At 44.4% G+C, this 72,089-nt stretch overlaps 2 protein-coding genes across 2 annotated transcripts; one reads left to right on the plus strand and one right to left on the minus strand.

The window, feature by feature from the left end:
* Window positions 1–450: 450 nt before the first annotated feature.
* OXA1L (OXA1L mitochondrial inner membrane protein) lies at window positions 451–11,585 on the plus strand. Its single transcript, XM_069964197.1, has 10 exons — window positions 451–563; window positions 2,238–2,354; window positions 4,339–4,579; window positions 4,683–4,826; window positions 5,065–5,150; window positions 8,310–8,474; window positions 8,557–8,661; window positions 8,778–8,940; window positions 10,002–10,082; window positions 11,214–11,585. The coding sequence occupies exons 1-10, from the start codon at window positions 471–473 to the stop codon at window positions 11,318–11,320; spliced, it is 1,302 nt and encodes a 433-aa protein (XP_069820298.1). The 5' UTR covers window positions 451–470; the 3' UTR covers window positions 11,321–11,585.
* A 9,285-nt stretch (window positions 11,586–20,870) lies between these two features.
* SLC7A7 (solute carrier family 7 member 7) lies at window positions 20,871–48,576 on the minus strand. The gene is made up of 10 exons (XM_069961597.1): window positions 48,470–48,576; window positions 42,807–43,350; window positions 35,652–35,777; window positions 30,353–30,497; window positions 29,125–29,248; window positions 28,265–28,368; window positions 27,309–27,405; window positions 24,345–24,494; window positions 23,093–23,276; window positions 20,871–21,458 (listed from the first exon to the last, which is right to left on the minus strand). The coding sequence occupies exons 2-10, from the start codon at window positions 43,309–43,311 to the stop codon at window positions 21,367–21,369; spliced, it is 1,527 nt and encodes a 508-aa protein (XP_069817698.1). The 5' UTR covers window positions 43,312–43,350; window positions 48,470–48,576; the 3' UTR covers window positions 20,871–21,366.
* Window positions 48,577–72,089: the final 23,513 nt, after the last annotated feature.

Genomic DNA, 72,089 nt, shown 5'->3' on the forward strand with positions numbered 1-72,089 from the left:
TGAAAACTACACATTAAGTTTTATCACTAATATCTCTATGAGAACAATATATTGGTAAAAAAAAATCTTTGTTCTTCAGAGTACCCCTTTACAATGTACAGTAAGGAGAACCAGGTGCACTTTGAGTTGTGTGTGTGGTTCCTTAACCCTTTGGTACCATTCCTACACAGATAACACGTGTCTCCTCCACCCTCATGGCAGTGTTCTGGTCCAGGGCCACTTTGGGCTGGACTGCACTGCCTGTAGGCGATTAGAGGCCCAAGGTTATTATACCATAAACCCTGCAGAAGGAATAGGGCTCTCAATGGCCGCCACCACTTGTCTGTAAATCACTTCAGCCCGGTGTGACGCAGCACTGCCCACTGCTCCCATGCCGCCCTCCCAGATCCTGTCAGGAACTCCTCCCACTAGAACCGCACTGCGCCTGCGCATCACCTCCTCGGGCGCAAGTTAATGACGTCACGAGCAACATGGCGGCCTTCAGTATGGAGGCAGCATGCCGGGCAGTGTTGAGTCGAAGGTTACAAAGTGTCTGGAGGATTACAGAGGTTGCCGAGCGACAGGTCAGGGTGGCTTCATTTGCTTGTGTTGTTGTGGTGGAGATGACAGTCGTGACCCGCTGCGGGATCGTAACGTGTCTGAGGGAGGAGATCCCTGGAGGTCATAGAATTCCTGTGCTAAGGATTTACTGCATGACAAACGAGAGGCAGTGCAGAGCCGGGCACGTGACTGGGGGGTCATGTGACTGGCCGGTAGTAGCTTTCCTGTGCTGGCAGTGGGGATGACTGTGGCGTCTCTATTCCCCCTTCCTCTGATCCTGACAGCAGATCCAGTATCACCAGATATCTCATAGGTGTAAACTGTGTCTCCCACACCTGCACGTTTTATCATAAAGTGGCACTAAGTCAGGGGTAACTCCACTTGTTAACCCTGTCTACACATTGGGATGTTCACGGTGATGGCTGATTCCACTGATGCCTAATATATCCTACAGCAGGGATGGGGGAATTGATGGGAATTGTAGTTTTGCAGCAGCTGGAGGGCCGAGGGTTCCCCCTGCCTGAGTGTTGCCACCTCCTTGCACAGCTTCTTAGCACAGGTTGCAAGACTTCACATGTATAAAGAGGCTGCACCTATTAGACACTTTTGTCAGTCAGTTTCTTCAAGTAGATGCAGTCACTATAGACACCAGTCTCTTCTTATACACAATAAGGGTATTCCAGGGAAACGCATGCTGAAACACAGTTTTCCATTGTTAAACAATTGGCATGTATGGCTGTATGTAAATCTGTAAGGATGAGTTCATACCCAAGTCGGTTGAGACGAGAATGCCTTCCATATAGGTGAGTGGACTCGGAGAATACCATGAAAACATTCCCCGATGATAGCGCTGCCACCACCAGCTTGTGTTCTTCCGACAACGTTTGCTGGGTGTTTGCCCTCTTATGTCCAAGGGAATCCACAGAATCAGTGCGTATGAACCGCGGCGGATTCCGACGCTTGTACCCGCACACGGTGGCACGCATCTCTGCCCGTGCCATAGACACTATTCTATGCATCGGTGGATTCCGCTGAAAGAACTGACATGTCAATTCTTTCAGCGGAATCCGGCATGAGATACAACTACAAAAGGAAGTGATCAGTTTGTTCAAATTTATTCTGGAGTGCGGCCGCCTTCTTCAGTTGTTGATTCGATTGGAGCTTTCTAGAAGCCAGCACTGTGTCATTCAGCAACTTGTTTGGATGTGTATATCGATAGATGCAGTCTCTCTATGCCTGTATTGTGGTGCTGTCACCAACCTACTTTCATCCAGCTGTAATATAGTGGGGTTGAGACAGACCAAGCCCCCATAGGCAGGTTGCACCAGGACTTCTGTAAGATGTGCTGCTTTTCACCACATTTCATACATATGTAGTCTCTTCATATAGATGCAGTCTTTCTGTATATTATTCAGCGGAAATAGTCTTAATGGAGAAAGCAATATATAGACTGCACCTATAAAATATGTAGTCTCTTCCTGTCATTGTTCAGTAACAGTATTTCTATATCTGTGATAAAGTTGCCTGCAGTCAGTCTCTATACAGAAGTGCACTTGCCTGGCATTCATTGGCATGAGACTCTTGACCAACAGCATCCCCTCTCCTCCTTGAAATGTGTTCCTGTTATGTGTACAAGCTAGGTATAAAATATAATGGTGAATTAGACTGTATATTGATGTTATATTGTGTTGTCTCAGTATCACAGATGCCCAGCTACAGCTCATCTGCACAGGGTACGGGCCACAGGGACCAATCAACTACTGGTCTTCACAAATGTTCGGCATCAAAGCACTGTGACCACAGCCGCCAGCCAGGTGAGTATTTAGATATTTACATTTCACTGTAAATATACTTCACTGTAAATATACAAAGTGCAAATATAACCCACAAAATAGAAGGAAATGAAGGGATATGCCATAAATGCTGATAGGTGCAGATCCCACCTGTGGAACCCCCACCTATCAAGAAAATGGTTGATCTACTGAGCCCCATTCAGCTATTTGCTTCCATAACATTTTTTCTTACTCATCAGTGGAGAAATGGGCATTTAAATGGATTGTGTCATTAAGAAAACTAGGTCTAAACTAATGCATTATGTGAAATTAAATATACAGTGGTAACTTGGGTTAAGAGCGTTTTGCAAGAAGAGCTCACAGTTTCTCAAAACTGTGACTTGGTTTAAAAGCATTGCTTTGGTTTAAGAGCTCCCTGTACTGGGTGGGAGGGGAGTGGAGGAGGGGCATGGTCTGCATAGCGGGGTCTACAGCCCTGTACTCTGACCCAGGAAGTCTCCCTCACCTTCCAAATCATGTCAGATCCACTTCAGGCTGGGGCTTACATTGGGGGACAGAACTGTGGAGGTAATTCTAGCCTGTTGTATGGGGATCAGTATGTCCATCCTGTATCTACAAACTGCGGCTGTATTTTCAGCTTTATGCTTTTACTATTCATTATACTCTCCATGCGGATTGCTATACTGTACAGTAACTTATAATATCATGTATTCAGCTGTTTATAAATGTTCGTTTCATTTGTTTTACATGTTATTCGAAATAAAAAAAAAATCATTATTTTGGGGTGTGGAACCAATTGTCTGCATTTACATCATTTTTTATGGGAAAATTTGCTTTGGTTTAAGAGTTGATTTGGATTACAAGCATGGTCCCGGAACGAATTATGCTTGTAATCCAAGGCACCATTGTATTTCAGATGTACGAGCATTTATGAAACTGTTCTGTACTGAGCGATACAGACTTCAGCTGCAAGCTCCCAGAAGTATTGGCAGTTGGTCTCTACTGAGCCTGTAAGGGCTCCATTACACGGAGCGATAATCTACGAAATCAGGATGAAACAATCATCTGCTGATCGCTGTCTCTTAACATGTTTAAAAATCATTGCCGGCCGAGTGTTCATCACTATGTGTAATAGCGATGTGTGGCCACTGGATGGCCAAATACTTACCTGTCCACACTCCCCCGGTGTCCTGCTGCCTTGATCCTGTGTTCTCTGCTCACCGCGGTTGCCTCTGGCACTTCCGAACCCGTCTCTGAAGTAACAGGCTGGTCAGCCAATCACTGGTCGCAACGTTATCCCTTCTTGGCCAGTGATTCGTTGAGCAGCCTGTTACTTCAGAGATGGGATCAGAAGTCCCTGAGGCGGCTGTGGAGAGCAAGAAACACAAAAACTAGGACACTGGGGAGCCTGGACAGGTAAATATAATGTTCATTATTTTTACATCAAATCAAGGGCTGTACAATCATCGAGTCATGTATAGGCTTGGTAAGCAAGCAATGATCTAGCAGTATTATATTGGTCCCTTTAAGAAAAAGAGATTGAAGAAAAGTGTGTGCATTGCTGCTTGGCAACATCAGGGTCGCAGTTCAGATAGTAATTTGGGAAGTGATTAGTTCCACAGAAGACAAAAACAGTACAGGGATGTAAGTTACTTTAAGGGTATTTTCACACTTAACGGATCTGCAGCGTATTTTCCATTGCGGATCCGCAGCAGATTTCATTTAAATAACTGAACACAGCATCAAATCTGCACCATCAAATCTACTGCGGATCTGCTGCAGATCCTGTAGGTGTGAACGCACCCTAATAAAAAAAAATAAAAAATAAAAAAAAAAAACACAGCACATTTGTACTCCAATTTTTATTTATGTGGTATACCAACTTTGCTTCGTGCTACAACATCTTGAAGGCCCTATAGAGAATGAATGGAGCACAGGGAATACCTCCTTTTAAAGTTTTAATCATATTAGTTGTATCATATCATATTTTGTTTTTTGTTTTTAGATCCCAGTTGTCTCGGATGCACAATTACCACCATCCCCTCCTCCCCTTCCTACTCCAGAATCTACCTTACCACCACCAGTCGCTGAAGTAGCACCAACAGTGACAGAAACGCTCGGTCAAGTGGAGCAAAGTTTGAGTGAATTGGGGCTTGGAGGATACAGTCCTGTTGGTTTGGTTCAGAACTTTCTGGAATTTCTACACGTGGATGTAGGCCTTCCTTGGTGGGGAGCAATTGTGACAGGTGATGGCATGGTTAAGAATAAACTTGCATCCATTTAATTTCTGATCACCTTATAGAAAACGACTTGTTCTTGTACTTACCGTCACATTATGTTCTCTTACAGGCACAGTTCTTGCACGTATTCTAGTTTTTCCTCTAATAGTCAAAGGACAAAGGGAAGCGGCGAAGCTGAATAACCACATGCCCCAAATCACTGCGATGACAACTCGAATGAATGAAGCCAAGCGGTCAGGCAACAGGTTTGAATGTGAGAAACATAGAAGATTTTTGTCTGCCCATTTAATCGTAAAGAGTAGTTGCCAAGAAGAAGCAATAAGGATTCCAGCTCCTGTTATTCAGAGGTCCCCTTTAACAGCAAGCTTTGGTTGCCGTGGATGTCCCTTACACTGGGCTTTAAACTTATGTGATTTTGCAGTTTATAAAGGTCAGAAAATATAGGTAGCATTATGCTTATAGGTGTTTTGTTTCTTTGTTTTTGCTTTAAGTTTCCAAAGCGTACTCTGACCTCACGCTGTATCAGAAGAAACATGACGTAAATCCTCTCCGCGGATTTCTGGTGCCTCTGGTACAGGTATGTCATTTTCCTTAGTGCAGAGCTATTAAAGGGGTAGTGCGGCGGTAAAGAATTATTGACAGAATAACACACATTACAAAGTTATACAACTTTGTAATGTATGTTATGTCTGTGAATGGCCCCCTTCCCCGTGTCCCACCACCCCCACCCGTGTACCCAGAAGTGTGGTGCGCCATACATACCTGTCACGTGCCGACTCGTCTGCGATGACGTCTTCGGGCGGCCGGGCCGAATCCCTCCGAGCGTCCTGGGTGCCGGCCGCCCTCTTCAGCATCATCAGATGCTCAGCCGCGATTGGCTGAGCACAGTTATGCTCAGCCAATCGGGGCTGAGCAGCCGATGACGCTGAAGAGGGCGGCCGGCACTCAGGACGCTCAGAGGGATTCGGCCCGGCCGCCCGAAGACGACATCGCGGACTGAAGATTGGAGACGAGTCGCCACGTGACAGGTATGTATAGCGCACCACACTTCCGGGTACATGGGTGGGGGTGGGGGGACACGGGGAAGGGGGCCATTCATAGACATAACATACATTACAAAGTTGTATAACTTTGTAATGTGTGTTATTCTGTCAATAATTCTTTATCGCCGCACTACCCCTTTAAGAAACACGTTTTTGTCTCCCTTGGCAGCCGCATTTCTTCTACAATTTTTTGCCAATATAATTTTTGTGGTTTTGTTTTGTTTTGTTTTTTATTTGATCTGCTATGAAGCTGGCCAGAAACCATCAGAAGTGCTTAGCACTGCTTTGTGGATTGTAAATCACTCAGACACCGACTGATCAAAACTTTTGACATGTCAAAAGTTGTTGTTTTTTCCCCCCTCTAATGACAGGTACACCTTAAAGGGGTTGTCCGGCGATAAAAAATTATTCACAGAATAACACACATTACAAAGTTATACAACTTTGTAATGTATGTTATGTCTGAATGGCCCCCTTCCCCGTGTCCCACCACCCCCACCCGTGTACCCGGAAGTGTGGTGCGCTATACATACCTGTCACGTGCCGACCACGGTCTCCGATCCTCAGCAGTGACGTCTTCTTCGGGCGGCCAGCGGATCTTCCCGAGTGCTGGCCGCCCTCTGCAGCGTCATCCGAAGCTCAGCCGCGATTGGCTGAGCATAACTGTGCTCAGCCAATCGCGGCTGAGCAGCTGATGACGTGGCCGCGTCATCAGCCGCTCAGCCGCGATTGGCTGAGCACAGTTATGCTCAGCCTATCGCGGCTGAGCTTCGGATGACGCTGCAGAGGGCGGCCAGCTCTCGGGAAGATCCGCTGGCCGCCCGAAGAAGACGTCACTGCTGAGGATCGGAGACCGTGGTAGGCACGTGACAGGTATGTATAGCGCACCACACTTCCGGGTACACGGGTGGGGGTGGTGGGACACGGGGAAGGGGGCCATTCACAGACATAACATACATTACAAAGTTGTATAACTTTGTAATGTGTGTTATTCTGTGAATAATTTTTTATCGCCGGACAACCCCTTTAAACTATTTATGAGAAAACTACTAAAGGAGTTCAAATATAAAGAGGAAAAAACATGGAGCTGCGCTCATGGACAATAACTTTTTTTTTCATTTACAATCTTTAAAACACGCATTAGGTAGAGACGCAAACACTGTACCACAAGCTGAGTAGCCGCCTTGAGATCTTACCACTTTAAACATAAGTAATTTTTAATCTCAATTTTCATATAGATTTTTGTATAGATGTTCTAAGTATGTTGTGAAAAAGTGGAGTTATCCACTCACTAGATCAGGGGTACTCAACAACTTTTAGTGAAGGTCCACTTACCGGGGTCTATTGTCAGGTGAAGGTCCGAGCTGAACATCAGTAGGAAACGTGTTTTGTTACTTTGTCACAAACGTTCAACTATTTATATACAGAATTGCTGCTTATTAGCGGGAAAACTGGCATTTTTTTTCTCTCTCACCAGGCCTTTGATATTAGGTACAAAGGGGGTGACTGCCCTGGTAGTATATAGCCCCCCTGTTGCTCCCCCAGTAGTATATAGCCCCCCTGTGCGCTCTCCCCCTGTAGTATATAGCCCCCTGTGAGCTCCCCCCAGTAGTATATAGCTCCCCTGTGCGCTCTCCCCCTGTAGTATATAGCCCCCTGTGAGCTCCCGCCAGTAGTATATAGCCCCCGTGAGCTCCCCCCAAGTAGTATATAGCCCCCCTGTGAGCTCCCCCCTGTAGTATATAGCTCCCCCTGTAGTATATAGCCCCCCGTGCGCTGTCCCCCTGTAGTATATAGCCCCCTGTGAGCTCCCCCCAGTAGTATATAGCGCCCCTGTGCTCTCCCCCCAGTAGTATATAGCCCCCTGTGAGGACCCCCCCAGTAGTATATAGCCCCCCTTGTGCTTTCCCCCTGTAGTATATAGCCCCTGTGAGGTCCCCCCTGTAGTATATAACCCCCTGTGCGCTCCCCCCAGTAGTATATAGCCCCCTCAGTAGTATATAGCCCCCTGTGAGGTCCCCCCTGTAGTATATAGCCCCCTGTGCGCTCCCCCCAGTAGTATATAGCCCCCTCAGTAGTATATAGCCCCCTGTGAGGTCCCCCCTGTAGTATATAGTCCACCTGTGCGCTCTCCCCTTGTAGATGCCCCCCAGACAGAAAAAAAAAAATAACAAAAACAACTCACCTAGCACCTCGTTCCCCGCTGCAGCTGTCTTCTTCTCTTCCCGTCGGTCCGGCCCCCGGCTGATACGCGCTCTGTAGGGATGTCCCGGGGATTCCCCAGCAGAGCGTGCATCAGTGACCTCAGCGTACGCCGCCGGCCTGCACTTCCGGGAAGTACAGGCCGGCAGCGTACACTGAGGTCTGTGGTGCGCGCTCTGCTGGGGAATCCCCGGGACATCCCCCGAGAGCGCGTATCAGCCGGGGGCCGGACCGACACTGCCCCCAGCCCCACAGGCGTACTGACATCTAAGGACAGTACGCCTATGGGGCGGGAGGCAGTGCGGTGGGGAGCGGGACCTCCTAACCGCCCTGGGACGGACCGGATCCGGGGCGGTTAGGAGGTCTGACCAGGGGACCGGAAAGCTGGCCGCGGTCCGCCAGTTGAGGACCCCTGCACTAGATTCTTGTTTAAATCCATACACTTATATTTGTGTTCCTTGCCATTACCTTATTTTTATTTGTTCCTCCAGGCACCAGTATTTATCTCCTTTTTTGTGGCACTAAGACAGATGTCATATCTTCCTGTCCCAAGCATGCAAACTGGTGGTCTCTGGTGGTTTGCTGACCTAACTGTATCTGATCCATATTATGTTTTGCCGTTGATAGTGACAACCAGCATGTGGGCAGTTTTAGAGGTAAAGACTTTTTTTTATTATTTTTGTTCAGATTTTTTTTTAGTAATATTATCAGGTTCTAATTCCACTTCATGTTTTCCAGCTCGGGGCAGAGTCTGGAGTAAATAATCCTAACCTCCGAGTCATGAAGACTGTTTTCCGTGTCATGCCACTGATCATTTTACCTCTTACCATCAACTTCCCCACTGTAAGTACTCCTACTATAGCAGTTGATTAGGGTTAAGTTACTGTCTTTACGTGCTGTGAATTATCTGACTATCCAATCGTATTTTATAAGAACACTTCTCTGCTTTTACCACATAGGCCATTTTCACGTATTGGGTCACTTCAAATTTTTTTTCTATAGCCCAAGTGGCTTTCTTAAGAATTCCAGCTGTCAGAAAGAAGCTGAAGATACCAGACCAGATCAAGCACAATCCATCAGTCCTTCCCAATCAGGAAGGCTTCATAAAGAGCCTGAAAAAAGGTAATTATCTTTTACACTTCAGATTTACTGTGATGTTGCATGGTTTATTGTACTAGTTATAGCTATTGAAAGCATCAACGTCATAATTTTGCTTGTTTGTGACTGTCAGTGCCTTAGTTGCCGGATCTGTCTATTGTGCGATAGATCCAGGTAGGTGCACCCTCTGTTTTTCTGGCTGCTTTACTGTTTCATTACAATTTATTTTTATTTTAGGGGTACCCTGGGCTACTGGAGGTGTCCAAAAAATATTAATATTGCCTACCTGCTTAGTGATTATACTTGGGGAGTCCTGTCCTTGTCTTACAGCTCTTTTGTGCCAGTTTTTATGTATTGCAGTGCGCATAACTTTGCTTACACTTAGCAGTTCCAGTATACATCACTCCCTGCACCACACATGCACCAGTTTATTACTGCTGATCCGCATCAGAGCAAGGATGCAGGCGCAGTACAGTAATCTTGAAAGCATCTAATTGCGTATTCTCTGAACGCTACATCACTATGACAAAGCGTCTATTGTAGGAGCCAGTGGTTTTACAATGAACGTGATGTCAGCGCAAAATCCAAAAAGTCACATGACAGAGTGGGGTCACATGACATGATGCACAATTTGCATACCCAGTGTATGAAGGTTAAACAAGCCAATGACAATGTTACAGTAATGTAACACTGTATTGTTTTAGTAGATTATCCATTTATCCTGGAATACCCCTTTAATACGTGTAACAGAAACTAAAAGGCAGTGTGACGCTTACCTGAGTTGTGACAAAAGTTTAAAGTTCTATTTATCATTCTCAATTTTTTCACGATTACTTGCACTAAAGCTGTGTCAAAAAGTTCTATTTTTCTTTGCTTATGCCAACATATTCTGTAGGGCTGTGTAGACGACGTTCTCTATCACTTTTTCTGTATCCCTGACATATACAAACACACAGCAGTTTGATGTTGTGTTTGGACAGTGGGAGGAACCAGAGCACAGCATTGATACTCACACTTATGAATTTCAGTATCTTCTTGTGATGTTCTATGATAAACTTTGATTAAAAGCTGCCTGTGTCCTACAGGTTGGAAGAATGCACAGCTGGCTCAGCAACTGGAAGAGAGAGAACACAAAATTAAACATCATCTAGACATAGCAGCAAAAGGTTAGCATGATATCAATACTGATGTATAAAATGATGTCCATTATTCTTCATTGGTCAATTACTTGTTCAGTATTCAGGTATGGATGTCACATATCAATGACTAGGAGAAGGGTCTGCGCGGTTGACCAATTTTTATATTCATTTATAAAAATATTTAGGCTCTCTTTACTCAAATTGTCTAAAACTTGATTTATAGAGGTGCTTAAAGAAGCACCCCCTTTCCCGCAGCAGGCTGGCATGTCTATTTCCCCCTGATTATCAGTAGAGATGAGCGAATGGCTCATCTAAAGAAAGCAAATTACTTTGTTTTATCAGCGCTTCGCTTATCAAGTCGGCTGGCTGTCAGCGCTACTCTGCTCCCTGCCACTCCACCCCGGGTGCCGGGGAAAAGCTGGATCTAATCCTGGGACACTTCCCCCAGTTTCCCAGGATTGGATCCAGCTATTCCAGCTAAGGCTGGGTTCACACTACGTTTTTGCAATCCGTTTTTGCAAAAAAAAAAAACGGGTGCATGTGTGTGCATCCGTTTTGATCCGTTTTTTCATTAAATACCATTATAAAAGAGGGATCAAAACGGATCCTTTTTTTAACGTACACAAAAACATAGTTAACCTCATTTTTGTGTCAATTAAAAAAAACGGATCTGTTCCCCTTTTTTTTTTTTTTCTTATAATGGAATTCAGTGGAAAAATGGATCAAAACGGATGCACAGACATGCATCCGTTTTTCATCTGTTTGCAAAAATGGATTGCAAAATGAAGTGTGAACACAGCCTAAGGAGGTCGGAAGCCAGACTCTTTAATGTATCTGTATGAGAGCGCTCTCATAGAGATGCATTGGAGGCCCTGACTTCCAGCCTTCGAAAGCCCTGGAGAAAGAAGAGGGTCAGAAGAAACGTGATGTCAGCGCCAGCAGGACTTGAACAGCTCTATAACACTGTTATGAAGCCATGCCACTGGAAACCAATCATCAATGATAAGTCTATGTGCCAGCCTGTGGGGATTGGGGGGTGGTTAGTTTTGTAATCGTGTATATTTACACATCAGTGCAGCCAATCTGAAATAAAAGCACCACTAACATGAAATACGTTTACATGAAGACTCTCTTAAAGTATATCTTTTCCTTCTACAGGACCGCTGCGACAGACATTTGCTCAAAACCCTTTGCAGCAACGGGAGAAAACACCCGTCACCCCAAGAAAACCCAAAGATAAACCCTGGCAGGACACAATTGGGTAAACCCCAAACCTCATCATCCAGTAATGAACTGATCAATCTCTGCAAGTCTCATTTGTCATAAAAACAAATTTTCCCAGGATGGTGGACTCCGAGAAGAAAAAATGACCAAGCAGACCCCCAGATCCTGTGTGAAGTTGTGAATATTTAACATTGTATCTTGATGTTTGAATGCGAAATCCAACTAAAACTGAGATATCCCATCAATTCGGAAGATAGAACCTCAGATATAGCCCTTTTTTTTAAATAAAATGGACAGTTCTATGAATAGTTCTTACTAACGTGTACTTTTTTTTACCTAGCACTTCAGCTTTTTTTCAGTTTACTTTTAGGGTAGCTTCACACGTACTGCAAACTTGCAGCGTGAAATCCGCAGCGAATCCATGTACAGTAAAGTTGAATGGGTCACGTACCCGCAGCGGAATTTTCATTACGCTGCCAGTATGTAAACCGCCCTCTTTAACCTCCCGCCGTCTGCAGCCCCTGGCCCCGAGCACGCATTACCTGCTTGGCGCTGCAGCTGCATGTAAGGCTTCCAGCTCCCCTCACTCCCCATCAGCCAATCAGTGCACGGCAGCAATGATTGGCTTATGGCGACCGACAGGAGCTGGGAGCCTCACATGCAGCCGCGGGGCCGAGCAGGTAATGTGTGCTTTGTGCTACAGGGGGTTTAAGGGGCCAGGTTACATATCCGCAACGGAATGAAAATTCTGCTGTGGGCATGTAACCCCATAGAATTTCACACTACCAGGAATCGCAGCCGATTTCGCTGCAAACTTGCAGCGTGAAATCTGCTGCGAATGTGGTACGTGTGAAGGTACCCTTAACTGGGAGCTGTACTGCTGCTACTTAAACAGCAAATGTTTGCTGATCTGCATAACTCCAATTACGGCCTATCTGTTAAACTGTTAAAAGAATATTAGAGGCACCCAACTAGTCCATCAAAGCCCTTTTTTTCTCTGAATTATTATCAGGCTCTGGCATTTAGAATGTGAGTTCTATACAAGTATTCTTTACAGACGTCAGTGTAAGTACTTGCTGGACTTTAATTAGTCGGCGAGGCATCTTTGTTGCCTAGCGAACAGTTGCGTCCGCTCATGTGCGCAAGTAGGTTTGAAGGAATAATCTTGTGACAAGTATGTTCCAGTAAATAATTTTCCATGTTGTATGATTTGGGCAACTTCTTTTCATAGACTTTTGTAGTGCACTGTTCTTCTGTTTTGACGTATAGAAGTGTATGAATAGTTGGGGAGTGTCCCTCCATGCCCTGACAGTTTATTCAAATACTTTTAGGAATAACAGAGGAAAAGGACAGTGCAGTAATAGAAAAAAAACATGGTGTTAATTGTTATTCCACAGGGAGTACCTGTATTTACCAAGATGTTTTAGGAGAAGTAATGTTAAGTAAAATAGTTTTATTAAGCTGTCTACAAACAGTATTATACATGCTGCTATTGGAGGAGAAAGCAAACACTGTGCCCTGTACAGCTTTTAGGGACAAGATGGCCACAAGACTTATTTTCACAAGAATTTATTTTCTTCCCCCTGGAATATTTGTTAAGAATTTTTACCAAGCTACCAACCATTCATCACATCCTGTGTGCATACTATTGTTCACATCTTCAGGACAGTTTTTGGGATTTCCCCAGGATTTGTAAAGATGGTCTTCTTTTTCTCTAGCAGTTCCTAAAGGTTTTTTTTGCATAGACATCCACTTTTCTATATACACATTTTAGCAGTTTAGTTAAGTTCCCTTAATTGATACTTCGTTCTCGCTTCATAGTTGTAAACTGTGCTCTGCTGATGGATCCTTAGGGCGACAGCCATTATTTTTTAACTCTTCATGGTTGATATGAATATAAAGGACAGTTTTCCCATTAGGGTATGTTCATATGGCATACTTTTCCCAGGCATAACCTCACTACTGCAGTGTCTTTAGCTATAGATTTGCCCCAGTAGTCTTGAAATATTAAGGCCCTATTACACTGAACACTTATCGGCCGTTACGATGAACGATGTTGGCTGATCGCTTCAGTTGTTTGTCTTTGAACATGTTGAAAGACAAACATTAAAATGGATATTCTGGTCCTATACAAAGGATACATGACAGATGGGGATCAGGCCACTGGGAGCCCCACCAAACCTTTGTAGTGTTAGATTGTTTACACAACCCTAAATAACGCCTATAGGAGTTTAATAAATTGTTTAAAATGGCCCATTCAGCTGTTTTTAGCATCCCAACCACCACTGGCCTCTGTAAAATGGCGGGACTGGGTCTTGGGTTCATGGGATGGGTGCAGATCCTGTGGTGGTCAATGTGTAGACATTTTATCTATGCCAGATTGAAACATCTATCCTTCATCAGTCCCTATTATCGTGGCTGTAACATAAAGCTTGGCTATGGACAGATTTTAGGTGTTAGATAGGGTAACAAGTTCTAAATTATACCTGCCCTGTCTTAAGGCCCTATTCCACAGAACGATTATCGGCCATATTCGGCCGATATCGGCTGCTACGGACGATAATTGTCCCGTGGAATAGAGTGCAATGATCAGCCGACATCGTTCATGTCGGCTGATCGCTGCAGTCGCTTGTTTTTCAACATGTTGAAAAACAAGCGACTGATATAGCAGCGATCTGCTGCCTTTGCTCCGTTAAATAGGAGCGTCGGCAGCAGGCGCTGCTATATCCTATGGGCTGCCCGGACGATCAGCTGACAGCGCTCTTTTGCTCCTCTATGATGACCCGTGGAATAGGGCCATTACATTGATGGTACCAGAGTCTGGCAGCCGCTTATCTCCTCCTTCAATTAAATAACATGCACTTTCAGCTGTGATGACATGATAATGGGGGAAGTCAGGGATTGCTGTGGACTAATATTTATGGCCAGCTTTAGATCATTATCTTGTGAGACCACACAAACGTGCTGTTTGACCAGCTGCCCAATATTGCTGCACTCACAACAGAGTGTTTGCTCAGCTACAAACCATGTCAGTTTAAGCATTCTGTGCTTACCCTAAATGTTTTAACACCGGTGTCTTGTTATTTTAATTACATCTCATCAGGAAACGCAAGAAAGGTATTTTCTGCACATAACAGGCATTATTCTACAGAAGCCGCAGGCGTGTACTTTGTACTTTGAGCACATATCAGCAGGCACACCTACTTTTTATGCCCCTAAGCTCAGGGTGAGGTTGAAAGACTATTAGCTAGGTGATAACAGTGATCAACACATCCCTCACTTCATATCTGTTTACTGCTTCTTAAGACATGGCTAAATTAAAGGGGTCCTCTAGTTCTGCACTATTATCAAGAACTTTGTGCAGTCAATGAATTGAACATACCTCTTTTCATCCAGAGGGGGAAAAACTGCCAAGGACCAGCAAACAGATAAACTTAACCTCAAAGTACTATTTCACGGGCCGAGCAGGGCCCGATCAAGGATGTAAACGAGCGCCGATCTGCTAGATCGCCGCTCGTTTACTGGGCCTATTCCACGGCCCGATCGTTGAGCGAGGGCTGCAAGGACATCGTCACCGATGTCCTTGCAGCATACATTACCTGCAGGGCTTCTCCTGCGCTCTGTCTTCCTCCCCGGGTCCCGCGCGCTCTAGCTTCAGAATGGCCTGTCATCTGACAGGCCACTCAGCCAATCGCAAGCCGCGGGGGTCCCGGCCTGTGATTGGCTGAGCGCTCCGTCAGCTGACAGGCCATTCTGAAGCTAGAGCGCGTGGGACCCAGGGAGGAAAACAGAGCGCAGGAGAAGCCCTGCAGGTAATGTATGCTGCTGCTTCTCCAATCGTCGGTCGCCCGCCGTGCACCGCTATTCAACCATAGCGATGCGCGGTGGGGGAACGATGATTTTAGGTCTGCCGATGACACGGTGGGGGAACGTTCTGCCGATGGCAAGGTCATCGGCTGATTGTTCTATTTCATCGTTCTATATTATCGTTACTGTGGAATAGGGGCCTTAGGGTCCACCTGTTAGCCTGACAGAGGCCAAAGCAGTGTCCTTTTAGCTGGTTTATGACTATGCCACAAAAATTAAAGTTGGAATAGCATAATGGACTATGCTATTCCCCAGAAATGTATACAGTAGGAACTATTTTTCTATGTTACATTTGTTTATTTTATTTAACAATAACAATAAGATTTCTTTTCCTGGTGTACATGGTAAATATAGCTCACTAATGTGAGATCGTAAGCAGTTTTTTGTTTTGTTTGGGGTAAAATGATATTTAGCTATGCTGTGGTGGAGATTTCAGTGCTACATACTTACCTGTCCTGTCCAGGTCCCGGGCCGCCCGCTCTTTGCCACTGTAGCAGTTTCAAAACATCCGGTGATGTGACATTCCTTCTGGAAACGGAAGCTATTTAAGACAGTATAGACTCTGACATCGGTGGAGAGTGGGCAGCCCAGTACCCGGCGGTGGAGCAGGACAGGTAAGTATGTATTATTCATATATCCCTAGCAGCAAAGTGAAATATTATTTTATTCCTGAAAATCCCTTTAACAAGGCCCAACAAAATTTAAAAAAAGGTAGGTAGGGGGTGTGGGAAAATGTGGACCCGTTGTGTTACTGAACTGGTTTCACCTTTTATCTTTTTGTCCAGGATGAGGAAGCTGGACTTCTGTGCCTAGAGGACACTAGTTCACGCCACGAGCGTGCTTCTGGTGTGGGTAGTGGCTGTGAGAACAGGCCAAATGAACAAGGCTGTCATTGACAGAATCAGCATAGTACCAGGAATCAGGCAGCAGTGTAGCCATTCGCGTGGTGAATCAGGGAAGATCACTTTAAATGCAGGTCAAGCAGTCCAGGCCAGAAACAGGAGAGGCAAACAGTATAGAAAAGGACAAGTAGGCAAACGTAATCCAAGAAATGGGCACGGGTCAGGATACGTAGGACAGCAGACATAGGAACGTGCATGAAGTGGGCAGAGGTGGCATTGCAGCAGCTGAAGAGCAAGGAGTGCAGGGGAGGAGCAGCACGGGCTAGAGCAGGACCAGGACTGTGCCAGTTGTAAGTATTGTTGCACATTACAACCTGGAAAACCCCTCTAAGGATGGGTAGTTTATGTAGTGCAGTATTGCATACTGCACATTATTTAGTGAGATGTTAACATGATTTTCAGTTTTTTTGGTTTTTTTTAAACCAAATTTCCATTACTCTCACTAAAACAATAGGCAATATAAAGTCTCTGGACCATATGTGGATACCTTTGGTGTGTTTGTCATTTATTGTCACAGTCAGTTGAAGATTACTGGTCTAGTATAAGCCCAGACATGCCTAATAATGTCACAAGTCTTTCTCATACACAAGCTCCTGCAGCCCTAGCACCGGCCACATAGTAGAACGTAAGCTCGTGGCTGGTTTGTATTAACAACATGAAAAATTTGTATTTAAAAATGCTGAGTGCTGATGTGTAAACAGATCTTCAGGGCCTGTACTGAGGTTCAGTTGCCGGGGAAGTAGTTGTCTTTCCTGTTTGCATATTGAAATACACCTTGTGCTGTCAACTTCCCAAACTAGAGACTCATGGGAAATTTTTCTGCCTGTATACCGCTCAATTCTTCTACGACAAGTAATGAGGATGAGGTCATCATATTAGGCAACTGCTGGACAAGGTTATACAGTATAGCCACTTAAAATGGGTTGTCTCATCAAAAACAGTGGGGTCCCGGCAAGCACATGACTGTGCAGGTGTAAGCCTTGGCAAGCCAAGAATTTATCCCTAAAGGTGGTAACCGATTAATGACTTTCCTCATAATACCAAGACCGCTCTAGTCTAGTGCAAAGTGGTCTAGGTTTTGGTTCATAAAAGGAAGACCCAGCTATATAAAGTTTATGTGCATGTAATATGGACAAGGCCTATCTTCATAAGAATACCCCACCATTGACCGCCCGTATCTTTCTATGGCAGCCTTTAAAGGGCTACTCTAACATCAGGTACAAAAAATAAACATGCTGCAGAAGCATATAACATTGCTTACCTGTCAGCTGTTGTGGAAACCACGCAAAAGCTATTTGTTTGGGGGGTCTTAGTCCTTTACCTAGTCTCCACCTTCCCCACAGAACGGGAAGGCAGCAGGAGTCAAATGCCGATGGTTCGATTCAGGGCTGTTCGATTATCTCTAGTCCCAACCTGAAGCTGTTACAGAACATCTTATTTAACTGCAGACTATTGCATCAATAGTGTTGTAGCACCTGCTCTATTCAATCCCTGTCTGCTTTTCCTGTAGCATCATTCATCACAAGACAGCATGCTGTAAACACGCAGCATTTTCTAAATGTTCCACTAAAGATATATATGTATCTGTGTATATGACGGGGAGATGGTGATGTAGGTTGGTGGGCCTGGTCAGAGATGGTGACATCACTCGGGGTTGGGACTAGAACTCAGAGACAAGATCCAGCCCAGCTTCCTGTGACATCAGAGCCTGATGCATTGTCTGTGGAGAGAGGGAGGAGCCAGGAAGCTGGAGACAACACACATTTTGTAGTTCTTTTAATTTCAACTTCCTCTCAAAGGTGAATCATGCGAAAGCCAGTACTATTAGTGATGGCAATATATTAGTAAGTTATATACAGAGTACAGTTGAATGTACTCTGCAGATGTTCTCAAATGTAACACCTTTATATTGCAAAGCTCTGTAATTGCAAGTCACCGGATTTCTTGTTCTTTATTACTTCTGTCTTCTTTTTTTATAGCCAAAAAAAAGTGCTAAATCAGGATTAATACAGGATGTGGCAGAGCTGATTCACGTAAAAGATGTCTTAGTCACATGACTGATTATGTAATTTGCAAGCATCCAGGGACCTCTCTGTGACAAAGTTACTTATCCTATGTCCTACACACCACAACCGGCTAAAACTATGGAATGGATGGCAAAATTGTTCAGCCATTAGCCACCACAACAGGAGGGTGGGGTAGAGTGCTGGGGTCCCCACGAGGATGGTTGCTCTACTTGGAGGGTTAGTTTAATTTATAGCAATAGGGTTCGCATTTATTGTGCCCTGTATTCTTAAAGGCGAACTCCAGATAGAGGTTAAAAAAATTAAACTTCTGCAGAAGCATATAGCATTACTTACCTATCTATCCTAGTTTTGAAACTACCAAAAATCCATTTGTGGGGGTCATTGTTTTGTTTTGTGTTTCTGTACTTCCTGGTTGATCAGTTCCCAGAATGCAGTACTGGTTCCAGAATGCATGCTCGAGTCGATCCGAACCCGAACTTTCGGCATTTGATTAGCGGTGGCTGCTGAAGTTGGATAAAGCCCTAAGGCTATGTGGAAAACATGGATATAGTCATTGGCTGTATCCATGTTTTTCAGACAACCTTGGAGCTTTATCCAAGTTCAGCAGCCCCAGCTAATCAAATATTGAACTTTCGGGTTCGGATCGACTTGAACCCGAACCCGGTTCGCTCATCACTAATTGCTTTCCCTCAGCTGCTCCATCACAGTCCCCCACCCTGCCTATTCCCCGCCCAAATCTATTGCAGAACATCTAGGCTGTGTTCACACATTGCAGTTTCATTGTGTTACTGAATTATTTGCAGTACTTTATCGTTTCATTGTTGTCCCACCCACACAGCACGCTGTATTCTCTATCTGTAACACCACACAGCACTGTATTCTCTACCTGTAACACCACACAGCACGCTGTATTCTCTACCTGTAACACCACACAGCACACTGTATTCTCTACCTGTAACACCACACAGCACACTGTATTCTCTACCTGTAACACCACACCACACAGCATGGCATGAACATGAACACTTCTGCACAATCAGTGAAATCAGTGCAGCACCTGCTTTTGGCTAGTTAGAGATGGTGAATCCAGCCAAGCCTCTTGTGACATCGCGCCCTGCCCCCTGTCTGCATCATCAGCCTGTGCTCAGCAAACACAATGTGAGAAAGAGGCATGGAATCTCTATCTACTAAGGTGGGAGAGCAGAGGGAGCAGGAGACTATGTGAATTGGCACAAAAGCCATTTTCTTCATTTCCTGGATTTCTATCAGCTACCAGTGTGGCAGAACCGCACAGATATGGTAATACATTCTATAGACACATCTATATAACTTTTAATGTACTTTTAATAGAAAACAAGTTTTTCTTATCCAGAGTTCCCCTTTAAGTTCCTTACCGGCTCCACTACACCAAGGAGCAACCCATTCCAACCACTCAGTTCTGGCTTCATTGGATACCCAGTAGGGACCCTCCCATTCAGTCACCTGTCGAAGATGAAAACGACCTGCAACAGATTAGCCTTTGTCTTCTTCGCAGACTTGTTTTAGGACCATGCAGACAACCAGTGAGGTCAACTTAAATTACTGTTTATTTTTTATCATTCATACATAGGTTTAGTCTGGGTCACTCACCAGTACCTCCAATAGTAGAATGTAGAGGGGAAAGATGGATGAGGCACATTGGATTTTAGCATGTCTCATCCTTGACTCATGAAGGACAGCATATATTATTGTGTTGGGAATATGACCTTTTATAAGTGTCAAATTATGGCTCTTAGATGATACCATGGACTTGGGTCAAGCTCAGGTTGGGCCGAGACATGTGTACAAGGATTGTACTTTGACATTAAATGCTATATTTTAACATTTATTTGTGGGCATAGACAAACCTGCATGGAATTGCCTTGTCTGGGATAAATACATTATAGAATGACCAATAGAGGACTACAACTATTATTTATTTATGTGATTTTTGGGGATACTGCTCACTGTCCTCCAAGACTGGTGACATTTTCTAGGTAGACATTGGTGTTATATACTGCTATATCTACTAAAAAGAAAGAAGTGTTCGCACATCCACATGTCATATATTGATCTGGTGCTTCTCTGCAAAATTTAAACTAACATCAGGTAGTGAGTATACATTTGGATCTTTCCTGATAATGAAGTGGACAGGCAGGCACATGGCTCACCACAGTTACTGTACAGTTACCAGAGCTGTGTACTTTAACAGGCCCTGTGCTTACGTGTCCATTATATTACGTTACAAATTTTCATCCTATAAAAGGTTCCCATTCAATGACTCCAAGCAGAGCTTTAAAGCAAATCTATCATCAGACATGAGCAATAAAGACTGCTTCCGTGCTATATCCAATGATGCCCTTCTATTTAAAATCCGCTGCATGGAAGCCATTTGTCTTAATATGCTAATGAGCAAGTCTGGTGCACTGGAGGCGGGCCTATACATCGATTTCATCTCCCATTGATGACGCGTCTTATTAATATACCTCTCCCTGAAGCTAGGGGGCATGGAAAAGGTACTGTATATTCATTAGCCACATCATCAATGGGAGAGGAAGTCAGTGCACTGGGCCCGCCTCCAGTGCACCAGACTCATTAGCATATTAAGTTAAATAGCAATATCTCGTGAACAGTGTGGTGGATTTGGAAAAGAAGGGTGCCATTGGATTCACCAAGGTGGTGACCTTCTGGGAATGTTAAAATCTTTAATTTCCAAATTGTTGATAGATTTGCTTTAACTCACTGTTTCCTTCCATTTCTAATCAACACCACCAACATTTTAGATTTGTTCTTATATTTTTATTCCAGTCCAGTACATTCCCACCAATATTGTGCAAATAGACAATTTTCATATCTTTCCAGTCAGTGCAAAAGGTTCAGAGAATTCCTCTGTCTTGTAAGGCACATTGCCCAATCTTTGGGAGTCTTATAGTTGGTCCATATAAAGCTGCTGTTAATACAAACGTCTACTTTCTTGGGCCAGCCCTGCAGTTCTGGATTGCAGCCCCGTCCTGGAACTTAACAATAACCACCCCATTCCAGGGGAAATATATATATATTTTTTTTATGATGGGACAAAGAAAAAAAAAAAATTAACACTTCCCCTGCCAGAGAGAACTTGTTCAGCTAACTTCATGTCAGAGCACTGCCCTGCAGCCACCTGGCATTGAAGACTTCAATGACAAAAAGATGTCCATCCAGTGTACGAAATAAATTATGTGTCAGATGAGCTTTCCGGAGATCCAGCAGCTTCTAGATGTGATCACATGTCTCTCAGTCAGATTTTACTGGTAATTTTTCTTCTTCTAAATCCAACTCGGTGATAACAGAAAAGCATAAGATTTGGGTATATCGAGTAATAAACGCTACAGGAAAAGAAATACAAATGTTAAAATCATCTCTACTTGTATCAGCAGGAATTAACAATATTTGGGTTATATTTCTTGAACTATTAATGTTTTCTCTATTCTCTGTTTTCTCTCTCAGCAGTTTTAAAGGGGAACTATAGGCAGGTTAGACGAATCTAACCTGCTGATAACCCCCTTTAGTCTTTGGGAAGCCGAGAACGAAGTGTCACCCGGACGGCCCTCTCCATCGATTATCAATGGAGCAGGAGGGCCATGTGATGCTGTGGGGGCAGGGCAGTGTTCCTAACAGTGCTCCCAGCCAAAGATTAGGCCAACAGCGCAGGATCGGCGCCTAGGAGGAAGCTAAGACCTGCTGATACTTCTCCTTTACCCCCCTCTAAACTGCTGATGGATCTAGAGAGGTGAAGGATAAAATCCATCTTAGCTATGCTAAGCGCTCTATTAGATGTCCCCGCCCTCCACTGGAACCGAGTGGTTATATCGTAGATTGGCACACATTTGCAGAACTGTTACATGACCTATGCATTGGGAGAGGAGAGCTGCATGAAGGATTGTTTGTGCAGCCACTTGCTGTACACTAGGAGATGTTCAGCCGAAGGTCGATGATTTTATGATGGGTCAAATCAACCAATCAATAAGCATTTCTCATTCTTCAGCTGATCACTGGCTTTACTACACAGGGCATTATCAGACTTTTCGCCCAATGCTCTATGTAGTACAGCCCTAAGTGCCTTCTGGTTGTTCCCTTAGGGTACAAACACACATGGCATATCCGCAGCGAGACTCTCTGCAGATCCCTGCCCTGTACACATATGGGCAGACAAACTTGCAACCGGATGGACATCCCGTTGCGAGTTTGTCAGCAGCCCACCCCGTTAACCCCCCCGGCCGTCGGAGCGTATACTTCACCTGGTCCCCGCTGCGGCCTGCTTCGTGGCTCCCGGCATCTTCACGTCCCGCTCAGCCAATCAATGCGCTGCGGCGGTGCAGTGCACTGATTGGCTGAGCGGACCTGCCGGGAACCCCCAGAGCAGGTGACGTATATGCTCCGGCGGCCGGGGGGGTTAACAGGGCGGGCTGCTGACAAACTCGCAACGGGATGTCCATCCTGCTGCAAGTTTGTCTGCCCATATGTGTACAGGGTAGGGATGTGCAGTGGGTCTCGCTGCGAATTCGGAGCGAGAAATCTGCTGCGGATACGCCATGTGTGTTTGTACCCTTACTATGAATTGTCTTAGACTCCCTGCACCGATGGCTCCCCAACGCCTTTCCTCTGCTCTTGCGTGAACACTTTAGCAATATGTAGGATAGTAGAGCCATAACTTATGCAGAGGGAAGGGGCTGAAGAGTCTTCAGTCCTTAAAGTCCAGGACAGTTCATAGTAAGGGAATGCTCAGAGAACGGGTGTCCTTGGCAGTCTCATAGACTGAAAATGATGCATGCGTGATCGCTACTTCATTCCAACGCGAGAGAAGAGACGTCTGTCCTCAAGATCAATAGGGGCCCAGCAGTCAAGCGGATTGGCCATAAGTTTTGTTGGTGGCACAACCTTCTTTAAACTTCTATACAACTGTAAACATTAAAGCTGCCAACTGGCTCCCAATAAAAGTGATAAAAACTGAAATTCATACCTGCTACCCGACGTAGCCACCCTGGTTTCTTATCCTCAGGAATACGTACAAGGAAGAAATAGACAGGAACACCGGAGAGCGCTATAGCTATTCCAATCAGAGAGTTGATCAAGTCACTGTACAGTGGCACGGCCACCAGGAACACAGTGCAGAGACAAAATACTATCGGAAACACTAGGCTGAGCTGTAACAGACAAGAAAAGAAAGGTCAGTGGCATCTGCAACAATGGATAAAATAAGTATATTTACATAAAACATATTTCATGCAGATTTGTGCTTGATTTTTGTGCTATGTAAATGTACTAATGTTCTCCATAGACAGATGTGTTCATGACCTTCAGACTGCTATTTGATTTGTAAATTACTTTCATTTAAAAAGCGTAATCCTTCCAGTACTTATCAGCTGCTGTATGTCCTGCAGGAAGTGGTGTTTTTTTCCAGTCTGACATGGTGCTCTCTGCTGCCACCTCTGTTTGTATCAGGAACTGTGCAGAGCAGTAGCAAATTCTTAAAGAAAATCTCTCCTGCTTTGGACAGTTCCTGTGACAGACAGAGATGTCAGCAGAGAACACTGTGTAAGACTGGAAAGAAAACACTTCCTGTGGGACATACTGCAGCTGATAAGTACTGGAAGACATCAGATTTTTAAGTAGAAGTAAATAACAAATCTATATAACTTTATGACACCAGCTGATTCTGCCGGAGTTCTCTTTTAATGCCTAAACTGGCTGCATGCTCAAAGGAGAAGTCCGGCCACAGACTTTTATTTTTCCGGAATGGACTGAACATACCAACATGCACTTACCGCCCCGGCTCCAGTGCTTGGGTCTGCTGTTTTCTCTCGGCGGTCTGTCCTCCTGCTTCTCGGCCATTTCTAGGTCTGAGTGGGGACCTTGGACTGGAGAGGTCCATCTCGACATCACGTATCACGCATCACGTCCAAGGTCCCCACTCCTACTGTAGAAGCAACCGGGAACCGGAGCAGAGGACAGAGGACCCCGTTGCTGGAGCCGTGGAGGTAAGTGCATGTTTTTATGTTCAGCCATTACCGCCCCAGCTGTTTTGAAAATAAAAAAATCACCTTTAAGGGGTTAATAGACTAAGACAAAGGTTGGCATGAGAACCTACAAAGATAACAAATAAAAAGATCATGTGACCAAAGAAGACAATGTAAATGAACAGAGGTCAGAGGACGGGAAAGAAAAACACTAAAGCAGATACTATATTCAGTCACTTGTAAGGCAACACTAACCTTGAGAGGTCGGGGTCTGTCTGGCTCCTTCCAGCGCAGATAAAGTTGACCAGCAATAGACAGACCCACAAATAACCAATAACTGAAGCTGTAATAGTTAATGAGCTGGAAGATATCTTCTACGCAGAGGTAGACCAGAGCCATGGCACCCTGTAAATGGACAAGAGTTTATGCAGATGTCTTCTATTTAAGCATCACTGATATGCCAGCAGACACTAAATAACATGCAGCACATTGTACATAGTCTATGTATTGGCAAATTTAGTCATTTCCCCATGGAAAGAAGAAATGTCTACATACAATGTTATATAGCTGTTAGAGCTACCTAGGGTTACAAGATATTTTTGGAAAAATTAGACACCCTTTAACCCTTTAATTTTCTGTTTAAAAAAAAAAAAAAAATAGGAGAAGAATGCGCCGGATTTATCTTTTAAGGTCTGTGCCTAGTGAGACCTTAAAAAATTCACAAATGCTTGCACAAAGGCCTGGGTTCTGCACTCAATTTCCCAAGTGAGCGAGAAGGGGGCACGGCAATAAGTAAAAGGAGAGGTGGCCTTACAAGTTCTTACAATTTATGCCTGCACACAGGTGTAAATTGTAGTTATAACCTACTTCAAGTGACATAGCTTTCTAAAGCTGACATCCAGCAGCCTCAGATAAACTGGTTATATTAAAGCAACTCTGTACCCACAATCTGCCCCCCCCAAACCGCTTGTACCTTCAGATAGCTGCTTTTAATCCAAGATCTGTCCTGGGGTCCATTCGGCAGGTGATGCAGTTATTGTCCTAAATAACTTTTAAACTGGCAGCCCCGTGCCCAACGGTCGTGGCCTAGATTGTGTATGTATTAGGCTGGCACACCCTCTCTGTCCCTCCTCCCCGCACTCTTCATCATTAGGAATGCTCCAGGCAGATTGTCTCCTATTCCTCACCTGTGTCAGCACGGCACATGGGCTGGATCATTTAGGCACCTGTGCAATGTTCAGACAGGAGAACATGTTCTAGGGGCATTCCTAATGATGAAGAGGGTGGGGAGAAGGGACGGAGGGGGTAGTGAAAAGTTAGGGCACAGATACTCCAAGCCACGAACGTTTGACTCAGGGCTGCAAGTTTACAAGTTGATTTTTAGGACAATAACTGCATCACCTGCCAAACGGACCACAGGGCAGATCTTGGATTAAAAGCAGCTATCCGAAGGTACAAGTGGTTTGGGGTGGATAGATTGTGGGTACAGAGTGCGCCTCCTGATGAATCCAGTAGAGTAGAAGTTGGAGGGGATATCAGATTAGAGCAGTGTATGATGTGCTCCTCTTGATAAATGCCCCCTATCTATCTTCAGAATATGCGGACAAAAAGAGAGAAAGGAGCCGCTGCACCTCACACCTATGGCTGACACTAATGCCTCTCGGCTACATTTAAAAACCAACGACAGGATGTTGGTATATAATTTGATCAAACCATATTGCCCCATGTACCAAGTGCAGGTCCCCTGGTTCACATGAGTCCCTACACTAACTCAACACTGTGTCGGTCAGCGTTCAGAAATACAGCTGCAAAATAACGTTGTGTGACCATAGCCTCAATCTTATAAGATTTCTTCTATGTATTTACGCCCAGGTATACACAGATTTATGGCCAGTTTACAGTTATCATAGTTCCATAGTACAGTTAAAAAGATGTGGATGTAGGGGAGGAGTATGGATATATTTATATCTACACTTCTATACAAGCATTAAAGGGGTAGTGCGGCGGTAAAAAATTATTCACAGAATAACACACATTACAAAGTTATACAACTTTGTAATGTATGTTATGTCTGTGAATGGCCCCCTTCCCCGTGTCCCACCACCCCCACCCATGTACCCGGAAGTCTAGTGCATTATACATACCTGATCCGTGCCGACACGTGTCCGCCATCTTGTGCCAAACATCTTGTGCCATCAGCCACTGAGCCGCGATTGGCCGAGCACAGTTATGCTCAGCCAATCGCGGCTGAGCAGCTGATGACGCGGCCGGCACTCGGGAAGATCGGAGGTGTTCGGGCCGGCCGGCCGAAGATGACATTTGGCACAAGATGGCGGACGCGTTTCGGCACGGATCAGGTATGTATAATGCACTACACTTCCGGGTACACGGGTGGGGGTGGTGGGACACGGGGAAGGGGGCCATTCCCAGACATAACATACATTACAAAGTTGTATAACTTTGTAATGTGTGTTATTCTGTGAATAATTTTTTACCGCCGCACTACCCCTTTAATGTCAACTCCTTTTTTTTTCCTTTTTTTTTTTAAATCTAATACCCCAAAAAATCATTAACATGAAATCCATAGCAGAAGATAAACTTTGCCCACTAACCAGTTTGTATCACTTCTGCATTTAACACTTTCATGTACATCACAACTTCTCCTTTTAATAGAACCTTGCCTAAGCCATTTCTAAACAGATTTAGTGAATGAAACTGATGACATTATACTCAGCCGGGTATAAGCCGCACATATGGGTATTCTGGGAGATTCTTTCCAGTCTGACACAGTGCTCTCTGCTGGCATCTCTGTCTCAGACAGGAACTGTCCAGAGCAGGAGCAAATCTCTATAGAAAACCTCTGCTGCTCTGAACAGTTTCTGACATGGACAGAGTCAGCAGAGAGCACTGTGTCAGACTGGAAAGAGAACATCACTTCCTGTAGGGCATACAGCAGCTGATAAGTATGGGAAAACTCAAGATTTTAAAATAGAAGTAAATTATAAATCTATATAACTTTCTGGTACCAGTTGATTTGAATAAAAAAAATTTTCCGCCAGAGTACCCCTTTAAGTAACAATCATCAATCAGCATTTTACATGTATACCCATTGCTAGTCCACACCTAATAAATGTAGAGCATTGCTACACATTTTAACACATGTAAATTTAGTATTAAAACTAAGACTCATGGGTATCCTCTGCCCCAAGGCACACTTACATTGAACAGCAGCGCTGGGATTGGGGTGAATCTTTCCACATGGATCATACTGAGAGCATTAGGAAGATGTCCCTCTCGAGAGCCGACAAAGAAGAGCCTGAAATTGAGAACAACAGGTACATGAACAACTATGTACATGAATTTCCTGAAAAGTACAATGGATTTTAGCAGAGCATGTAAACCTTACAGGACTAAAACTTTTCCTGTTCACTCATTTTGTAATATCTTTATTATTATTGCATATATTTTACCCAACTTAATAACTGATTTAAAAAAAATAAAAGCTTTTTCCAAACAAAAAAAAAAAAAATTCCTTCAAGTTCAAGGCTCCAATCGTATGGATCCTTTTAGCCGTACATATGTATATGTATATGATAGGATAAATGGCAAACATGGATTAAGCCAAATGGATCGCATTTGGGGTCGGACAAACCTGTGCGTGCTTGAAGTTTGCTTAACTCTAGTAAGAGTAGGTTCACACTACGGAACCCGAGCGGAGAATTTCCGACAGATTCCGTAGCTCATACCTGTTCACGGCCGCGCGCCTTTCCGCTGGCTCCATAGACACCATTCTATGGGCGGCCCGATTCCGCTATCCACCGAAAGAATTGACATGTCAATTCTTTGGGCAGAATGCGGTATCCGCCCGTGCATAGAATGGTGTTTATGGCGCGGGCGGAGAGGCGCGCGGCCATGAACAGGTACGAGCTACGGAATCTGTCGGATATTCTCCGCTTGGGTTCCGTAGTGTGAACCTACCCTTAGGCTCCAACACCACAACTATATTGGATGACGCTATACCTGTCAGCAGAGTTTCCTATTTATCAATTAAAGGATCCACTGCATGACTTAGTATTGGGGAAAGGAGTGGACTTCCCCTATGATCTGGAAAAAGCCTTACATAAGCATCCTATTTTTTACATTTGCATATAGTTGGAATGAATAGTTTGTTTTACCTTGATGCAGCTAGAATTGAAGCATTAAGGCCTCCAAAGCATGATAGTGCTACAGCCAGGGGGATTGTCCAGTTAAATATGCCGAAAACCTGGTCAGCAAAGGTCTGAGAAAAGAGAAATCCAGGATCAGTTTAAGAGGACCTATGTCTCTGTATTAAGCAGATATTCCCTTTTATTCCCTTCTCATTCTCATTTTTTTTTTCAAATGAACTGATGTCACAAAGTTATACAGATTTGTAATTTCCTTCCAGTATTTATCATCTGCTGTTTGTCCTGCAGGAAGTGGTGTATTCTCTCCAAGTTATCACAGTGCTCTCTGCTGCCACCTCTGTCTGTGAAAGGAACTGTACAAAGCTGGAGAGGTTTTCTCTGGAAGGCACGCGAGCCCTCCCATTCAAAGACATAGCAGGAGGGATTTGAATCCGTAGTGTAAATGGGCCCTAAGACTAAAAAGAATGCCACTTCCTGCAGGACACACAGCAGCTGATAATTACTGGAACACTAGAGATTTTTTAATAGTAAATTACAAATCTCTGGCACTTTTTGGCACCAGTTAATTTTAAAGATTTTTTTTTTTTTTGTTAACTACCCCTTTAAATTCCTTCTTAGTGAGCTTGTCATGATGGGCCGTTTCCAGATCAGTGGTGAGATCCTCTGTTAATCTAGAAGTTTGGGTCTCCATGAGTAAGGAGATGCCATGAGACCATAATGCGCGCAACCCCCATTGGATCCAAAACCCAAACTTTGGTATTAACAGAGGATCTCGCTACTGATCTGGAAGCTGGCCGTCATGACAGGTAGACTTTAACAAGATGCGAACATTGACATAAAATCATACAATGTGAGTACTTTGTATTTACCACGGCTACAGCATCACTTCCCAGTATAGAGCGCATGTCCAAAACAGTGTAATATGCTACATTAGTGAGGATATAAATGACAGTCACAATTGGCATGGAGATCCCAATGGCGAGGGGCAGGTTCCTGTAGAGAACACAAAATGATAGGAGAGGTCTTAGCCGTCATGATATATATATCGAAAATATTCTTTTAATTAATAGATAGCTTCCAATCTCTGTCCGTTGTTCTGTATCCTATTTACAATTAGGCTAGGTTTACACACCGTAAAATGAAGGTAAAATATGGTTGTAATTTTGAGGTTAAATACGGCCGTATTTTCAATATAATAATAATACACTCCATAAAAATCTGTGAGAAAATGGATGAAAGTGCACACACTGCATATGTAACAGCCACAAAATGGCGGCCATCCACTCAATAGTGTGTGAACATAGGCTTTCTGTGTTTTCAATCAACTCCTAGTTTAGGTTGAAAAATACTGACCAAAATACTGATCAAAATATTGTGTGGGAACATAGCCTAAATGTGTATATGTTATGATTAGAGATGAGCGAACCGGGTTCGGGTTCGAGTCCATCCGAACCCGAACGTTCGGCATTTGATTAGCGGGGGCTGCTGAACTTGGATAAAGCTCTAAGGTTGTCTGGAAAACATGGATACAGCCAATGACTATATCCATGTTTCCACATAGCCTTAGAGCTTTATCCAAGTTCAGCAGCCCCTGCTAATCAAATGCCGAAAGTTCGGGTTCGGATGGACTCGAGCATGCTCCAGGTTCGCTCATCTCTAGTTATTGAAGGATAGGTGTATCTTCCTACATTATAACTTAAAGGGCTTATCCAGGATTAGGACAGACTGCTTTCCTCTAGAAACAGCACCTCTTCTGTCTTCAATTTGCATGTGGTAAATGGAGCCAAGTTGTAATACCACACACCACCTGGACTGAGCGCCCAGTCCATCAGCCGCGTCGTGAAGAGTCAGCTCCAGAGATCCCGAAGCCCAGCGGGGTCCCAATACCGGTCCCGGTTCAGCGGCTGAGGCAGGACTCCGCTCCGACCACAGAATGGCTTAGCTGCCTTGAAACGTCACGTCTCAAGCCGCAGCTCAGACCCCTGCCCGGAGTACCCCTTTAACCTTCAAAACCTCTATGTTATGATTTGCTCATTTTTCTCACTCCTATATCTGGGTCCTTCATTTTTGCCTCTCCCTTCTTGTTCTAATACTTACTTTTCTGGGTTCTTTATTTCTTCTGTAACAAAGTTAAGAGTATCCCATCCTGAGTAGGAAAAGAGTGCAGAATACAAGGCGAGGGCAATGTTTCCTACATCGTAGGAGGAACCAGCGAAAGCATCTTCAAAATTCTCTGTCTTGCCTAATAGAAACAAAGAGCAAGGTTAATAGCAAGGTCAAAGTTTCCTGTATCCCTGCATGGTATTGATTTCTGTTACAATAAATATTCTGGTTGTTTGTCTGTTCAGAAAAACGTGTTGTTCACATAGTGCAAAAGCAGCAGGATTCCGCCTGCCTAGGTCTCCCACAGTGTGTCTATGGGAGGGCTCGCACGCCTCCGCTTTCGTCAAAGAATTGACATGTGGGAGACTGAGGTAGGTGGAGAATTCTGCCGCTTTTGCTCCGTGTGAACTGCCCTTAAAACGTTATCTTTGGTGAAGAAAAAGCACCATGCGTATAGCAATCTATGTATATGTTATATTATGTGACACTGAGCGGCCTAGTGATAAGATAATGCTACATTCCTATGGCAATAAAAGACTCGGCACGAAACCAATGGGTCTATTAAGATTTTGTCCTTTTTTTAACATTAATAATAGTTAATAAACTTACATCTGTGTAAGGAGGAGCATTACAGTAAAGTAAGACACCTAATCCTGTTGTAAAAATAGCAAAATGTTGAGACAGGGCAAATTTCAAAAGGGCACATTAAAATTTTTATTTTTTTGAACAGGCAGGGTGTGGGCAGAACATAATAAACAATCTATATGTCTCGGATCCCCCCCCGCTAAGTCATGACCGAGCTAGTGAGTGCCATGCTTAGACAGGGTGGTACACCACCGCAGTCACTGACTGGCTGAGCGGGCTATCTCCCACCCTTTCCGTGGCCGTGGCATAGTAAGAAATGGAGAGAAAATCATATCCAGCAGGGTCCAGAAGCTCCATGATGCGTTGCAAGGGCACAGGGTCTAGCAAGTATAGGTTGTTTATTATGTTCCCCCTCATTCCCTGCAGGCTATGTAATCATGAATTTTGCCAGACTTTAAATCAATGAACAGGTAGCAAAATACGGATGAATTTGTGTGCTTCTGTTTTGATCCGTTTTTCAATTGACTTCAATAATAAAAAAAAAAAGGGATCAAAACTAAAAAACATGCGTTTTTGTGTACATTAAAAATAAGTATGCGTTTTGATTTTTTGATTTTTTTTTTAATAATGGAAGTCAGTGGAAAAACAAATCCAAACTGATGCACAGAAATGCATCCATTTTTCCGTCCATTTTGTGCAAAAACATATGAACCCAGCCTTAAACATAAACTTATATAAGATGTTTTATCTTCAATATGCCCCCTCTGTCTTAATATCATACTGCAGTAAGCAATGACATCTGTATGGTTATATAGATAGGTATAAATGATATATGTACAGATAGAGTCTATAGCCTATAGCCAGTACTACCATCTGACTATATGTAGCCAGCCTTAGACCCACATTTAGCACTCACCTCTGCTGTAGTGTGTAGCACAGATGGATGACAGCAGAGTAAGAAAAGAAAAGGGCTTTTCATTATAGGACAATAGCACAGCTGTGCCATTGTTTTATCATGTAAATGTAGGTAAAACTGATCAGCTGGTCCTGCTTCTAACATCCCCCTCTCCGCTGTCATCTGTTCCCATTATACTTTACCAGATGGTCAATAATGATGGAAGACGGAAGAAAAGAAGAGGAGAGGCAACAAACTAGACAACACTTCATTGGGTAAATATATGAACTGCACTCCCAATCCTTCATCCAGCACCTCATAGACTGCACCCCTCCATATCTATCCTATCATTTACAGGTATCATAGACAACCTAAACTAACTCTTACTGAATTCCACAACTTGTAAGAATCTACTCCTATAATGTATATATTCATCATCCAGTACCAGGGCAACACAACACATTTATTGCCTATCCTGATAGGTGATTGAGCGATGTACTCAGCTATCTAAATCCATCCCATAGCTTTTAAATGAGCTGCATTGCACATGCATGGCCACCTCCCCATCCAAACTCCAGAATTCTACTAGTCAGTGGCGTTGCCAGCAATCCTACATTTATCACCTCTCTTGTGGATAGTTGATACAGGTTAGGGTACTATTACACAAGCACTCGTTTACTGGGCCTATTATATGGCCCGATAATCGTTTAACAAGAGCTGCAAGGACATCGTTACTGATGTACTTGCAGCCCTTTGCTAAACTGGCATACATTACCTATCCTGGGTCCAGGGCTCCTCTTGCGGTCCTCTTCTCCCCGGGTCCCGCGTGCTGCAGCTTCAGAGCGGCCTGTCTTAATTGACAGGCCGCTCAGCCAATCACTGGCTACGGTGGTCCCGGCCTGTGAGTGGCTGAGTGGCCTAAGTCAGCTAAGACAGGCCGCTCTGAAGCTGCAGCACGCGGGACCCGGGGAGAAGAGGACCGCAAGAGGAGCCCTGGACCTGGGATAGGTAATGTATTTATTTTGCAAATCGTCAGCCGACAATTATAGGTCAGTACCTATATCAACGATAAGCCGATGACAACAATCATCGGCTGATCGTTGTGTTTATTACACAGAACGATAATCAGCCGAATAGGGCCGATTCGGCCAATTATCGTTCCGTGTAATAGTCCCCTTACTGTGGGAAAGCCCATTATTTGTAATTAAAAAATAAATATAGTAGGCTAGGACTACACGACTTTCGAAGGTTTTAAATACAGCAGTTTTGGAGCCAAAACTACAGGTCCGAATACACCTCATACTTTTGTCGGTATAAGGTGTGTGGGGTTCTCTCAACCATTCACCAACATATGATGTCGGTGGAGATAGGGGTTGGGCATGAAGGAAAATCACTGCCATTCCCGTTAGTTCTCAAAAAGATAAGTCACCGCCAGAGCTGTTTGGCTGTGACTTAACTCTCCGCTCCCCATAAAGGACATAAAGGACATTGGCTGTGCTAAACTATCCTGTATGGGGAGAGAATGAGAGAGTTTGAGGGTGTATGGTCAACTTAAGAGTGGATTCAAAAAGAATGGGAAATACAGGGTGGTCCAATAGTAGGTGGACAGTATTTGTAATAGGGTTATAATTCATAACCCTATTACACATACTGTCCACCTACTTTTGAAACACCCTGTATAATTATACTTCTTCCTCCTGGATCCACTTCTGCTTTGGCTCACAAACTGCGGCCTTCCTTATATTTCCCATAAAACGTCCCGGCATCAGCAGATCTACGCTCACCTCACCTAATGCTGTCTTTTAAGTCATCATATCACATCAGAGTTTGTTAAAATGTGGTGGTACATACAAATATATAGATTTCTGTGCAAGTGAGTAGGAAAAGACTGTTGGTTAACAGGTTAACTCTAATAATCTCCATAAATACACATAATACAGTCGCCTTCCAGTGGTACCCAATAATCAGATATAGTGGTACCTTGGTTTAATAGTAACTTGAATTAAGAGCCTTTTGCAAGAATAGCTCACAGTTTTTCAAATTTTTAACTTGGTTTAAGCCCATCATCTTGGTTTAAGAGCTCCCTGTACAGATTGGGAGGGAAAGTCGAGTAGGGGCATGGCCTGCATTGCAGGGTCTACAGCACTGTACGCTGACCTAGGAAGTCTCCCTCACCTTCCAAATCATAGCAGATCCACTTCAGGCTGGGGCTTACATCAGAGGACAGGACTGTGGAGGTAATCTCTGCATAGCTGTTACCCCTTTCTCCCTGGACAGAGAGTGCTGCATGTATGTGCCCACATCTGCCCTGCTCATTCCTTCATGCTCCCTGCAGTCTCTGTCAGCCCTTGTGTTTCCCATCCTCTCCATTCCTGCTATAATGTGCCTGCACTTACACACTGCTGTATAGAAAAGTTGCTGTCACTGTCCTCCTGCACAGCTCTGTGATTCTCACTTCTTGATTAGTCCATGCTGGACACACACCCCTTCCCAATGGCTATCATGTGACCACACAGACCTCTGACAGTGGCCCTACTTCTCTATGCTATCCTGTTGTACTACACTACTGCATCATGGGGATCTGCAGTCCCAACCTGTATTCACAAACTGCTGCTTTTTTCATTCTTATGCACTCACTATACATTATACACCACATGCTGATTGCTATACTCTACAGTAACTTATAATATGATATATTAAACCTTTGAATGTTTGTTTTACATGTTATTTAAAATAAAAAATCATAATTTTTTGGGTGTGGAACCAATTGTCAGCATTTCAATGATCGATGCTCGTAATCCAAGGCACCACTGTATACCTAACTATTTAGGGCCTCATGTATGAACACTTCAGCTCCCACTTTCTGAGCCAGGGTGGGCGTCAGCACAGGGCTTACCACAGCACCTCTATTGGCCCAGAAAGGCAGAGGAGCCCGGTGCTCTAATGTAGTGTAGGGTGAGTGTTCTAACCATCAAAATACACAGGAGACAGAGCAGGACCTGCACAGAGAGAGAAAAGGGTGAAGGACCAGAGCACATGACCTGAAGGTCATGCGGAGGGCAGCCTGACAGGGAGGAAGAAGGAGAAGACTTAGCTGTAAGCACTGTGTGTCAGTGTCTGAGTGAGTGTCTGAGTGTGTCAGCATCAGTTAGTCAGTGTCTGAGTCAATCAGTCAGTCAGTCAGTGTCAGTTAGTGTCCAAGTCAGTCAGTCGATGTCAGTCAGTCAGTGTCTGTGTCAATAATGTGTGTACGTTCGTGGTATCTCAAGTGTACATAGACTTTGACGGTAGCAGCGGGCTACAAGGCTACAATAAGCCACACATATAAGATTTGATATATTTAGAAAAGAGCAGCAATAAGTGAAAAGATGACCTCTCTGTATTAGACCCCTGTTATAGATAAAGCCAAAGACATTGTGCGAATAATATAATATATATGACCTATACAACTGCTGACTGTTACTGTAACCTATGACCCAATGTGATATAACTAAAATAGGATTCACTGACTGTGTCATTGATGTAATGTGAAGCTCATCTAGCCTCAGGGACATGTTGTTTCTGTATAATCTTGTGACCTTCAGACTGTGTGAGTCAAGTCTGACTGTGACTAAATGGGTAAATTGCCTAAAAGTACCTGTTAAGTTGGAAGATGATAGCACTCACAGTGAGATACTGACTTTCCTTCCTGTATGTGTGTGTGTATGTAGATAACATTCCAATAAGCCATTGTGCTGACTGTGAAAACAATATATACCAGCCGGTGGGTCTTCCTGCTGCTGTAACCCCTACTCGCTGTCCCCAGTTGCTTACCCTGACAGATTTTCACAATTCCAGCAATGATGACGGCAATGAGAGCCAGTACTTTGGCATAGGTGAAGAGATCCTGGACCCGTGTGCCCCATTTCACATAGGCACAGTTAACAAAGGTGAGGAGCGCTAGACATAGAAGTAAAAAAAAATAAAAATAAACATATAGTTCATGGATGTCAAAGTATACAAATGACAATTGTTATAACATCATTAAAGTATACTAAATATCTTTGTAAATAAAGCTGCATCACTGTATGGCTATGTTCACACAACGGTTTTCAAGGACCGTTACTTAAAGTTTAGGCAGAATGATGGCCGCTTTCAACACTCTTTGGTTTGGGCTATTATTAAAAGCTCATTGAATCTTGATAAAAAGAAAGTGGAAGGGCGTCCAAAAAAAGAAATCTGTCGCGAACTACATAGAATAACGGATGTTAAAAAGGCGCCGCATCAATAGGTGTCCATTATTCAGTACACTATGGGGGACAATTATGAAGTACGCCGGGCTTACAAATGTCCCCGCAGCTCCAGAGCTCAGGGGATTTATGTAGAGGCGCACTGCCTCTACATAAATCCTGATCGCACAGGGCCCGTTCTTGCGAAAATTTTTAAGAAACCTGGTGTAGTTTTCAGTATCATTTTTCCACCAAAAAAATTATAAATGCGGCTCACACAGAGGCCGCGCCCCCTCTGCGTGCAGCCACACCACCCCACTGGCGAATGGAGCCCAGATGGGGCAGATGCGAAAAAAATATTCACAAAAATACCATTTGCGAATATTTTTACACCGATCTGCCCCATCTGCGCCTAAAGAAAGGGATTTACGCCTTTTCATACATGTCCCCCTATGTATACTATGGCCCAGATTTATCAAAGGGTGTAAAATATAGATTGGTGTAAACTCCCCGCAGCAACCAATCACAGCTCAGCTTTCATTTTACTTAAAGTTGAGCTGTGATTGGTTGCTGTGGGCAGTTTACACCAGTCTATATTTTACACCCTTTGATAAATCTCCCCCTATGTGTATAGGGCGGCTGTCATTCCATTGTCTTCAATTCAGATAATCATAATTCCATATTAACAGACATTATTTAAAATTTCTTAAGTGGCCAGCTTTCCTCCTTTTTTTCACAGTGTGAACCTAGCCTATGAGTGTTCTGATGACATAACCTCTAAAACCAGCCAGGAAAAGCATGTAGTTATGTGCTTCACTCTCTGGCTCACTGCGGCCTCTGTCTCGATGTACAATGTAAGTTTTATTATAACCCTGCGTAGCTTGCCTCATGCAGTGACACGTAAAAGGCAATGCGCCAGGGAGTGAAGTGCAGAACTGAGAGCTTCTACCAGTTTGTTTAAGATATTGCCAGGGCCTGAATGCTCAGACCTTGACTGATGAAAACTTTTGATATGTTTCTGTATTGTGTCTAAAACATTTTTTTATGACATAGACACTTAGATAGCTGTTGTCTAAAACCTGGCTCGGACACCAGTTTTTTGTCCTGACACCCCTATAGACATGCAGACTGGGCTCAGCTGGCCTACTTAAAGATTACCAGTCATTAAAAAAACAAAAAAAAACATTTGATACGACACAGAAATATATTAAAATGTTTCATTGGTTCAGATCACAACCGTACAGGAGGAAGAAGTACACACTTGGTGCATTGACGCCCAGCTCTGTGTCACATGACCTGTACGGAATCTGTGTGTAAGTCTATAGGGGCCATCCAGGTCTCTTAAACACAGATCGGGAAGAGGAGCGCGGTGGTGTCCCTGCTTGTTCTACTGATCAGTCAGGATGTGAACAGTCAGACACACTTGTATTATTGACAGATAGTCTTTAAGCTAGCCATACACATAAGAGTGCCAACAGACTTGCATGCTGGACCCCATACAAGAGTGACAGAGAGGGGTATGGAAACATTTTTTCCACTTTCTCCATTGAAATAAACATACACACCTCAGCAAAGCTTAGCATAGGTGGTTATGGGAGATTCAGGAAGAGAACAGGGTGCTATCTGTGCATATGCCTGAGCCGGTTGGATGTGTTTTAAGGTAGTATTGCACAACTTTTTAGTCTGCAACAAATACCAGAAAAACAACTTTAAGCTGGGTTCACACTATGTATATTTGAGGCTGTATTTGGTCCTCATGTCAGGTCCTCATAGCAACCAAAACCAGGAGTGGATTGAAAACACAGAAATGATCTGTTCACATAATGTTGTAATTGAGTGGATGGCCGCCATATAACTTCCATTATTTCAATACAACAGCCGTTGTTTTAAAATAACAGCACATATTTGCCATTAAATGGCGGCCATCCATTCAATTACAACATTATGTGAACAGAGCCTTTCTGTGTTTTCAATCCACTCCTTGTTTTGGTTGCTATACAGCCTCAAACATACAGCCTCAAATATACGTAGTGTGAACATAGCCTTATAATGAACATTGTTTAAAAATTCCATTCTCAGTTTTGAATATATCATTTCATAGATCTTATACGTTTTCCTGTATCAATGCTGAGAGCTATCTGCTGACATTAAAGACATTAATATCTATGCAGGATACTCCCATACAACTTCATCATAGAGAGAGACGCATTGTAGCCTGGCCTGTAAACTAGCGCTGGACTAACAGATTGGCCCTTCTTTAAAGGAGAAGTCCGGCGAAAATTTTTATTAAAGTATTGTATTGCTCCCCAAAAGTTATACAAATCCCCAATATACACTTATTACTGAAAATGCACAGAAAGTGCTTTTTCCCTGCACTTACTACTGCATCAAGGCTTCACTTCCTGGATAAAATGGTGATGTCACGACCCGACTCCCAGAGCTGTGCGGGCTGTGGCTGCTGGAGAGGATGATGGCAGGGGGACACTGAGGGACACAGGGCACTGGAGGGACACTGAGCATCCCTCTGCCATCATCCTCTCCAGCAGCCACAGCCGCACAGCTCTGGGAGTCGGGTCGTGACATCACCATTTTATCTAGGAAGTGAAGCCTTGATGCAGTAGTAAATGCAGGGAAAAAAGCACTTTATAAGCATTTTCTGTAATAAGTGTATATTGGTGATTTGTATACCTTTTGGGGGGCAATACAATATTTTTTTAAAAAATTGCCGGACTTCTCCTTTAAGTAGCCTTTATATAGCTTAATCTTTGTGCAGACAGGGCCATATAAACTATCAGTGCATTATTTCATTTTCATCATTGTCGGAGTGATGTGCGGTCAACTATCAATGATTTTTAGGCCTGCATTAACAATCTGATCAGTGAATTAATTAATATTTTCAAGTTTTTCCGGGCCTTTTACAAGGGTAGATTATTGGAAGCAAACATTTATTTGTCCATGTAAAGAGTTTTTAAAGGGGTATTCCATATGATCCAAATGTAAGCTCTCCAGAATGGGGCCCTGACTCTTTTCTTTTTAATGTGCAGCTCCATTTATTCTGCATGGGAGCTGCCAAAGGTAGCCGGAGCATTGTACTTGGCTATCGCTAGGGGCTCCATAGACAATTAATGGAGTAGCAGGAGTTGGGAACCTGTTCTGGAGATTACCAGGAGGCCCAGTGGTTGGACCCCCTATGATGGGGATAAGTTAAAGGGGAAGTCCAACTGGGGGGGAGGGGATCACTATGGGCAGGGACTGGAGGAAATTGAAAAAGCCAATATGCATACCGCTCCCCAAGCCTGCGTTGCATCTCAGAGCTCCCAGACCCCCCTGGCTGTCATTTTCTCCTGGGTTCCGGGTACGTCACAACCCGGGTTCAGCGCCACGGATGGGTGGGATTTATCCTGCTCAGCCAATTAGTGACAGCAGCGGTGTCAATAACTTGCTGAGCAGGCAATCCGTCAGCCAGGTCGTGATGTAGCCGTAGGGGAGCTCAGAAGACAGGCGGCAGGGTTCAAGAGCAGGACTGGGACAGCTGACTGACTTATTTATTTTAATTTTCCCCTACCCCCTGCCAGTAATGATTTTTTGACCCCCCCTCCGTTGGGTGGGGTGGGGGTGGGGGGTAAATAACCATACAGCAAAATACAGGAGTCCTTTGCCTCAAGGGTCACATGGTTAAAAGGGCAGACTGCACCAACACATAAAAAGCAGCTAACTCATCCAGAGTGCAGTCTCATCAGAAGTGTCCAGGATTTCTTCATTTTCAGGCATTAGTCATGCTCTCTGCTGCCTGAACTTCTCTCTTTGTAGACAGAGAATTGGCAGATTTTCTGACATCAGTCAAAATGTATTGTACAATGGTCACGAGACCGTCCTGCTGCTGTCAGCAGAAGAGCCATGGCTGCACTTCCTTGTGTACCACTTTCCACCCACATCCTGTCAGACACATCGCATTTCAAAAGACAAAAATAAGGGGAAGGCCAGCAGATGGGAAAATTAGAATGAGGGAAGGACTACAGAGCGAATATGCAGAATCACATATGAGACCAGCAGAAAGTTCCTTCCCATTTCCTTACTAGAGAGTTTCACTTCCATATGGCTCCAGCACATGACTAGAACAGATGATAAAATAAGAGCTCAAAGGGACACTAAATCTGAAGAGGTTTTAGTATTCACCGGCTGTATAGCTGAATGCAATATCTTATTACTATAGTGATCACTCATCTCTTTCCCCTAAAAAAAAACAAAAAACAAGCTGGATGGAAGTTAACAGAAGAGATCTTGTATGGCAGCATAAGCAATCCTTCACAAGGACTAGTAAAATAGTAAAGTACAGTCTTTTAGGGCTGATAGTATCCATACAGCATCCGTGTGAACTCCTTCCGGATGCAACTGTATATAATCAGAGATACACAGATTCCATGCAATCCCCTGCATCCTATTACAGCTCTGTACACAGGAGAGATAATACAGATGTGTGTATCAGCTCTTAGGGTGCCCTTACACAGAGAGATTTATCTGACAGATTTTTGAAGCCAAAGTCAGGAATTGATTTGAAAATAGGAGAACTCTCAGTCTTTCCTTTATGACATATACTCTGTTTATAGGCCATTCATGGCTTTGGCTTCAAAAATCTGTCAGATAAATCTCTCTGTGTATAGGCACCCTAGGATGACCAAACATTCTTTTAAGGGCATGTCCAACATATTCTACAGTTCACGTAGAGAAAAATATTCATTATTGTCTTGACCTAATCCTAAGGCTATGTTCACACACAGTATTTTTGCTCAGTATTTTTCAACTAAAACCAGGAGCTGAAATTGAGTTAGGAGTTAAATATTCAATGCCTCTGTCTCACATAGTGTGTGTTTGCTGAGCACAGGCTGATGATGCAGACAGGGGGCAGAGCGTGATGTCACAGGAGGCTTGGCTGGATCCCCCAATCCCCTGAGTGATTCACCATCTCCGAATGGCCAGAAGCAGCTGCTGCACTGATTTTACTGATTGTGATGGGTGGGGGACTGTGATGATCAGCTGAGGGAAAGCAGTGCATTCTGGGAACTGCTCAACCAGGAAGGACAGAAACACAATACAGAACAACCCCCCCCCCCTAAACAAATGTATTTTTGGTAGTTTCAAAACTGGGATAGGCAGGTACGTAATGCTTTATGCTTCTGCAGAAGTTTCATTTTTTTTTAACCTCTACCCGGAGTTACCCTTTAATTGCAAACCGCACCTAAACTGGAGACAAGAGTCGTGTTGTCTCTAAAAGAAAGTGGTGATGTTTTTGTTGCTCTGGATAATCCCTTTAACTGTAATTTTCAAAGAGAATCCATCCCAATGATTGGCTGAGTGGCGGGAGACACTGGGAGCCCCCAAAGGAAGCCGGTGTGCAAACCCGGTAATGTATGTACTGGGCCGCAGGGGTTAAGGGGGCTGACTTTTACATATGTGCAGCGGGATGACAATCTTGCTGCGAGTATGGAATCTTATTACAAATGACAGGGTACGTTCACACGTACCGGATCCGCAGCAGATTTCATCTAAATAACAGAACACAGCATCAAATCTGCACCATCAAATCTGCTGCGAATCTGCTGCAGATCTGATGCGGATCCTGTACGTGTGAATGCACCCTTAAGGATCCCCAGTGGATTTTGCTGTGAGTTCGCAGCGTGAAATCCGCTGCGGATCCATTGTGTGTGAACCCACCCTTTCTATGTTTTCAATCCACTCCTGGTTTTGGCTGCAAAATACTGAGCAAAAATACTTTGTTGGAACATAGCCTGAGGCTGTATTTAAATTTTCAGCTACTCCACATCTGAAACTACCTAGCATTCCCTGCTAGTTCAGTGCTGTATTCTGGTAAGTGCAGTCTTTACATCACTGACTGTTTATAGGCTTGTTGGTTGTTTTCAATAACAAGCAACAGAATTGTTCCAGAATATATAAAAAGATACTTGATCAGCCAAAGCGGGTAGAAGCTATAAATACTAGTGTTGACCGGTCCTGTCAAACTAAATGTTGCTGAATAGGAACAGTTTGACAGGTCCGCTCAACAGTAATAAATACAGCTCTGAATATAGCAAGCTGGGACTCAGGATCAGAGTAAGATCAGCAATGCAATCAGTTTACAAACTCGCACGTTTGTATGTAGAATTTACTCCTATATTAGCCTTAAAGCGACTCTGTACCCACAATCTCACTCCCTCAAAACAACTTTTAAACTTGCAGCCCGTGCCCAATGAGAGTATCTGTGCCCTAACTTTGCACCACCCCTCCATCCCTCCTCCCCACCCTCTTCATCATTAGGAATGCCACTGGAACATTTTCTCCATGCTGAACATTGCACAGGTGCCTTAACGATCCAGCTCATGTGCCGTGCTGACACAGGTAATGAATCGGAGAAAATCTGCCTGGAACATTCCTAATGATGAGGAGGGCGGGGAGGAGGGACAGAGAGGTTGTGCCAGCCTAATGCATACACAATCTAAGCCCCGCCCGTTGGGCACGGGGCTGCCAGTTTAAAAGTAGTTTTTTAGGAAAATAACTGCATCACCTGCCGAACGGACCCCAGGACAGATCTTGGATTAAAAGCAGCTATCCGAAGGTACAAGCGGTTTGGGGGGGGGGGGGCAGATTGTGGGTACAGAGTCGCTTTAAAATGGAATTGAAAGGTAAGCATACAGACTCAAAATTAATGCAATTTCATAAAAAGATGAAACCAGAGACTTCTTAACTTACATAGTTGTATTCTTACCTATGCACGCTGCTGCTATGAGCCTGTTGGCAAAGTACGGAGACTCACATGATGGGAAGATGGGCTGCACCATGTAGTTGGAGAAGGTTATGGCAATAACAGCTTGGCTAGTAGGCTCAATGATTAATAGAGAAGTCCACAGCCTAATAAAGGCTATAAAGCCACCAAACGCCTCCAGGATGTAGGCATAGCTCGCTCCTGACTTGGTAATGGTCGTGCCTAATTCTGCATAACATAAGGCTCCGAAAATGGAAAAGACTCCTCCAACTGCCCAGATCACAAGAGAAAGACCATATGAAGCACTATACATCAAGACCCCCTTTGGTGACACAAAGATGCCAGAGCCAATCATATTGCCCACAATCAGACAAACCCCATTGAGCAATGAGATTTCCTTCTTGAGTTTCATGGATTCCTGGGAGCTGGAGTCTGTCGGGGTTTCATTTTTTCCATTGGGAGTTGGCTCCTCGGTTGAAGCTGGTGTGTATTTAGTGGAGGTACCCATGATGGACTGAAAGAGTCAGCAGCACAACAGCATGTCCAGCTAGGAGAATAGCAGAGGTCAGAGGGTGAATGAAATAGCTATACACATCAAAAAATGTTACAGCGAGGATTTTCACCTCTTCAGTGCTGAACACACACAGTGATTGGAGATAGCAGTCAGGAGCTGTTTAATTCACATTGGTATTGACTACTAACTGCCAAGTTTTCAAGCTAAAATGTTAACTTTTTTTTAATTAAAAGCAATGTCAAGAACTTGAAAAGCAGAAGACTGAGGTCTAAAAATTAAGCACCCCAAAATAGAACCCATCCCTACATAAAATATTAACAATGGAACAATGGCAGTATTTAGTTACACAGATTCTTTTATAGTAGTAGTTTAGAAGTGTTATCTGCAATAACCAGAGACCCATAGGCCCTTATCTAATGACCTAGGAGAGCCTGTACAATCTCATAGCAAAAGCATAAGAGATAGTCTCTAATCCATCATTCTTTTATCTATAGCACTCTGAACAGTTCCTGATCCCAACCTTATTTATATGGTCCGATATCTTTACCGTATGTCCACATTATTGTAGTTCTTCTATAAGCAGCAGTTATCAGATCTACAACCCAAACATGATCTACAGGTGATATATGATCTAGGGTTTATATCATGGTACATGGAGAAACTCCAGCAGACCCATGGCCTGGTTTGGAGCCCTTTGCTCTGAGATTCCTGACATTGGACACTGAAGTGTTACTAAGCTTTCCTTCATCCAGAACGGTAAAAGGGTCTCCAGCACTCGGTGATGCATCACAGTGTCTTATAAAAAAGAAGGTTTCTATATGTTTTTAGAATGCACTGTGATGCCTCATGCTTTTAATATTGAAGATGTACAGGAATAAGTTGTCATTCACGCGTCCACAAATTTGCAAAACCTTACTGACAGGTAAGGAATGTAATGGATTTGTTCCCCACCCGGCATGATGTATCAATATCATGCCAGCAGCGGGGAAACTCTTTGAATCGCCGCAGCAATGTAGTCCATAAGGTCTGCAAATTTGCGGATGTATGAATTCCCCCTAAGTTGCAAAGACTCCAAAGACTCTATTGTCCTGTGTCGGATTACCAGCAGTTCTGTTATGTGCACCGGTGGAAAGTTTCCAGGTCCCGTATAACAAATAACAGGTAAGCTGATTATACCCTGAAGAGTTTATATCTTTTCTTCATCTAGGGGAAAGAGTAAAGGCTTTATTACATGGAGCGATTATCGTGCAAAAACCCATCAAAACGATATAATAGCAAACGAGGGTATATAGTAATAACTGTTATGAATAATCATTCTTGTAATTGTTATATAGTCGCTAATTGTTTGCGGCGAGAGAAAATAGTTGTTTTTTTCCCGGGCGAAATATTTCTTATTACACGAATTGACTAGCGAATTATCAGCAAAAGACCAACAATTATTTTTCAACATGCTGAAAGATCATGATAAGCGACAATCTAAGGATTTTGTGTCCATCATGTGCTCACTTAACCCTACTACAACTAACAATGATTGCTAGCGATCGATCATTTTGGCGGGTTTTTGCATGATAATCACTCCATGTAATACGGCCCTAAAGCAGGATGTACACATGCAATAGCTGACAGCTATCGCCCCTAAACTCCCCAATACAGATTATTCATGAACCATTGACTAAGGAACGACACTGCTGCCAGACCTACAACACAAAGACTAGTCTGTTGAAATCCAACATGCCCTAAACCATCTAGTAGGGGGGTGTCCGGACGCCATTATGCATATTAGATGGTTGACTGGCCTTAAATTGCTGCTTTTGGCTGACATATATCTAATGTATATAAACAGCTTAACTTTACTCCCACTGCCAAGGCAGGAAACAAAATTGATTGCCAGAAAGGCTTGTTGTGTCTATGTCCCAGGGCACATGCCCATCCAGTCCCTGTCAGATTCCTATGTCTCACTTTTATGATCCTGATTAGAGGTGAGCGAACCGGGTTGGGGTTCAAGTCGATCCGAACCCGAACGTTCGGTATTTGAGTAGCGGTGGCTGCTGAACTTGGATAAAGCTCTAAGGTTGTCTGGAAAACATGGATTCAGCCAATGACTATATCCATGATTTCCACATAGCCTTAGGGCTTTATCCAAGTTCAGCAGCCACCGCTAATCAAATGCCGAAAGTTCGGGTTCGGATCGTTTCAAGCATGCTCCAGGTTTGCTCATCTCTAATCCTGATCTGTTTTTGCATTTTCATTAAGTGCCATGTTAGCCGGGCCAATAATAAGGGGCAAGCGAGCGCCAACTTCTCAGGTAAGCACTTCTCGTTCCCGTCCGTTGTCTGTGCTTTTACACGCACCGACATCGAGAGGTGGAATGCGGGGAGCTGCTGTAAGGGCTGTCCAGACCATCTTTTGATCATCCAGGTGGCCTATAGAGCAGAGCCACGGACTCGGAGCGACAGCCAGCAGACTGTCGCTATCGTCGGGTATTTAGGTTTCCATTACACAGGACGATTGTGAGAATTATTTGAAAGATAATCTGTCTGTGTAAACGCACCATTATTCCACATCGTTCCTTCATTTGCTGGGATCAGATGGAGTAAACAATCCTAGTAATGATCGCACCTAACAACTATCGCTCTGTGTAATATAGTGAACGATTTCGTTGAACGTTTTTGTTTGCGATCATTTATCATTAGTCATTAAGAATCGATTTGTCTAATAGGACCCTTAGAACGTGGTAAAAGACAACGATCGTCCAACATTGTGCATGTCGGCTGATCATTGCCTTTCGATATTAGCTATTACGACAAACGATTATTGAAGGAATAAGGCCGATAATCGTTTCATGTATAAGGACCAGATTGGCTATAACAATCGATCGCTAGTGAAAACTAGCAATTTATTAGCGAATGATTCTTAGGTTATTACATTTACCGATTATTGTTATGAACGATTGTTTTTAGGTCGTTATACGGTGGCTAATCGTTCCACACGACATGTTTTACCTGCAAACAATTTATTACACAAACAGATATGCAAATGATCAGCGAACTACCAACCATAATTTTTCCAACATGTTTAAAGACAGAAATGAACGATTTTTCATTTGTCGAATTAATGTTGGGTGTTATTATTTGGACAGATAATCGCTCAATTTCAATCGTTAAACGATAATCGCTTCGTGTAATAGGGCCTTGAGCATCACCGGAAGCTGTGTTCACATAGTAAAAGACACACAATTGCTACAGCCACTATAAAATGAACGGAAGCCACAACAGCCATGACAATTAAAGTGAAACAAAGGAACAGGAGCAGTGGGAAAAAAATACAGATTGGGTGAAAAGGCCAGCTTGTCATTACCATGCACCTCATATGTGATGCTGTTGGTCATCGGTGCCAAGGCAGCCGTCCATTCATTTATAACATCCACATAAAGTGATAGAACTTTCACATCTTTAAAGCTAATGTGTTTAGTGTCTGATAAAAGATGCCTGAACCAGCAGCTTCACATATAAGTCAATGATAAGCAAATGGTATTCTAGGAAGTTAGTCATTAATGCACAGTATATGAGAGCAATGTCCTGATAACTATTCCCAGAGTTGTAAACAACACTTTACCCAGGACAAAGAGGTGCAGCAATGAGCTGTGACCCTGGCACTGCCCCTGGTACTGATCAATGCTAAGTACTGGACCCACTATTTCTATGGGACCCCTGCATTCTCTACCAGTCACCAGCTACTCCTCCTGGACACATTCCTGAGCACCATAAAATTCCCATCAATGATTATATAAGTTATTGCTAATTCTAATGAGTCACATACACTGATTGAAGCGTCAGTATCGGTTGTATTTTACCACATACTCATTGTAATTTCTGGAGGGTTCTGATGGCTGGCATATAAAATGCCAACATACTCCTCCGCTAAGTTACATGCACATTACTGTACATGTGTCATTGAATAGTTAATATGGGAATATCTCCCACATCATAGACTGTAGGTCTCACTAGTCCAAGGCTAGGTTTACACTTAATTTTCAATTTCTGTCTCAAGAATCCATTGGCAACCCGCTGAGAATGGGATGCTGACATATACAGCGGTGGAGAGCAGCGGGTCTCATTAATTTCCAATACAGAATCAATAACACAGAAACCCTTTACCGTTAAATTTCATATATGGCCTGAAGTAGGTGACTCCATTCGGCCATTGAAATGAATGACACCTGCTGTCCTCTGCCACAGTATACCTCGGCATCTTAATGGGATGTCAATGAATATCCGTGACAGCAAGTGAAAATGCAGTGCCAACGTAGCCTAATAGGAGTCAATTTTTAATATGATTTTTTTTTTCACACTGTTCCTATTCATGTCCTATGCACAGCCTATGGGAAAACACCATAGTAATATGAGGGGTACATGCAGTGTGTGTGTCCTAATGTAGAGGTGACTGGGATATTGGGCGATTGTGAATACATTAGTGAGCATATGTGTAAGATGAGTAGGTAAATGTAGTGTGTGTCCTAATGTATGGTGACTGGGATATTGTGGGATTGTGCACACATTTTGTGTAAATTGAGGAGATACATGTAGTGTGCGTGTCGTAACATAGAGGTGACAGGTTTGGAGGATTGTGGGGACATCTATATGTGTATGTGTAAGTTGAGGGGCACATGAAATATAGGGGATATTGGAGAATTGTGGCTGCATTAGTGAGTGTATGTGTATTGGGGGTACATGTGTGTGTTCTTACGTTGGGGTGACAGGGAGATTAAGGATACATTAGTAAGTGTATGTGTAAGATAAGGGGGTTCATGTAGTGTATGTGTCGTACATAGAGGTGTCGGGGAGGTTGAGGGATTGTGGGCACATCTGTAAGTGTATGTGTAAAATTAGGGGCACATGAAGTGTGTGTGTCCTAACACTGGGGTCATAGTGATGTTGGGAGATTGTGGGTACATTAGAGAGTGTCTGTGTAATGGGGGGGGGGGGCACAGACTATGAGGTGACTTTGAAGTGACAGTAACACAGAGGCAGTGGATACGTCTAGTTAGGACAGACAGGTGGAGGTATACATGCGGAATGGGTGGTAATGTAGGGGAGACAGGGAGGCAGTGGGATAGGTGTAGCCATGACAAGAAAGGGGGGGTGACACTCACAGCTCCTGGAAGCCTTCTGCTGCACTCGGCTGCTGCTGAGACTGAAGAGGCTGATTAAAGGACAACAACCCCTTTAAGAGCAGAAGCTGAGAGCCGGGAGGAGGGTGCAAGGTACAGAAACAACAGGATTTCACAAGAAGACAAGATCACTCAGCAAATTCTGAGTTGTGGAGAAAGCATTTCTTATCAGCGGAGGGGGGGTGGGAGGTGGATGGAGAGCAGGAGGGGGCAGAGAGCACTCAGGAGAGGATGGTGAGGGAGAAAGTGACAGGGGGATGGGGGTATGCTGCTTCACAACAGCCCCCAGGAGACAGCTATCCCACAGCCTGTACAGTGACCCAGTGCTCTAGTGCCTCAGCCTAGGAAAGCTTCTTATGTCCCAGAATATGCTATATTACAGGCAAATCTCCTAGGGAATGTGGTCCCATAGCCTCAGCGCCTTTGTCACAGATCTATATGGAAAATTACTGCTGCCATATAGACACATGATGGAGACTGCTACTCCACCGCTCACAGGGGCTCAGGGCTGCTTGGCAGGGACTTGGTGCAGTTTTAAAGGAATCCTGCAATTTCCTTTGAAACCTTAAGGTTGCACATTGTAAAATGGATACAAATATTATTTATAGTGTCAAAAAAGGCAATATAATTTTTACAGGGTTCAGAGTAGCCATTTGCATTATATAAAAGCTAAATAACCCAACAATTTCAGTGGAAGCGGCCATCTATCTAAGGCCTCATTCACACATCCGTATTTTTTTAGAACGTTATAACACATTGTTTTGAAAGGGGCTATTCACACGTCCGCATTCATCCTTTCCGCAATTGTTTTCCATAAAAAAAATAAAACATGCTGTAGAGCGGATCAGCAATTGCGGAAAGGATCACTGTCTAGAATGTAGTGGTCCATGAATTGCCGACCACTACACTGCTGGTCACAATCGGTGGTCCGTAATCGCAGGTTTGTGATTGCGGACAGCATTTGCGGACGTGTGAATGAGGCCTAATGTATAAGGGGGTCTCCTGACTTCCCCCTATGGCAGATGTTGAACTTGATGGATTTACACATCCTTTATTCTATCTAAGGTGTCTGGCAGGGGCTTATTCCCTTCTCACCATTCAGAACACATGCACACTCAGATGAGCCAGGCATGCATGTGTATGGGAGTTCAGGAGCAGTAGCTTTGGCCCATATTAACATTAAGCCCACAGCTATCCAAGGTGCAAGGCCACTCTTATTAATATCATAACTAGCTATTGCTTTCTGTAAGTGTCACAATAAACGGTGCACTGAACCTATAGTTAACAGCTTTTAGTAACAGCCCTTACACATGTATAGAAATGCGGTTCAGGGAAGAAACAGAGTGCTGCACCTCACACCTATGGCTGATACTAGTGCCCCTAGGCTAAATAAAAAACACATCAGAATTTTGTGTATGAATTGATCAAGCCACACTGCCCCATGTACTGCGTGCAGGTATCTGATACACCTGGGTCCCTACACTAAGTCCACACCGTGCCAGTCAGTGGCCACCAACCCCGCAGGCGTGCACAGTCAGGGAACGGGGGCCATGGGACGGCCCTGCGACCCCCATGCCACAGGACCAGACCCAAAAACAACACACCAGAACCCGGCCAGCACCGCCGGCGGAGAAGGTCGCCCCCAAACAGCACAAGTCTGGATGAGGTATTGCGCTCACCATAGCTGCAGCAGACAGAATGGGAAAAAACATGTATAGAAATGCTACTGGACTCATTGTGGAGCGCTGCATTGAAGAACACTAGTCCACCTCTCCTCTTGTTGAATTTACTGATAAGAGAGAACAATAGTGTATTCGACTTCACGACAAATGAAGACTGGCCATGCACATAAGATGACAGTCGTTGCCCTTAATCTTCCCTTTTTATATGCTTATTAGGCTCATCTAAATTCTTACGCTGGAGGACAATAGACATCTGTGACCCTGCATAACGTATGTGAGACATTAATCACAATAATCCAATATTTCTAATAAAGCCAAGGGGCTCTGCGAGCCCCCATCACCATCCCCCAAATACACACTGACTTCCGTCTAACCTGGATGGATGACTTTAGTACCTTATAATGCCCAGACTGAAAACAAAGGAAGGTTCATAGTCCAAAGAGCTTACAGTCTAAGTAAGACATTAGAGCTGGAGTATAGAAATCCACAAGGCTGCACTGTATAAGAAAGCCCATAGTACTGGAGGTAGATGACACATTAGACAAGTCCTTACTTACCCTACCTGTTTTCAGCGTCTACATTCTTGCATGGCTGGGAGTTGTCATGTTTAAGCCACAGCTGTGGGCAGTCCTGTGCTCTATATAGGATGAAAAACAAGAAGTTTCTCTACATAGGGAGGATGTAACGAAAAAGAATGGGAGTTCTGCCGGGTAGAAAGCCATTGTTGTGGGATGGTCAATGAATTAATAATGATGTGCTGAGTAAACAGGGCTGTCCTAGCAACCGCAGGAAGACAGAGCCCAGCTTTACTTTGTCGCCTGACGTCCTGTGTTGTCCTCAGTGTATGCGGCTTGTCCTAGTATGACCAAGCTGTTATTTGTCTTAGTCACACAATTCCTTTATGTGTAAACCTATCAATCTCTCATATATGTTGTTAAGCAAGTGTGTATCTAAAGAGGGAACCCCATTCTAATAGCTAAAGCCAGGAGTTTGTGCTTCGGAATATTTCAGGATTTCAATAAAAAATGGTACCCTAACTTTTTTCATTGTGCATGCCATAAAGCATGGGGCCCTTCACTATCAGAGGAAAGAATAGCAGCTAAGGGTGGTTGCTGCTCAACAAGACTTGGTGCAGCCACATATAACATCATCAGATGAATGGGTGTCGTGTAATACCACATTTCTCCAGCAGTGGCTGCTCTAAGGCACCTGCCAGCATATTCCCCTGCCAATACCAGCCAGGCCTCCAGGCTTTAAGCAGCCTGTAAGATCAGCTGATCAAAGGGGCAGCTGCATTCTATAAGAAGTTCATTTAAGACAACTCCTTTAAAGTGGTATTCCTATCCTAACTTAAGGCCCTATTCCACGGGTCGTTTAGAGGAGCAATATCGTTCGTATTCGGCCGATATCGACCGCTACGAACGATATTCGTCCCGTGGAATAGAGTGCAACGATCAGCCGACATCGTTCATGTTGGCTGATCGTTGCATTCGCTTGTTTTTCAACATGTTGAAAAACAAGCGACTGATATAGCAGCGATCTGCTGCCGTTGCTCCGTTGAATAGGAGCATCGGCAGCAGGCGCTGCTGTATCCTATGGGCTGCCCGGACGATCTGCGATCCCCCGGGCAGCCCCCCCGCAGCTCCCCGCCGCCCCCTCCCGCACTCACCCGCTCGCTGCAGCCGCGTTGAATAGCGGCGGCAGCGAGCGGGGAACGAGGAGCAAACGAGCGCTAATAGCGCTCGTTTGCTCCTTCAAACGACTCGTGGAATAGGGGCATTAGTTAAACTTAGTAAAATTTTAAAATATTTTTGGAAAAACATCCATTTAGCACACTTGCTTTCTTCTCCTGCCAGGCTGCTCTTTGTTGACAGCTCCTTGTCTAGGTTACCAATCACCTCTATGCTCTAAAAGCAGTGGTCAGACTTACAGTATATAGATAGACAAGTAGATACATACCATACCATATCATAACATACCATTAAGGATTACCGATAACCATACCTGACATTTCTTTTTTAAGCAAATACCTGTATTCCCAATAAAACAACAAATCTGGAGCACCATTTCTTAGGGCCATATTACACAGGTCCATTTTTAGGTCCATATTTAGGAGTAAGCGAATGCCGACCTGTCATGTCATCTCTCGCTCCCTTTTTGTCCGGGTGGCCATTAGAAGGTAGCGGCAGTCTGCTGCCTCCGCTGCTATTACACAGAGCAAAGGACTGCAGACTGTTGATATCGTGATTCGTTTTTTTTTTTAAATGCTGAAAGACAATGATCAGCTGACATTGTGCATGTTGGTTGACCGTTGCCTTTTAGCATGGCCTATTACACTAAACAATTATTGGCCCGAATGGCTGGTAATCAGACAACCCCTTGTTAAAGAGGTGTGTCCTTGTCTAGCACCATAGGCACTGATTGGACATTGTCATAGTGTGCAGTGACGCACCCTCATTGGAAATATCCACTTATCAATTTATTTATACATTTCTGGAAGGATGATCCAGAATTGTTATTTCACTGATACAAAAGTACAGTAGTTTCTTGGTTTAAGATTAACTCAGATTGAGGGTAGCTTCACACGTACCGACTCGCAGCGTTAATAACGCTGTGAGTCGGCTAGGTCCTGGCAGATCACTTTCATTACATACACACAGCGGTCTGAACGACCACTGCGTGTATGTAATTCTGCTGGCCGCTTAACCCCCTTCTGTTGCCGCCCAGCTCCCGCTCTGTATACATTACCTGTCCTCGCTGCACGGGGTCCCGGCGTACTGCTCTCCCGCCTGGCCAATCAGTGTGTTGCCCTGCCGCAGTCACTGATGGGTGGCTGGGCGGGAGAGCAGTACGCCGGGACCCGTGCAGCGAGGACAGGTAATGTATACAGAGCGGGAGCCTAGCGGCAGCTGAAGGAGTTAAGCAGCCGGCAGAATTGTAGCTTGGTTTAAGAGCACTGCTTTGGTGTAAGAGCTCCCTGTACTGGGTGGGAGGGGGGGAGGGGGGCAGGGACATGACCTGCATAGCGGGGTCTGCTGCCCTGTACTCTGACCCATGAAGTCTCCCTCACCTTCCAAATCATAGCAGATCCACTTCAGGCTGGGGCTTACATCAGGGGACAGGACTGTGGAGGTAATCTCTCCATAGCTGTAACCCCTCTCTCCCCAGACAGAGTGCTGCTATACTGTGCCCACATCTACACTGCTCACTCCTTCATGCTCCCTGCAGTCTCTGTCAGTCCTTGTGTTTCCTATCCTCTCCAATATGAGGATCTTCATCTCCATTCTGTATCTACAAACTCCTGCTGTTTTTCAGGGTTATGCAGTTACTATACATTATACTCCACAGTTGCCCCTAGCAACCTATCAGATTCCACCTTTCATTCCTCACAGACTCTTTGGAAAATGAAAGGTTGAATCTGATTGGTTGCTAGGGGGAACTGAGACAGTTTCACTTTACACCATGTTTGATAAATCTCCCCCTATGTCTTTTTCCATGACTCCCTGGGGCTGCATCCAACTTCGTCAGCCACTGGTATCAAATGCTGAGCGATCGCACTAGACCATGCTCGAGTCATGCATATCTCTAGTCTCTCCACAGGAAACAGAAACAAATTACTTCCAGCCCCATTCACTGTGTAGTAGGGATGGAGCTGAACGGCTGATGTGGGAGCACCCTACCCATCAGAGACTGAAGAACCACTGTATACTGTGGACAGCTCATCAGTCTTTTTTTTTTTTTTTTTGGGGGGGGGGGGGGGGGGCAGGAAAAAATACTGAGCATGCATTACCTTAGGCTTATAACTAGTAAATAAACACACACAATATACCATATATCTACAGCATGCTGCATTTTGAAAAAACAGCATGGCCTAAACAAATCTAATACAACATGTGATAGCATATCACTGGGAAATATACAGTATATGCCTTTACACAGGACCTTTCATTCCCTAATGTTATTAGGCTGCCAGCCAGGTAGTAATAAAAAGTGGTAAAAAAAATTATGAAAAACCCTCACGGAGACAAGCCACCTTTTATACACACGCAAGCCACATCCACAATAAGCCACACCCCTTATTGTCAAAGCTGAAGTGTCCCTGGAAAACGTATGGGATGTGTAATTATTTATAGTGTGCTGTTTCTTAGCTGGAGCTGCTGCACAGTACATTGTATGTTAAAAACAACTGCTTGTTAATAAAGCTACTTCAGTAAAAAAAAAAAAAGAGTCATTGTCCAGTCACAGAATGTTGGGGCTGGCGACCAACTGCCACGATCATTGGAGATGTAAACAAGTCTTGTGGCGGCTTGTGGTTTCTCAGGGGCAATTTTCTGCCCATTTTTCCTTTCACAGACGCCTGATGGACGGCACAGCTCCCCGATACATCCCAGAACATCTACTGGTAAGTATTGGTACACACCGCACATAGGACAGGGAAGAGGGACAGATTGGGGGGGTGGTGGTGACTGGTTATGTTAGGGGGCCATGTAACTAGCTGACGTTTATAAGACTGGTCTGTAGAGGACCATGGATATCTGTAAGGAAAAAACTGTCATCTCCAAGAAACAGCAGCCAGTAACCTATAGTGTTATAGAGTAATATAGGGTTGTCTGCAGCCTCCTCAATGACAGATTGTGCTGCTCTATTCAGACTGGATATTAAAGCGAGCCTGGGCTGGCAAGGGCGAAGGGAGGGTCCACGTTAGGGGGCTGGGGCGGGCTTCGGCTGGGAAGGATGACAGTAGCGTCTGCGTTAGGAGGCTGGGGCAGGCCTGAGCTGGAAAGGGCGCTGGGAGGGTCTGCATTAGGGGGCTGGGACGGGCCTGGGCTGGGAAGGGCGTCAGGAGGGTCGCATTAGGGGTCTTGGGCGGGCCTGGGCTGGGAAGAGGGAAGGGAGGGTCCATGTTAGGGGTCTGGGGCAGGCCTGGGCTTGGAAGGGCGAAGGGAGGGTCCACATTAGGGGGCTTTGGCGGGCCGGGGCTGCGAAGGGCGAAGTGAGGGTCCATGTTAGGAGGCTGGGGTGGGCCTCAACTGGAAAGGTGGTCGGGAGGATCCATGTTAGGGGGCTGGGAGGGTCACATTAGGGGGCTTAGGCGGGCATGGGCTGGGAAGGGCAATGGGAGGGTCCACATTAGCGGACTGGGGCAGGCCTGGGAAGTGCAATGGAAGGGTCCGCGTTAGAGGGATGGGGCGGGCCTTGGATAGGAAGGGCGACAGTAGGGTCAGCTTTAGGAGCCTGGGAGGGTCCACATTAGCGGACTGGGGCAGGCCTGGGAAGTGCAATGGAAGGGTCCGCGTTAGAGGGATGGGGCGGGCCTTGGATAGGAAGGGCGACAGTAGGGTCCGCTTTAGGGGCCTGGGGCGGGCCTGGGCAGGAAAGGGGGATGGGAGGGTGCACCTTAGGGGGGGGTTGGGCGGGATGAGGCTGGGAAGGGCAACGGGGGGGGGGGGGGCCTGGCCTAAAAAGGGCACAGAGAGGATTAGGGGGCTTGGGTGGGCGTGGGCTGGGAAGAGGGATGGGAGGGTTCGCCTTAGGGGGCTGGGAAGGGCCTGGGCTGGGAAGGGTGTTGGGAGGATTGCTTTAGGGGGCTTGGGCAGGCGTGGGCTGGGAAGGGCGATGGGAAGGTCTGCATTAGCGGACTGGGGCGGACCTGGGCTGGGAATAATGAAGGGTGGGTCCACGTTAGGGGGATGGGGCTGGCCTGGGCTGGGAAGGGTGACAGGAGTGTCCTCGTTAGGGGGCTGGGGCGGGCCAGGGCTGGGAAGAGCTCTAGGTAGATTTCAGTGAAGGAAAGGTAAATTAAGGGTTGGGATGGGTAATCGGGCTAGGGTGGAGGGGCTCCCTCATGGTGCCTTCACCTTGACGTGGTGAGGGAGCTTGTGTGCCTTTGTGATCCAATGAGCTAAGCTGGTGGGAGTAATACTCCTGGTGGGGTCACCCGTGCCAGACAGGTCAATGGAGAGAGGCCAGACTAAGCAAGGCACCTGGAAGAAAAGGCTGGTATTCTAGAAATATTTCAACATTTTAATTACGATGGACATATACTAATGGCTATACAATCTATCACTTTCACTACATCAGTCAGAAGGACACATCTCACACATTGCTATTCTCACCAGCTTTTGTTGTTGTTGACTGATGAACATTGCATTTGGGAAACAGGGGCTGGGAGGACTGATGAATCTCTGCAGAACATTCAGGGAGGGGGGAATTTATTAAGCCCGGCATACTTAAATAGTTTAAACTTTAGTTATACTTTAATACTTATCTAAAGGGGAACTATCAGCAGGTAAGACAAATCTAACCTGCTGATAGCCCCTTATTGCACACAGGCGAAGAAAGTATGTGTCTTACTTTTCACCGTTAGGAGCACTATCCCGCCCCCATTGTGTGGGTCGGCCTGCTCCTTCTAATCAATAGAGCGGACAGGCCAGATTGGCGCCCTAGGGTAAGGCAGTGCTCCTAACAATGCTCCCGACTGAGGATTGCACTGCTTACAGCACAGTGGCGGAGTCCCACTGCTAGTGTTTTCTCCTGTGCACCTGTCGTAAAGATTTTTCTCTCAGGTTAAGTGGTGGAGGAGGTATTAAAGGGGTAGTGCGGCGCTATGAAATTATTCACAAAATAACACACATTACAAAGTTATACAACTTTGTAATGTATATTATGTATGTGAATCGCCCCCTTCCCAGTGTTCCCCCACCCCCGCACGTGGACCCGGAAATGTAGTGTACCATACATACCTGACGCGTGTCGTCCCCGGTCCCCGATCTTCTGTCAACGACGAATCGCTGCAGCTGTCCCTGATGCTGGCCCCCCTCTGCCGCATCAGGTACACTACACTTCCCCGGGTCTACATGCGGGGGTGGGGGAACACAGGGAAGGGGGAGATTCACATACATAACATACATTACAAAGTTGTATAACTTTGTAATGTGTGTTATTTTGTGAATAATTTCTTAGCGCCGCACTACCCCTTTAATACCTCCTCCACCACTTAACCTGAGAGAAAATCTTTACGACAGGTGCACAGGAGAAAACACTAGCAGTGTAATCCTCAGTCGGGAGCATTGTTAGGAGCACTGCCTTACCCCAGGGCGCCAATCTGGCCTGACCTAGTTCCCCCACTAGGTGCCAGTGTTTTATATCTTTGTGTGTATTTGTATGCACAGCTGAAGAAGGTAATGGGTTAATGTTTATGTGTACCTTTTTTTTTCGTGCTGACCACTAGGAGGTGCTCTTTTCTTCTGTCCTATCATCTTTCTTCTTGCTTTTGCACACAATTTTCCCTACCACTCACAGGCAGGAACACAAGGTCCCCTGTAGGAGGAGTTTCACTGATGGAGGAAGTGCAGTCGGTTCTACCTAGATTCTTAGCGAGAGAGGACACAGAGACAACCGCTCCTGCAGAAGTTAAGCCAGGGCCTGGCTTATGCCAGGACCCTTGTCAGGTACAACAGTTCAGTTGAGTCTAGCCACTAAAGTAAGCAGATGCAGATAGAGACCAACACTTCTTCTATACAAACTACTATATTCACAATGCAGTGCTAAGTACTAACAAGGGAGAGTAGTCACCAAGGAACACCCTAGCCCACAACAGGAACACATCTGAAAAGTGCAGGGCAGTATCCTGAAGGAATAGGAACTGACCTCAGTAGGGCAAAGCAACCAGTATATAAAAGGTCTACGTATCCTACTGCTCAGTGCAGGTAACTGAAAAGGCTTGGACACCTAGCAACAGCCAGATAACAACGGCTGGGGCTCTTAATACCCTACTGGGATGGGTTCTACAATAGCAGGGGGCAGAAGCGGTAAGAAAGTGTCTAAACGTGAGTCTGAGTAACACTTTACTACTTGAAATATTTACTAAAGCAGAGTACAAAGCTACACTGGGTTAGGGCTCCTCTGGTAAAATCCTCTACTTTACAAGCACTACTTTAACTTCTTATTCTACTCTACTCAAGCACCTACCTCAAGCACTAAGTTCAGCACTATAGTCTGTGAAACGTGTACTGTACAACTGCAAAGCATCACAGTAAAGTTGTTATATTTTAATACTAGCATGCAGGACTCTGCTCATCTCCATCCGCACCTGCACCTATAGACACACCCCTGCACACCTTGGGTTATTTTTCCCTCTTCTGTGGGTGGCGGTGTCAACAATCCGGGTGGGTCAGTTGCCACTCAGCTTTGCCGTGACAAGAACCCAAGGGACTTACAACAACCCGGAAAGTTACCGAACATTTTGGGAAATACGGCTAGCCATACACAACAAGCAGGTACCAACATCACAACTGTGTGTTGGACTAGCACTGGCGTCACAACAATAACATCACTGGCTGAGCCACAACACATACCATCCTCCTCAGCATCCCATGCACAGAAGGGGGGTATTAGCAGGTTAGATATGTAAAACCAGCTGATAGTTCCCCATTAATAGTCATAAATAAAGCCTCATCCCGAATTGCTTTACTAAGAAGCACACATCTCTTAGAAAAACTGGCTGGACTTGTGGCTGTCACACTGATTATGTACACAAAAGAACACCGTGGGCATAGTTCAAAAACAGTATTCAATTACTTTATCCACATCATTAGTTTAAAAAATATGATACAGTAAAATAAAATGTACTATATAAAAAAGATTAAAAAAACCAAACACTATTTTTTACCATTCCTATAGAGCCCCTTTAAACTGACTGTAATCACTCGTCTTGTCTTGTTGACTTTTTATGGGATTTCAGCAGGTATAGCCCTCTGACAGACTGGTCTGTGCACATACTGTACGGCATAGTATTGACATGCAATAAAATGGGACTTTTTATCTCATTGATATGCTTGACAGTTAAGTTTTTTTTTGTTTGCTTGTTTTGGCTCTGTACTTTGCTTTTACTTTTACCGTAATATGTAAATGATATTATAGCACATAAGCATCAGATTAGCAGCAGTGGTCAGCTATAAGGTTGTCGAATGGCACTGCTACAAGAGACTCCTGACACCACTGAGTTATGTTTAGTTGCTCGAGGTATCTAGCTGGCATAGTAGATTATTGAGCTAATACTACTGGTTAATAATAAATGATGAAGAGTTCAAAATAAACATGTAATTCCTTATCCACAACTGTTGTTTTATGTAATTATTTCCGGATGAATGGACAAACTTAACGATAAATGTTCTTTGACCCCTAGTAAGTTAGCAGCAGTCTAGGCCAGCATTTTGATTCTCTATTGCCCTCAATAAAGTAAGTGAAGTAATGTAAGTGACAAGAAGAAAAAACATATTTAGGCTATGTTCCCACACAGTATTTTTGCTCAGTATTTTGCAATTTAAAACCAGGAGTGGATAAAAACACAGATATGCTATGTTCCCACATTGTTGAAATTGAGTGGATGGCCGCCATTTAATGGTAAATAATTGATGTTATTATAAAACAACAGCCATTGTTTTAAAATAACGCCCGTTATTTGCCACTAAATGATGGCCATCCACTAAATCCACTAGCCTTTCTGTGTTTTAAATCCACTCCTGGTTTTGGTTGCAAAATACTGACCAAAATACTGGGCAAAAATACTGTGTGAAAACATAGCCTTAGGCTAGGTTCACACTATGTAAAAACATCGGCCGTATTTCATAACAACGGCCATTGTTGCGCAAACAACAGCTGTTAATTCACAAATAAATGGCTGTTGTTTTTACATAGTGAAAACCTAGCCTTAAAGGGATTGTCCAGTGAAAATTTTTTCTTTCAAATCAACTAGTGTCAGAAAGTTATATAGATTTGTAATTTACTTCTATTTAAAAAAAACTCAAGTCTCCCCATACTTATAAGCTGCTGTATATCCTGCGGGAAGTGTTGTTTATTTACATTCAGAAAGAGTGCTCTCTGCTGACATCTCTGGCCGAATCAGGAACTGTCCAGAGCAGTAGCAAATCCCCATAGAAAACCTCTCCTGCTCAGGAAAGTACCTGACTTGGCCAGAGATGTCAGCAGAGAGCACCGTGTCTGAATGTAAATAAACAACACTTCCTGCAGGATATACAGCAGCATACATAAGTATGGGAAGACTTGAGAATTTTAAATAGAAGTAAATTACAAATCTATATAGGTTTCTGACACCAGTTGATTTGAAATAAAACATTTTTCGCTGGAGTACCCCTTTAAAGTCCAAAGCATGGGCCCTTCCTGTTGTTGACACTGGCCACCCTGAGATTAGACAATGATAAGTACTCAATCTTGCTTAAAAATCTCCAAGTGTATGCTCTGCTTTAGCAATAAAGTGGAAACTCCATAAAAAAAAATTGCAAAAAATAAATAAAAATCTTTCACAAAACCTTAAAAAAATAATAATGCAGCAACAATAAGAAGGGAACTACTCCTGTGACTAGCCAGGTGATCTATGGGCCAATAAAGTCAAAGGCGCCCTTACACGTTAAACACATGTTAAGAAAGAATACAAAAGAAATAGTAAACTAGCCTGTCGCCTGTCCAGGGTCATAAAAAGTCAGGTATGCAACCTATTCCTGCTTGATTGTAACAGGCTTGAAAAACCTGGCCAGCGGACCATACAACATGTGTGCAAAGGGTTTGTCTGGCATATGTCTTTTAAAAATGGACAGGCTGGCTAGAAAAAAATACTCACTTCAATGATGTCTGATCAATGCTGTTTCTATTATTCTTTTTGTTTCTTCCTGAACCAGCACCACTCTTGTGCTCAGTTTTGGTGTTTCTATTGCATTGAAGTGAATGGAGCAGAGTTGTAATAACATACACAACCCGAGGACAGGTGTGGGGCTGTTTTTGGGAAAAAAGCTATGTTTTTTACTATCCAGAATAACCCATTCAGATAAGGGCAAAAATTTACACCTTTTATTTCACAGAATGAATGACCACCATTAAGTATGGTGACCAAAAAAATTCCAACAAAATCTGCACTAAATATGAAGAATGGCTCTTACTCCCTTCCTAGCCCAGCTGGGAGGACAAACTACAGTATACGGTCACTACAGATGAACGAACCGGGTTCGGGTTCGAGTCGTTCTGAACCCGATCGCTTGGCATTTGATTAGCGGAGGCTGCTGAACTTGGATAAAGCTCTAAGGTTGTCTGGAAAATATGGATACAGCCAATGACTATATCCATGATTTCCACATAGCCTTAGGGCTTTATCCAAGTTCAGCAGCCAACGCTAATCAAATGCCAATCGTTCGGGTTCGGATCGACTCGAGCATGCTCGAGGTTCGCTCATCTCTAACAGTCACATATGGGATACTGGGATACTCCGGATAAATTGTGCAAAAAGTTTTGAAGTGCCTATTCTCCTGTCTGCCTTGTGAACCTGAGAAAATATAAAATGAAACTACATTTTATTGAGGAAAAAAATTATTTTTCATTTTTATGGCCTAATTTTAATAAATTCTATGAAATATCTGTGGGGATCAAAAGTTCACAACCTCCATTAGATAATTTTCTTTTGGGGAGTAGTCTGAAATACTGGTTACTGAAAACGCAGACAAGACAAAGAAATAAGTATGGAAGGCAAGGGTCAAAACCAGTCGAGCAGCGAAATACAGAAGCAGAAGAATAGTCAGACAGCAATAGCAGAGGCCAGAAGAAAAAAGATATGATACAGGAGGAAACACTAAAATGCCCAACAGAGACTAATAGCAAGCAATCAGTTGTGGGTTAGTGACGTGTATATGTGGTGTCCCACTAGGGGTGTTACTATTACATACACCCTTCGCAAAAGTCTGTACTTTTTGTGGTCTTATTATGGTGAAAGTAGTATTAAGAGTTGACCACTAGATGTCGCTATATTATGTATTAGTGTATGAAAGCTGCACAGCTGAAGTATTGCAAAGGGTTATTGTGTTTATGTGTACCAGAATCTGTAGACCAGTAGGATTTCAGCTTTCTAATTTCCTATCACCTCTCCTCTCTGTTCTCCTATTGTACTCTTTTCACCCAATCACAGCGCACCCTACACGCTGTAGAGGAAGTTAGTCCCATGGGTGGGGGTGGAGCAAGAGCTTTTCGTTCGGGATGGTGTGGAGAAAGGACGCAAGCTAGATAGCTCTCCACAGCGGTCTTGTCCGGGCCCTGGCCCTCTGCCAGGTCCTTGTGTAAGTCAGTCTTAGCCAGTGCCCCGCATGGGTAGGACGCAAGACAGCACACTGTTACCAACCTTCCTACAAGTACTCACACAAAGCACTATGCAGTGTTAAACCGCTCAGGAGAGGACTAGCCAAAAGATAACCTTATCCCACGCCGTGGACAAGAAGAAGTCACAGTGCAGGACAGTATCCACTATAGAGCCAAAGAGCTAGGAACTGATCCAGGTGGAGCAAAGTTGCAGTAAGCCTATGAACTCCATCTCGCAGCATGGGTGTCAGCAGGGAACCCTCAGCATTCTGCTCAACCCAGGTAACAAGGTCTGGAGCCTATGTTTGGTTACCATTAGTGCAGTTCGGCCAATGCTAGTGGGCATAAAGTGGTGTGAAGGCTAAAGCAAAGGTCAATACACAGGCACAGGTGTTATTCTATTATATTTTATTATAACCTCCAACATCCTGGCAGAGCACAGTACTACATGGGTTGAAACTCTTATGCCATCCTCCTCTCTACTACTCTACCGTAGCTGATGTCCAATACCAGAAGGATGCTGCAACGACATCATGCAGCTATTGGACATTGTGTACTGGCATAGTTTTGCCTACACACAAAGATCAGGATTTACACCTGCCCTTGATTCACAGGAAGTGAGTGCTAGGGAGCAGAAGGCTGCCCCATGGACAATCCCCATAAGGCCCAAACTGGCTACGTCCTTAAACGGCCCTTTTTTTTCCATTTTTTTTAAATGTTGTAAAACAAAACAAAAAGTCACAAAATTTTTATTCTCAAAATTGAGGGGGTTGGGAAGGGGTTAATGCATATTGCTAGTCACATATCAGACTTGCTATCTGATATAATATTCTTGGTACTTTCCAAAGGAAGTTAAGTTATATTGTAAATTTGCTCATTGTGCTAAACAATTCATTCCTTAAAATAGCTGTGCGTAAGACTACCAAAACAACATCTAAAAACAACTATTATGTAAGAATTAGATGGCCAAAGGTATGCACTGCCTATTATTTACTGGTTTAAGCCAGCAGCACAAGTTAATATCCAAATGTATGCCCTGAACACTCAGTATGGCCAGGCGTTTGTGTGTTTAGAAAGGAGATGGGGGGGGAGGTAAACACCTGCCACACTCCTCTCATGGCTGCCATCTCTTTTAGGGTACAAACCCACTTGGCGGGTCTGCAGCGAGTCTCCTTGCTGCGTTTTTGCAGCGAGACTCGCTGCAGATCCCAGCCCTATACTTTCATTAGCAGAGAAACTCGCAGCAAGGATGTACATCCCTGCTGCGATTTTGTCTGCAGCCCGCCCCATTAACCCCCTAGCCGCCGGACATTATACATTAGCGGGTCCCCGTTCCTGCTTGCTTCGGGGCTCCTGATGTCTTCACGGTCCGCCCGGCCAATCAGTGCGCTGCGGCGGGGCAGCGCACTGATTGGCCGGGCAGAACGTGCCGGGAGCCGCCGAAGTAAGCAGGAGCGGGGAACTGGTAATGTATATCCTGCCCGCCCCCCCCCTGCAGCCCCGATCTCCCCCGGCCGCATGATCGCCCCCTGCACACCCCGGCCGCAAGATCGCCCCCCGCACCCCCCAGCCGTACGATCGCCCCCCGCACCCCCCGGCCGCACGATCGCCCCCGCAGCCCCCGGCCGCACGATCGCCCCCCGCAGCCCCCGGCTGCACGATCGCCCCCCACAGCCCCCGGCCGCACGATCGCCCCCCGCAGCCCCTGGCTGCACGATCGCCCCCCGCAGCCCGTGCGGCCGGGGGGTGATCGGGGGGGTGCGGGGGGCGATCATGCGGCGGGGGGCGATCGGGGCTGCGGGGGGCGATCGTGCGGCCGGGGGCTGCGGGGGGGCGATCGTACGGCCGGGGCTGCGGGGGGCGATCATGCGGCCGGGGGCGATCGGGGCTGCAGGGGGGGCGGGCAGGATATACATTACCAGGTCCCCGCTCCTGCTTGCTTCGGCGGCTCCCAGCACGTTCTGCCCGGCCAATCAGTGCGCTGCCCTGCCGCAGCGCCCCTGATTGGCCGGGCGGGCCGTGAAGACACCGGGAGCCCCGAAGCAAGCAGGAACGGGAACCCGGTAATGTATAATGTCCGGCGGCTAGGGGGTTAATGGGGAGGGCTGCAGACAAAATCGCAGCAGGGATGTACATCCCTGCTGCGAGTTTCTCTGCTAATGAAAGTATAGGGCTGGGATCTGTAGCGAGTCTCGCTGCAAAAACGCAGCAAGGAGACTCGCTGCAGACCCGCCAAGTGGGTTTGTACCCTTAAGGCTCAAACCTTCTTCTCCCCCATTATCTATTCTATTGTCTATTGTATAAGACCAGCTTTAAAAGGTGTTATGCCGCTCAGCATCATGTATCAATATGATGCCGAGAGTGGGAAAAGTGAATCTTTGTGACAATGTAATGACAGCATTTGCTTCAATACAGTGCTGGGAAGAATTAAACACTTTCCCTACTCCTGGCATCATACTGATATATGATGCTGGACGGGAAAAGAGTCCATTACAGGTCTTCCCTGGCCGTAAGTTCTGTACAGAACATGGGAATAAACCTTTAGAGTAAGGCCTTATTCACATGCCCCATAAATGTGTCCGTAATTGTGGATGTGCAATAACGGACACATTTAGGACCCATTGATTTCTATTGGGCTGTTCACACTACCCGTGGCTTTACGAATCCGTAATTTTCTGCAGATAGTGGACATAATATATGGTCCTGAAAAATTTGAGAACCTGTGAATGAATGGCCATATTCCCACGTAGTAAGACACTGGCCGTTACGTGACCTGGCAGAGAAGATCAGAGATTATCTTCCCTGCCGCTGAATTCGGATGCGGGCACATCCGTACACGCCCGTACTCGAATTCCCCACTGCACACAATGGAGCGTGCAGCCGAAGCCACACGCTCCATTGTGTGCACTGACAGGTTTTCTGCAGCCGCTATTCACTGACATGTCAATTTCTTGCGGCGCTGCTAGGAATCCCGGCCGGAGTGTATACTATGGGGGAGATTTATGAAAGGGTATAAATATACACCTGTTGTAAACTGCCCACAGCAACCAATCACAGCTCAGCTTTCAGCTCTGGTAGAATAAAAGCTGAGCTGTGATTGGTTGCTGTGGGCAGTTTACACCAGGTGTATACAGTATTTGCACCCTTTCATAAATCTCCACCATGTGTATACACTCCGGCCGGGATTCCTTAGAAGGCAGCACTATGTAAGTTCCGTAGTAATCATGGCCATTGTTACAACGGCCGTTATTATTACGAAACTTACATAGTGTGAACATAGCCTTTAAAATATTAATGCAGCAACATTTCCCTTCCAGAGAACGATCTATCCAGGCTCAAATGCAACTTTAGCTTTCGTTGGCAATCAGAGAGCATTACATACCTGGGCATCCAGGTGCCAAGCAAACTTGAACTTTTATTTCCTCTCAATTACCTCCCGCTGCATGGGAAGACGATGAATAGCCTACAGGTATACCACAGGAAGTTCTTGTCCTGGTTCGGAAGGATGTGTGTTTTGAAAATGGATATCCTCCCTAGATTTCTCTATGTTTTTCAGACGGTGCCCATCTGTGTACCAGCTACCTTTTTCAAATCACTGCAGAGAGCGTTTTCTAAATACATTTGGGGGGGGGGGGGGTAGCAGGGCGAGAATCAACAACAAGACCTTGACCAAACCGAAGGAGGTGGGGGGAGTTGGCCTTCCTGATCTTAAAATCTACCATGAGGCCGCTGTGATGGCTAGGATATTGGACTGGACCCACAAAGGCCCATCTAAACAATGGGTGTCAGTGGAATCGATGTTGGCCCCTAGAGATTTGGCCACTTCTCCCTGGTTACTACCGCAACATAGGGAGCCCCTGTCCCCATGGCCATTTTTGGTGAAACATACCTTATGCATCTGGGACAACTGGGTCAGGAAACATCATATTTCCTCTTGCCCGGGATTGATGACACCTCTCTTTCAGAATCCGTCCTTCGGACCGGGGCAACATTCACAGTCATTTTTAGTGTGGCAGAAAGAATCTTCTCCTCGCCTACACAATGTATTAGTGAACAATTGCTTTCCATCCATGCAGTCGCTGAAAGACGCTCACCCTGACATTACCCTCTCTTGGTTTCAGTATTTGCAATTGCAATCCTTCTTGCAGTCCGCTCCTGTGAGTGCATCTCTACGCCTTCCATTGACGGATTTCGATAATTGGATCTTGGAATCGAGTGGGGGGCCTAGGACACTATCGAGACTTTACTCTCTTTTGATGTCTCTGTGCAATGCTGGTCGAGCCCCGTACCTCAACCATTGGGAGAGAGATTTGGGGACTTCCTTCTCGGATGAGGAGGTTCTGAAAATATGCACTTTTACTCATGGGATGTCCATGGCCTCCCACTAGAAGGAAAAAAACTACAAGATTGTTTCGAGATGGTGTAGATGCCCGTCTCTGCTAAATAAGATGTATCCGGAATCTTCTGATAGGTGTTGGAGGTGCACTCGGGAGGAGGGTACATTGCTGCATGTGTGGTGGGGTTGCCCAGGTATTAGAACTTTCTGGGATGGGGTGCTGAGGATTTATGAGACATTCTCGGGGAAACACATTGCCAATACGCCTCGCCTTACACTCCTTTCTCTCCTACCTGGCACACTGGCCACCCACAAGAAGGGCATGTTGAGACACTTTCTAACTGCTGCAAGAACTGTAATACCTAGGCATTGGAAGTCGGTGACTGCCCCCTCATTGCTGGAGTGGTTTGCCGCTTTGTCAGAGATTCGTCGTGCTGAGGAGATGGTTGCGGAGGCAGGTGGCCGGTCGGATGCTTTCAAGGTGACATGGACAGCTTTGATACTGCACAGCGAAGAGCCCAGTTTTCCTGACACGTTACGCTAAAGTAGAGCGGGGCTATTGATGTGCTTGGGGCGTACCTCAATTGAGCCCTCTTTTCTTTGTCTGCTTTCTTTTTCACTTCTTTCATCTTTTCTCTATTTCCTTTTTTCTTAAACGTACACTGACAAACATAATGTGGTTTGACATAGTACCTTAGGACGTTAACATGTTATGGAAATGTGCTATTATGGTTTAAATGTGTGCAACACTGTTGTTTTCGCATCATAATGTGTCGTGAGATCACCCTCTGAGTCATTGCTGTGACATTAACAGTATGGCATTGTATGGATGCTTATATGATCTCATGTATCTGCTTGTCCACCCCTTGCTCATGTTCTGTACTACTTTTTTCTTGGAAAATTAATAAAAATGAGAGTAAACCTAAAATATTAATGCAGCTTTGGCTGTCCATGCACCTTCTGACTGAAATGTAGGCTAATCCTTGACATAAACTATAGTAAATAAGTCATGCCTCCTCTTGCCCACCCAATTTCTGAAGATATTTCAAAAGCAGTATGAAATGCCTAAATGAGGCTTGCGTATCTATGTCTTTTAACCCCGGAAAACTAGTGTACAAGCCTTATAAAGTTGAGTGGAGCGCTCTGATATAAATCTGCTCTAAGACTGATGTCACTTACAGAATTTTTATATTTTTTTATCAGCATTTCTTTGCAGTTGTTTTCCTTTCATTTGCTGTTTTAGCCAAAGCCAGAAGTAGATTTAAAAGAAATGTCAGCTATAAAGGAAGTGTAGAAGAGCGATCCCGGCACTCACCAATGCTTAGTGTTCGTTTATTGTGGTATCACATAGTACAGGTACAAACAGGAGGACGCAGCGTTTCGGCTCGTGGCCTTCATCAGCTCATGAGCTGATGAAGGCCACGAGCCGAAACGCCTCGTCCTCCTGTTTGTACTTGTACTATGTGATACCACAATAAATGAACACTAAGCATTGGTGAGTGCCGGGATCATTCTTCTACATTTGCTGGGACCAGTTCCGACCACGAGCACCACCCTATTACAGTGTGCCATCCTATTCCTATAAAGCTATAAAGGAAGGACTCGGGTCTCCGGCTAGATCCACTTCTGTTTACGGCTCAAAGAACTACATCAAAAACTGCAGTTGCAGATTTCCAAAAACAAAAAATGTGAGTTTCCCAAGGCTTAGGCTATGTTCACACACTGTCAAAAAGACATCTATTTTTGGTGGACGAACGTCATTTAACAGTAAATAACGTCCATTATTTGCTGTTAAATGACATCCGTCCACTAAAAACATCCATCATTATTGTGATCATAGCCCAAAAATAATGGTTGCTACCTTGGGGTCTTTGACAAGTGGAGTGCATTCCTCACCTCTTTCTTTCTCATATTCGTATCTTACTGCTTCTTACTTATACTTCACAACTGTGAAATATACAAAAAAATCCCCGTCTTCTGCCCACTTCTATCTGTATCTTATAGTGCATCTGCCTGTAATAACTGAAAATTTTACTAATATAATCTACCTGATTTGTAGTCTTTATTGGTATTTGTTATGTTTTATTATGTTCTCTTTATTATTCAATTAATGCAAAAGAAAAACCTGTATTCATCATTTGGTACAAATTTTACCAAAACTAAACATTAACATCTGTCAAAGTAAAGGACTAGACTGAGCCACATGGCCAAGAGATTCATTCTAGACTATCCTAAGTCTAATCTCTAAATCCTATTTATGCACTTATAAACACTTTAAGTGATAAAATAGAAGGCACAATCAGGGATAAACCATCAGATAGATACTGCTGGACAAATTCTGTGTAATTGTAATGGATTCAGCAATGTAGGCTAAACAGTAATAGATATTCAAAATGCATCATACTTAAAGGGGTTGTCCAGAAATCAAACCTTTTATAGATGCCCGGGGGTAGCATAAAAATAAAAGAAGGTATACTTAACTGAACTCAGTTGAACTTAAACTGAACTCAAGAACAAGGTTAGTCAGAGGTTAGTTGGGGAAAAGATTAGAAGCAACGTAAGAAAACATTACTTTACTGAAAGAGTAGTAGATGCTTGGGAAAAACTTCCAGCAGGTGTGGTTGGTAAATCTAGAATAACAGAATGTAAACCTGCCTGGGATAAACATATATTTATCCTAAGATAATACGAAGGGAAATACTAAAAGGGCAGACTAGATGGACCCAGTGGTCTTTTTCTGCCGACAACCTTCTATGTTTCTCTACTCACCTACACTGAGCCTTACCAATGCTTCCTTTCCCAGGATCTCTCGGACATTTCCTGGTCCTTGATTCCATGCCATTCCCAGATGAACTGCCTTGCGGAAAATGATGAGGGCATGTACCAGAAGTTCTGTTAAGTCACAGTATTGGGTACTCAGAAGAGTAAAGATTTTTAAAAACTGTTTTTATAAAGTTCACTTAGTTTGTAATATAATTTCATAAAAATTTGCTCCTCTTTTGGCCCGTGGAATAGGGGCTTAAGAGCCGGGTAGGAGGTGATGTGCATTCCGATTCGTGCATGTAGAAGACACTGGGAACTTACCCAGAATGGAGCTGAATGACCTGCAGGACCTTCAGTGATGTCACAGTCATGTGATTAGTCACACAACTGTGAGGACTGCACTACAGATACTGTAGGTTGGAATAATCTGTATTAAAATTTGTCTGTGTATCTGTGTCTGTATGAATGTAGCAGAGCTCTTTGTGTATGGTGCTATAGCAGAGGTGAGTTTGTGTCTGTCTATTAATATACAAGAAAGAAAAAAAAAGATTGAAAGAGAATGGACTGCACCTCATTGATAATCAGAAATCAGAACAATTCATACATTTTATTTACATATATGCGAGGAACAAACAAGGAAAATTAAAAACAATTAAAATACAACACCTTCACTGGCCATGGTATGGCCCAGTGAACCAAAGCCCACCAATATAATGTCTCAAGTGTCCGCCATGTCACATAAGTAATAATAACAGATTAATACTATGTTATGCAGTGGTAAATAGATGAAAAACTAATACCAAGAGTGATAAATAACAAATTACTAATCCATACAACTTAATCCCATGGAAAAAGTATTGTGCAAAAAATACAAGGTCAAGTTAAAGTGCTAGTGCAAAGAAATTGTGCCAAAAAAGAAAAAGGAATTTGTATAATACAGACAATATGGCGTTCACATGGTGGGCCAGGGCAGAACCACCCACGCGTTCCGTCAACCAGACTTCAATGTGTGCACTCTCACTCACATGTTGGTTTAAGGGTTTCAATAAGGAACACTGGAAATTTCATCAGCGCGGATCCTATTCTTTGTCCTGGACCTGCACTCTAAGAGTCTTGCATGGGCCGATCGTGTGGAGAGATTTCCAGACATCAGTGAGCTGGCTACACTATCTCATTGTACATGATGTTGCAGAGCTGATTGTGTATGATGCAGCAGAGCTGATTGTGTATGATGCAGCAGAGCTGATTGTGTATGATGCAGCAGAGCTGATTGTGTATGATGCAGCAGAGCTGGATGTGTTTTGTGCATGCTGCAGAGCTGTGTATGTGTGAGTGTAATGTTAAAATGGCCCTGTCATTTCAATAATCTTTGACCCCTTTACTGCCTTAGACCACCAGGGAAATTTAATTACCTTAAATAATTTTTTCCCCGTTTTCAGTTGTCTAAACCAGGGGTCCGTCTTATAGTCACGTCTTATTAGGTGAAAAATATGTTATATATCATTTTACTCAGAGTGGCAGCAGTTAGAGGCAACATGGGCCTCTATGTTGCCACCAATGTTCATGTAGGAACTCCAGGGCTGTGCAAGACCTTGTGCCCGCTCCCCCCACTCTGATTCAGTGCTGCCACATGCACAGCGCTATTCGTAAAGAGCAGTCCCCAGCTCCTATGTTTTTAAGGTGGAGGTGGCAGGAGCTGATAAGGGCCTGGATGTGTGACACCTTCCATTTAAGCATCTGTACAAAAATGGAAGTAAATAAGAAATAATAATATAACATTAGAGCATGACTTATATTACACTTGTTATAAAGCTCTGTTTTCACTTCTCATTATGAAAACCTGTATTTTTAATGACAACAATTTAGCAGTCTATGGCCACCACCACACATCGTCTTATTTTGGCCGCTTGATGGACATTTTTTTTTGCATCCAAATAACGTCTATTATTTTAAAAAATGAACATTATTTAGATGCGAAACGACAGCTGTACAAAAAAAAACATATGTGGCCAAAACATATATTGTTGGTCGTGGCCTTTTTCTGTATTCTTACTGTCTAACATACAGGAGTGTAGGGGAAAAAATTGATTAAGCTCATTATTAGTTATTGAGGTCCTTTGCGAACGACGAACGACGATTTAAGAACATGTTCAAAGATCAAAATGAACGATTTCTCGCTTGTCGTTCGATCGTTCGCTGCGTTTACACGTACGTATTATCGTTTGAATTTGATCGTTATAGTGCAGATTCGCACGATAATCGTTCCGTGTAAACGCAGCACATGGATTTGTTGTGAGCAAGTAAATGGTTACATAATCGCTGTCAGGGTTCTGTCATAAAAAGCCATGCAGAACAGTTCTCTGCTGCCATCTTCTGGGGATAGCTATATACTTCTTCCCGTGGCATCAACCCTGTAATCCTACACAACTCCTATCAGTGACTGTCCGCTTTTTCTTATAACCTCCTTAAGGCTATTTTCACACTACGTAAGTTTCCGGACGTAGCGCGTTCCGTGAATAAGCGGCCGGAGATTTACGTACTTTGCGCACAATGGAAAGTATATGATCTACGGCTGCACAATTCACACTACGTAAGAACTTACGCCAGGATCGTACACAGCGCCATAAAAAATGAACCAGACCATTGTTTGAGGACGAAAATGCCGTAACTTACGCCCGTAGCG

The sequence above is a fragment of the Dendropsophus ebraccatus genome, chromosome 3 (assembly GCF_027789765.1).
Source record: "Dendropsophus ebraccatus isolate aDenEbr1 chromosome 3, aDenEbr1.pat, whole genome shotgun sequence".
In the NCBI taxonomy this organism is placed as follows: domain Eukaryota; kingdom Metazoa; phylum Chordata; class Amphibia; order Anura; family Hylidae; genus Dendropsophus; species Dendropsophus ebraccatus.

Excerpts from the sequence above, each read along its gene's own strand:
- SLC7A7 (XM_069961597.1), bottom strand. The coding sequence starts at position 43,311 with ATGGGTACCTCCACTAAATACACACCAGCTTCAACCGAGGAGCCAACT. Across the intron at positions 30,498-35,651 it reads AATTGTGAAAATCTGTCAGG|GCAAGACAGAGAATTTTGAA; the intron begins GTAAGCAACTGG and ends TGTTTCTATTAG. Across the intron at positions 24,495-27,308 it reads TCCCAGCGCTGCTGTTCAAT|GGTGCCATGGCTCTGGTCTA; the intron begins GTAAGTGTGCCT and ends GTCCATTTACAG.
- OXA1L (XM_069964197.1), top strand. The coding sequence starts at position 471 with ATGGCGGCCTTCAGTATGGAGGCAGCATGCCGGGCAGTGTTGAGTCGA. Across the intron at positions 5,151-8,309 it reads TTCTGGTGCCTCTGGTACAG|GCACCAGTATTTATCTCCTT; the intron begins GTATGTCATTTT and ends TTGTTCCTCCAG. Across the intron at positions 8,475-8,556 it reads GCATGTGGGCAGTTTTAGAG|CTCGGGGCAGAGTCTGGAGT; the intron begins GTAAAGACTTTT and ends CATGTTTTCCAG.